This window comes from Rhipicephalus microplus, chromosome 4 (genome assembly GCF_043290135.1).
Source record: "Rhipicephalus microplus isolate Deutch F79 chromosome 4, USDA_Rmic, whole genome shotgun sequence".
NCBI classification, from domain to species: domain Eukaryota; kingdom Metazoa; phylum Arthropoda; class Arachnida; order Ixodida; family Ixodidae; genus Rhipicephalus; species Rhipicephalus microplus.
Genome location: NC_134703.1, coordinates 118209942 through 118270889, shown reverse-complemented (window position 1 = coordinate 118270889; position 60948 = coordinate 118209942). Strand labels below are relative to the sequence as shown.

Sequence of the window (60948 nt, the reverse complement as noted above, 5' to 3'; positions counted from 1 at the left end):
TTGAAAAAAATCAATTTTCACGTAGTTACACTTGATAGGTGGTGCCATCTAGTGGTACGCAGTTGAATAAAAAATGTCGGCAATCTCGAAGCCATTGATGGCAAATTGATCAATGGTCATTGTTGCTGCTGTGACTCCCGCTTTTTTCGTTCTGCTGCTATTAGCGCAGTAAAGCCGGGCAACGTTGTGCACAGCAACAGTGACGTGAGTTGGTCCGGTCAGTGCGCTGCTTGAGGCGGGTAATTTGAATTGTGTTAACCCGATACGGATCACTAAAACTTGATTTCATTTCAAAATAGGTCCTCACTTGGCACTGAGGTAACCCTACGAGGTTTCCGGACCGCTATTTCAACAATCAAAGTTGGCTTAATAGTTACCTTTAGTGTCCCTTTAAGTAGTCAGTGAACATTGAACCCTGTGAGCCTCTCGCACGTCTGGCTCGGAGTATAGAATCCACAAGTTATCAAATATTTTCAACGCGTCATTAAGCAAGACCTAGAATTCCTAAAAACTTCCCTATTGGAAAAAAATGAATGGTGGGTATGGTGGAAACCACCATCCGCCATTATAGCGGATTAATGTAGTGGGTGGATGGCGGGTGAGATAGCGGATGGCGGGTGCTGGGTGGGATGCTGGGTGGGATGGCGGGTGCTGGGTGGGATGACGGGTGGGATGGCGGATGCTGGGTGGCTTGACGGGTTGCCGGGTGGGATAGTGGGATGCCGGGTGGGATAGCGGGTTGCTGGGTGGGATAGCGGGTTGCTGGGTGGGATAGCGGGTTGCTGGGTGGGATAGCGGGTTGCTGGGTGGGATAGCGGGTTGCTGGGTGGGATAGTGGGTTGCCGGGTAGGATGAGATGCTGGGTGGAATGGCGGGTCAGAGGTGTGGATGGCGGGCGAGGTGGTGAATGGCGGGTGAGGTAGCTAGGCGAGCCGCAGGCAATGAATGCACATATGTAATGTATGTGTTGGATGGAAATGATTGAGTTCATGATGTCTCACATCAGTTTTTATAAATACATTGTTGTGCATCTCCAATCTCTATGAGTGTTTATGAAAAAAAGAAAATTTACCACAAAAACACTTTTAATTGAATTATTTGGCTCGAATTCGTTTCGACAAACAAGTACCATGGTTAACAATAAGAAGCTTACAGGCTTGCTGTACATTTATTAAGATGGCTCATTCTTTGGTAAAGGTTCGTACTCTCTTTCCTTGCCTGCCGGCTTCCGTGAAAAATCCACGCAGGTAGCGTCGCACAGCTTTGACGCGGACGTCCTCCGGCTTTCCAGGCTGCTTGTTTGCTGCCACAAACTGCTTCAGGCACCCTGAAAAATGCCAGAACAGTTACATGTACACAAAATAAAAAAAGAGATTTCAGAGGAACTATAAATATTCAATTAAAAAAGAAGAAGCTGTGATGTCCCTTGTGCTACTTGCTTTGCTCAAATAAATGTATACAGTGAATCCACCTTATAAATACATGACTCAAATTATTCAAAACACAATGAACTCTACCTAAATTAATTTAGTCAAAGCAATTTTAAAAAATGTCGTAATTTTACAGCAGGATAGCTTAATCTAAATTTCATTCAGTGAAATGTATTCAAAGTTCCAATTCATTCTTTGTTCGTAGGAAAAAAATGCGTCATTCAGTGGTGTGTCATGAAAGGTATTTCGCCTAACAGTGCGAGGTGTTAAGGCAGTTCAAACTTGAACAAAATAGCTTTTTTGTGCCAGCCAACCAAGACAAAATGAACAGTGCTATTCTCTCGGAAACTGCACCCTTCTTCACCACAATGTGCTAACGAATTGTGACGAAATCTATGATTATGCAGAACACGTGCAATCCATGCATTTGATCACTCTCCATGATGATGCAAAGCAAAACAGGAATTGTATCAAAGTGGCCACCATCAGCTCAGAAAAGTTAGATGTGACCTAGGTATGTTGCAGCAATTCGCTGAACTGCTTCAACATAGGTCACATTTATTTCACAATTCAAACACACTCACTGAGCACAAAAGTTTGCTTCAGCCCAATCCACCATTTTCATAATACCAAGACGCATGTGTCCTACTCCTACTTTCATTTATCCAGCCCCTACCAAAATGGCAGGGTTATCCCAGCCCCTACCAAAATGGCAGATGGCTGCCCAGGAAAAAGTAAAAGCTTTATTCCAATGATTCAAGCTGTCACGCGAAACTGCTAATGTAACAAAAGGTACCACTTTTATGTGTGGATAATCAATGTGGCAATCTGTTGATAAATTTTAATCACCTTGCATTTTCAGCAACGCATTTGGATTGTCATGAGATGTGTTCATAAGGTAGACAGGCTGAAGCTTGCGCAGCGGCGAGAGGACAAAGCTCTAGTCGCTCAGAGGGGCCACGCTTGCTTAATATTTCCCTTGCACGCACAAAAAAACGTGTTCCTCGGGGCTTTTATCCCTCATTTTGCACCCTATGGGCAACACTCCTTCGTCATCCTGGGAAGCACGCACACACTACTGCTGCACTGTGAGCAGCCGCGAAAGTTTAAAAATATCGCAGAGCTAAAAACTTCCCGTGAAGTTCTACAGTGTCATATGCAAGCAGTGCGAGGAGCAAATGCGTCAAGAGTGGATTATGGCAGTTCGTCGATACTTACGCGGTCTTGTCACTCCGAAAAATTTTTTTTGTCGTGCACGGTATTACCAACTATTCACGGGGAGAAATGTGACGGCCGGACTGATATAAAAACAGAGCATTTGTAAACTGAAGCTACAACAGCAAATAGACAACCACTGTACATTTCAAGATTAGCCAGCGGCTTTCCAAGACAACCATTTGTAATGCAAAAGCGGCACAGCTTGCTAGCTTAATACCCCACTGTTAAAATACCCTACCGTGAGCCTTGCAAGTGTTTTATTCAGCTGACGGCTGTAGACTTCACATCGCCGCTCAGTGTCAACAGATTAATGCTGCGTGTTCGCATTGAGAATTTATACGTACAGGTCTTGTAAGCAACACCCATCGAGCAAGTTTAGGTATTGCAATGTTAGGATCGAAGTCATAAGTTCACTTCCCACTTAGGCCAGCTGCATTTCCATGGGAGCGAAGCATGGTAACACTGTGCTTAGATTTAGGTGTAAAAATGACGGGCAGGGCGGGTTGGTTTTGTATATTCTAAGTGTACGTTGGGGTGACCCTAAATGTAAACAGAAGTGGCACCTGCTGTGTGTGCAGCCTCTAATCATTGTCGTCGTCCCCCCTTACACTTCAAATAGATTTAGGTGCACGTTAAAAAAGCCTCAGGTGGCTGGAATTAATCTAGTCTCACACGCCCGCGTGCTTCTTAATGATGTCATGGTTTTGGCATGTAAAATGTTATATCCTTGCATGCGCCTATGCCGGGGGCGATATACACCTGCCGCTATGAAAACGAGTTTAAAAAGAACCAAGGCGGTTATAAAATTTTTGATGGTATCGCTAAATTACACGCTGTTATCAGGGGCAAATCTCAGCGTGACCAAAAACATGCTCAATCTTAGAGGGTATTGTATACCATGGACCAAGCAAGGTGTCAAAACAATTGAAGCAACATCCAAATTGGTGAACACATTGCGTGATCAAGCATGCATATTATTCGAAATCAAACATGATTGATTGATTGATTGTTTTGTGGGGTTTAACATCCCAAAACCACTGTATGATTATGAGAGACGCCGTAATGGAGGGCTCCAGAAATTTCGACCACCTGGGGTTCTTTAACGTACCCAAATCTGAGTACACGGGCCTACAACATTTCCCCCTCCATCGGAAATGCAGCTGCCACAGCTGGGATTTGATCCCGCGACCTGCGGGTCAGCAGCCGAGTACCTTAGCCACTAGACCACCGTGGCGGGGCTTCGAAATCAAACATGCGCTGTAAGAAACACGCACGGTAGAAGTGGGCATAAAGTCTTTTTTTTTTTTTGTGCCCATCATTATGGCACAAAAAGCCCGAAATGGCATTGAACTTATGATACGACGTAGTTAACACCCGATAAAAATATCGACAAAACGTAACTTTTGTGAAAATGAACACTGCGCATTGCAATGGTGCCAGCAACCCAACAGGGCAGACTTAAGTTTCTGTTCTTCACACTGACTTCCTAAGAAATGGAACTCAGCGCGACATAATTCGCATTCAAGCAATCAAAGTCCGAATGCTAAATACAAGCGCACGCAAAAGCGTGGTGGTGGTATGCCGACAGCTCCGAGAAGACGTGACTGCCACAGCAAATGTGCATTTTACCAGTTAACATACATAGAGGATTCGTGCTGTCACCTTACTTTTATTGTCATATAAATGCGGCTGTTCACCATCGGCATGCACATAGCACTCCCTCAAAGACATTGTGGCGACCAAGCTTGTTGCGGCAAGTGACCGTGTCACACCGGCTTATCAGTGACGAGACAGAGGCTGCGCAGGTTTGTGCGCAGTGGTTGCCACAACATCGTGTTTAACTTACTTGGTCCCGCAAAGGTAGTCAATGAATCACTCTCGGTTCTGGTGATACTCACACTGTGAAAATGTTTTTTTAACCTTCAGAGCAAGTCACAGATGAAGCTGCACGTGCCAGGCGCCCGGAAAACAGCATGTGCAGTGCACGCGAATGTGCTGAGAAAATGTAGGCACAAGGTGGGAGCGGGGTACTAAGCGACTAGTTTTTGCTAGAAAGGCAGTGAAACGCACGCAGCACAGCATCCCTTGGACGAGGTTGGGAGGCCTATGAGCAGGCATTGAACCTGCAATACCACTCACGTTAAACAGCGAAACAACGTGCATTGCAACGCAATAATGCTTACCATAATGTGCAAGTTGCTTACCTTCCATCATCTCCACTTTTTCAGGGGTGGCCTGAACCTTCATTATGCTTGTGGATAGGCTCCGGCATGCCTGACCTGTCAAGCTGCGTTTGGCAGCTTCGGCTGTAGGCCAGAAGTGCCGGGCCAGCTCCAGGCAGAACTTGCCGTCACTAGTGTTCCGCATGATGTGCTCCCATTTTTCTAAAGCCATGAATGTGTTTTGGCCAATTTTGACCTACATAAAAATAACCAAATATCAGTTATTTCTAGAAGATATACCATCTATAAGCCAATAAGTTAATCAGGAAAAAACATTATAGCATAAACCTGCCTTCCTAGGGCTACAGAACCAGTAGAATGCAAATAGCCAATATGCGTACACAAAAGCAAGCTTCAGTAGGAAGTGTTCATTGCTTGTACGCTATATGTAGCAATGTAGGCATTATTTAAGCAGTTTTCTGACATTTACCGTCACCTGTGCACATTGGCGTGCAACAATGAAACCACGACAATTTGTGAAACATGACTATATCTTTCAGTAAACAAGCACAAAGAAAAGGGGAGGAGTGAGAAATAACTTTTAATACCACCCTTATTTGAAGTGGTTGTACTAATTCTAATCTGAATAATACGTGTGCAATGTCACCTGGCCATCAAAAACACGGTAGAGGTCAGTGGGTGCCATCGCCCTTGCCTGGCTTGCGAGTGGCTTCGCTGCTGCTGGCTGCTGCTGCTCGTCTGCAAAATTGGTTAAAAATAAAACAATGCACATTGTGGCCCATTCTATTTTTCGAATAAAAACACACTTCAGCACATACTTCTACATCTAAACTTAATTGAAGAAATCTTTTTCAAACCCTTCCAAATGGTGTAATTTAAGGAAAAAAACTAACAATTGTTATGACCTGCTAAATGCTATTGGCAGCTTTCTATTATATTTTACTGGTATAGTCATTCCTCTGCATGTTGTTATGATACCTTTTGACTTAGTGTTCACACAAATAGGATAACCCCGCCAAGTTCAAAGAATCTGTATCTGGGAGATTTCCAAAACAGAAAGTGGGGGGGGGGGCGTTAATTTGCCTCACCCTTTCCCTGCCCCCACTTTAAAAAAACATCCAAGAAAGAGGGGAGGGGGGTACCGAACTGCTTCGCAAGTGCAAACACAAGTTTTGTGGTCTTACAATGGCTTATAGGAAATGCAGGCAGGGTTTCCAACTACAGACAGCTCTTGGTTATACAAATCTAACGGATAAGCGAACCTATTTGTTTCACCCGAAATTAGGTACAAAATAACTAGCAATATCGGTTTTTAAACTGAAACACACGCACGAAATATTTGGTAATAAACAGTGGTAATAGACGCAGTTCTAGACTTGTATTGCTGGCCTCGCACTTATTTCTGAAGCATCCAGCATGCTGCTCTCAGTCATATAGCTCGACAGTTTCGGTACCAATGATCATATTACCCGTTGCGACGCGGTAATGTGTTTGAACAACCAAGACATTATCAATATTATTGTACGTTTACATTAACGACTCCTAGATTGGTTTAGATGGGTCAGATTGGGAAGGAGGTTTCCAAGTTGGCCAGATCAGGCTCAGAAATTTTGATTTCAGGGAAATCTTCCCACCATCCGTAGAATGGGAAGAAATGGTACAAATTTGGTACACTTGCCAAATATAGAATAAAGCGCTGTCCCTTTTGCTATCATTTACATACAGTAACACCTCATTAGCTAAAAACTGAGAACACTGAGCTGTTGCTGAAATCATTTACATCAGTGACAAAAAGGTGAATAATCTGCCCACGTATGTGCCAGAAATCATACTTTGCAGTACCAAGCAATGTCATTCCTCCCATACAAAAGAAATAATTTAGGCACAAAACGCTCACCGCAATGTGAAAGGCTATCGTGGCTGTGCACGAAGTGATTGTCATCATGGCCTGCACAAAAAGTGAAAGCATTGTATGAATACATCACAAGAAAAGAAACCAAACTACTGTAATATCTCTGGCTCTGAATTTCCTAATATTAGCAGTACTAATGAAGCCTAGATTTTATTGCAATTGCACAGCTTGGCTCAATAAAAAGATGCATGCTATCTTGTAAATAAATTGCAAAGGCAAAAATGTTCCAAAATTTTTATGAATCATGATATAAAACATTTACTCTGACTTAAAGAAGGGTGACCTTTGAAAGCGAATTTCATTGTTTGGCTGTACAGAAGTGGCTGTACAGAAGTGAAAAAATTTGTATGATATACCAAGGGTGTATGCACATTTTGTAAGATCGGCAGTAATAAAGCTCCATATTAGTTTCCAATTTTGTTTAGAGCGTTCAATTTTTCTACAATGTACTTTTTTATTAACATCTGACAACTGCAGAGCATTGTAATATTTCACAAAGGTAGTTAACCTTTTACGATTGTGGAACTAAAATTGTAAATGTACAACAAAAACCAGATTTGTTACACTGCTTTACTTTCGTCTATGTATAAAAATTTCCATCTATGAATCATTTTTCATTACTAAAAAGACAAAAGCACTTGAGCTGCTGATTCTAGCTACGTACAGTTATGGAAATGCCGCTTGTTAACACATTTTTTGAGAAATTTGGTTTGTTTTTGTTTGATAGCTCACAAAAAAATGTAGATAATGCAGAAGTTACATAAGGGTACATGTGGATTTCCTGTCAATGTGCCAAAGAAAACAAAAACAAAGTATGTTGAAAACTGTGAGGGCCCGAGTGCGATATATTTTTTTAAAGATCAAGAAATTCTTTATCGCGTCACAGCCAAATCCTAAAACCGAATTTTTTTTTTTTTTCACCAAAAGCAAGTCTCACCCTACCTTCACAGAACAATCATCAACAAAATAATTTACATGTATTGCTACCTATACATTCTCAGTATGCATACACTGGCAACAAATGAGTGTAGATTGACAAGTCACGTTCTTGTAGAAGCCAGTCGGGTGCCACAGTTACTGCAACTAACCGGTGCGAACAAAACACGATTTCAGGAATAGCTATCGTCTCTGCGTAACCTCTTGTACAGATGCATTCAACAAGCACTGCATAGGAACGCGTTGCGTGCATGGCTTAGCAACATCCCCTTTGTGCTCAAGCCTCAATGGCCTTTTCCTGTCAGTTTCACTAATCTACGTCGTGTTGCGATCTCCACATCATATGGAATTGCAACCTACTTCAGGTTTGCCAACAAGATTTACTTTCAAAATTGAAAGGTGCCCTATAAGAAGTCCTGTTTCTGCTGCCATGGCAAACTCAGTGATGGAGCACATGAAAACATGCAGGCTGAGCTCACTAGCCTTGCAGGTGAAAATTTATCGTTGACACTTTTGTAACATTAGAAAAAAACGAGTCTGGATGCTTTCTTTGTCCACACAACAGTGCACACCACATCAGAAGGAAAGGCAATATTGTGCCTTTATTTTTTTTTTTTTGGACGTGCTTGTATGCAGGACCAATAATGACAGTGTGTAAACAAATATCTGCCTTTGTTAATAATGATTGCATTCTGTTATAGTAAGCAATTTTCACTATCATACATAGCAAATGTCAAACTACTTATTGGTGACTGATAAAAAAAGTTTCATAACCTATCCATTTCCGAATGAAACATGGCTTCGATAAAACCTTAGCACCTCAGTGCAAAGGAGTTTTGCGAAGATTTCGCTTTTGCAAGCCACGATATAGTGTCAATGTTTTCAACCAACCACCTCGCTATTGCACATCCTTCAAGTAGATATGTGCCATGTCTGAAACTTGTAATTGTAACATGCTCACAATATCTAAGAATCTTCTTGAAAAACAAGCTGAAGACTAGATAAAAATTAATGTTAAATCAGTATTGCAGTAACATGACCGCTAATACTGGCTCTATGATCCTATTTTGAAGATGTAAAAACAGGGGCCAAACACTCACCAATAGATGCATTGCAATTACTGACCCCAGAGCTCGGCAACAAGCAGGTAGCTTCAACATCCATGTCTGCATAGAAAAATCCAATAGATGAAAGAACAATGTACTCTAGGTGTCAAAATGAAAGAAAAACTTGACCCTCTCACATTATGGTAATGGCTGTAGCTCAACCAGTGCCGGTTATGCAAGCAGCTAACATTTTTATTTACCTAAATCACGAACATCTTCGACCATTTCTACAGGAAGCCCAGAGCCTGCACAAACAGAAAATTTAAAGACCAATGTATTATTGAATGGGCGTGTGCAGTGACAAAAAAGCATTACCTGCATCCAATGAGGAAGGCAACATGAACTCTGCAATGACTTGGCCTTCCTGTCTCTCAGCCGTGGCTGCAGCATCCTCTAAAAAAGAATAAAGGAAAAAAAAGTATATATAATATCTTCTTGCCGAAATACACCCTAACTGATTTCTATATTTTATTGTACAGAAACCTTGTAAAACAGTGTCAACAAATTCATCAGGCTTGTCATTCACAGCTTCTGAGAAATTTCATTTTGGGGTCTCTTGATTACAATAGCATAATCACGAGGTGCACTACAATAGAGCACTCTGGATTGATTTGGCCACCCAGTACTCTATTATGCAGCTAAATCAAGGTGTGCAGGTGTTTATCTATTTTGCCTTCATGAAAATGTAGCCACCATACCTAGAAATTGAACCTGCATGGCCACAGTAGTCTGCCACTATAATGACGAATTACCATTACAATACGATCGTAGCACAGGACGTGAATGCTTCATTACATACTGTTGAGCGATTCAATCTTCAATGCCATTGGATACCATAACACGTGAACAATGTTATGAGCCACTACCAGCTTTTCTGTGTGGAACTATAGTTCAACAGAACACCAGCATCACAGCAGAGCCTTGCAGATGTCCAGTTGCAGTTGCCAATGTTGAATACATATAACAGCACCATATTAGACGTAAAGTATGTGAACCAAATGTATCTTAATCACAATAAACCATTGCTGCTGATTTGTCTCCCATCTAGGCTAACTTGATCGATTACTTCTTTCCCTAACAAGAGAGTAATTACCGAATGCCAATTCGCATTTAAAGAAGCAGACTAGAGAGTTGATGTAGCTCTTATGCTGCTATGTAATCAAGTCATGGGTGGAAGCATCCAATGAGGCTTTAACATAAAATTGTAGTGCTCGGCACAAACCAGTGACAAGCAACAGCCAAACCTATCACTTGTTATTGTTGTTTGAATATCTCGTGCAGGTGGTCACAGTTCAGCTTGCCTTGAAGTTACTCTTGATACTCTGATTGAAAGAGATGTTTTTAGTGCTAAAACACTGCTGAGTGGCATTTTTTATAGAAACCTTCTTTTTTAACAATGTTACTAGAATCTTTTCGACAACTTCAATCAAAGCTTTGCCATGTTATTCTTACAGAACATAGCACAGCACCATGTTGGCTTTCTTGGTATGAACAAAATGTACTGTCATTGGATGATTACAGCTGGTAAATTATGAGGAGGCTCACAACTTAATAAAAGTGCATTAGCCAAACAAAACAAATAATGGTCATCTATAGTGAATTACAACTCAAACATACAGATGTCTCGGCTAACAAAGAATTTTTGAAGTACCGCAATAGATCAGCTTTTCAACAGTGACACTTTCTTTTAAAGAAAATGGTGTTGCAGCGCTCTTTCTTTTTTATGCTTAATGTAAAAAAGCAGAAGCTGGTACAGTGACTCGGTAGTTACGGTGCTGGGCTGCTGACCCGAAAGATGCGGATTTGGTCTCTGATGCAGTGGCCGCATAACCATAGAGGCGAAATCCTACAGGCCTGTGAACTATGTGATGTCGGGGCACACTATACAGCCTCATATAATAAATATATCTAGAGAGCTCCACTGCATCTTTCAAAACTCAGGTCACTTTGCAATGTTAAACACCATAAACCAACAAAGCATGTAGAAATGGTGGATGAATTTCTAAAGCATGCTCCATCGACTACCTGAGTGCGAAACATTACCTTGAACACTGAAATAGCTCTAAAGATTACATTAAATACTTCATCATACAGTGAGCATGCTCTTGCACACATTGTCAGCTTACAAACTGATGTACTTTTTTTTAGACTGTTTTATTTGTGACTGGTAGGGGTAGCACTACTGCATTGTTATGGAACATACTTTCACTATTAAAGTAATCAAAAACACGTCAAAACATTCTCTGCTGCATTATAAGGCAATCAGCATTATAGCCCAACAGGGATAGTGATCTAGCCTAAATTACCTATTTATGGCTTAAAGCAATAAATGGTATACTGCTATCTCTTTAAAATATAGAAAAAAATTTAAAAAAATCCTCACCAATTTTGTTGAGCATAACGTTAGTTAGCCTTGTGTTGAGGGATGAAGCCTCCGAAAGTTGTTTTCTCAACTTTTTGATTTCTTTATCTTTTTTCTCAATAATTTTTTTTAGTTCCTCCACTACTGCATGGGGTGGCTCATTTGGTTGTCCATTTTCCTGCAACAGAAAGCAGGCTTAGAGAACTCAGTGGGCAAGAGGGTGCCCCTTCATATTATAACCATATTAGGCACTAAAAGTGAGCCCAAACATCACAGCGCCACAATAGGAAACTTGGGGATTGTATTATGTTCTTCAGACAATAAACAGTATTTCATAGAATATTGCTTTAGTAATTGCAACAGATACTTTATGATGGAGGCCGAAATGTTGTAGGCCCGTGTGCTCAGATTTGGGTGCACGCTAAAGAACCCCAGGTGGTCGAAATTTCCGGAGCCCTCCACTACGGCGTCTCTCATAATCATATGGTGGTTTTGGGACGTTAAACCCCACACATCATCACCAACAGATACTTTGGGAATTTGAGGATTAAAAAAAAAAACACACTCACTAGATTATATAGCGTGACGCACTCATACCAAATATCAAAGTAATGTGGCTGATTCCTTGAATGCATGTTGTCTAAGATCCACGAACACATACTGAACAGCCTCTACAGATCAGCCATTAAGCAAACAGCACATCGGTCTGTCAGACTGTAAAATCTACTTTAATTCTACTTGTTTTGTGCAATAGTGAAGACACCCGGCAGTGGGCCCCAGGGCCATACAGCAATTTGTGACGTGTCACATCGTTGTAAAAAAAAAAGATGTATCTGATAGAGGCTAAATGATGAGATTGTTGTACTTGATTCATAGTGCGGGTTCGGTTCTTGTTATGGATTATGCAGCAGACTTCTCGAAGCTTTGCTTGTTGGAGCAAGCTGATACGGTAAAGCTTCCTTTATCACTGACTGCCTTAGCGAAGCGACATCGGAAATTATCCCTTAAAAGTGAATGTCTTGAATTTTCACTAGTCCTTTCACTTGCCTAATGTACTGTTTTGTTGTTTTCCATTGCTTGTGCCTCCTTGAAAATATGGTGCTTGGTCAACCCCCATGTGCATGTATACGAGACTGCCAAATTCCCAGGGAAAAGATTATACACCTTCCCCTTGTTTTTTTTTTTTGTTTTTACTAAGCAAGTGCACAGCATGACATCAACACAGTGTGGATTTAGCAATGATCTCTTGTGAGCCAGGGCAAGCACAACTAATGATGAGGAAGTTACTGTCAAAGCATAGCCCCATCTTTTCAACACCACAGACGTAGTCAAAATATTTGCACAACGCAAGACTACGAGTAGTTACGATGTAACTACAGAAGAAGAAACAAGGACAAAAAGAGTGCCGTTACATTTCTAGTACGTTGGGCTCTTTCTCATGTTTCCCTGCAGCGCTCTTTCTGTCCTTGTCTCTTCTTCTGTAGTTACCTCCTAACTACTCTAGTCTTGCGCTGTGCAAATATGTGCAAATATGTTGATTCCCAATCACCAACTAGCCCAAGCATCTGTCTTACCATAGATGTAGCACACTTTGCAAAGCTCCTCTCTCTAACTTCCGGTGCTTTTATATGAAAGTGGTCTTCAGGACAGCTTATTTTCCCAAAGCAGCAGCACAACATGACTTCTGCAATAATTGCTAAAGTTAGGGTGAACAAGTAGCCATGTTGGTTTCACATGATCTGAGGCAAAAGGCGCAAATACAGCAATGGACAAGAGACAAACACATACACACAGGGCACCTGGACACAGGTTAGAAGAAACATTTAGCAGAGAGCCCAACGTACTGAAAACATACTATGCCGGGGTGAAAAAGTTGTTTTGGTAGGGCATGCTCCTAGCTGGCCACCCTGAGTGTATGCGTGTTTCTTTTCTGCCATCGTCCTCACGCTTTCTACCTCGGAATCACCAAAGTTAATATTTTCAAAGCCTATTATGCCAAGGGCACAAGATTTCATGCATGCCACAGCACACTGTGGCCGATCATCTGGTTAAGCATATTAAGTATGCCATGTCTCCTCTCGAGGTATGCCAAATATCTAGTGCTCATTCTTTTAAATACCTTGACTACGCCAAAGTTCCTACAGTGCTCATTAAAATGATGACGGTGACAAAAAAAAGTACATGTGGGAGCTTGTGTGAAGCCACTGAATGCTTAGCTGAGAGAAAACAGAGCAACAAATGTTTTAGTGGAATGAATGACAAGACAAGGTGTGACGAAAGTAAACTACATACAATGTTCATGACCCTGTATGCTGCCTGATAAAGCCACTTAGTTAGGATAGATAAAGGGGCTCAACAAACATTTAAGTAGCCTGATACGCAAACATTTACGTACTACTACCACTTGTGCCTCATCAGACCTGTGATCCAGCTATGAGTATCAATTTTAAGCAGCATACGCTTTCATCATCACAAAAAAGTTTTAATTTATTATGCATGACATCATACAAACGGAACCTTTTTTTAGAGTCACTTTAGACATATATTTGGTGCATCTAAGGTGCCAACAGTGGCGCATCCAGAGGGGGGGGGTAGGCACAATTATTTACTTCAAAACCTGTAAGCAACTCCCCCCTCGCTTTAGTGCTTGTCATCTGCCTTCTATCACCATTCAGAAGAAATTAGTGGGACTACTGTGAGCCCAAGTTAACGGTGTTTAGCCTGACGTTTTCATGCCGCTAAAAAAAAAAAAGTCAGGACCTCTCTCTTGTGTTACTTTAAGAGACAGCCCCCCCCCCCCCTAAATGAGTCGCTGGATCCGCCCCTGGGTGCAAATCAAATTACATTATACTTGGAAAACAGAGCAGCATAGTTTCCACAGCAAGCACACTCAGAAAAAAAAGCAACAAGAAAAACAGGCATGAGGAGCTAGATTCCTAAAAATATAAATAATGAAACCAGTCATTAAAGAGAATACTGCAATACAGAATCATTTTTACAATTGTTACCCACTCACTATACAACTCAATTTTTCATTCGGTTGATAACACTAGTGTCATCTATGTAAAAAGTGAATATTTAATGCATGTTTCTTGGACATAAATGTAAAACTGCACCGAGTAACTTGTAGCAGAATACCAAAACATATTGATCAAAGCAAGTACACACCTGACACTCATCATCTTCTTCAGATCGAGCAATTATGCTCTGTTGTAGGATGTTGGCAGCCTCCTGTCTTTGCCTTTTGAGCTGCCTGTTAGTGTGCGATTCCTGCAACTTGACGGCAGAATACTGAGGTAATTTTAGGCACAAAGTACTTAACAATAGCTTCTCAACAGCTGTGCCTGTCACCGTACCCTAGGTTTCCAATGAATTCCACCAACTCCCACCAAAGTTTATAAAAAAAGCTATAGAACCATACCAAAAAGTGAATTGCAGTGTAGTGCAGTGCTCACATAATGCACTTTCCAGATTCAGTGATGTGAAATGTGATGCATCTTTACACATCTTCACAATTTTTACAAAAAATGCATGCAGTAAACAGAACAGCCAAGAATATTCTGCAGTACATTTTATAGCAGGAGAAATTACATTTCGTAGCAGCTCCCCTCACTTTAGTAGCATGTATACATATATAAAAAAACACAGACGAAACCAGTTGATTTGCTTTCATTACAGCTGTCACTGCTGCCATTTGTGCATATTTCAAGAGTAGCTACTTGGGCTGGTGGTTATTGCATTTTAGAATAAGTATACTTTCTTAGTGCGCAGAATATTTCAGAAAAGAATGATATAGAAAAGTGTGCTTTTTTCCTATCTAACTCCTTTCTGAAAGGTTCTGCACAATAGGAAAGCATATTTCTTTTAAAATGCATATTTCAAACCTTCAAAAACTGGGAAGAGAGCACTTGGTAAGAGGGGAGGCTTGCTATAGATTTTACTATAAGCATTGTGATGGCATTCAGGTTACTTGCTTATTTTATCCCATACAAAAATTCACCTGTACCGTTACACTAAATGTTATGCCACATATGTGCTACTATAAATACTCAATATTTACAGTAGATAATGGAACTAACCTCTCTCTTTCTCGGAGGCACTTCATGTCGATCCACGTCAATTGTTCTTGGAAACGGCTCCCGCAGTGTTTTTAACTTCAGGCGCATGGTGTCGAGGTCACCTAGGTGAAAAGCCCCGTATAATCGCCAGTGGCGACCCGAAATTTATGTTCATACATTGTGCATTCGGTGAACAAATTTAGCTCATTGATAAGCTTCACTGCATGGTAGTAAGTGATGTGGTTACAAAAAAAAATGACCTTGTTTACAAAGAAAAACAATTGAAAGTCACACTAATAATTATTTCCATTAACAATGGAGAAAGCGTAGCTACTCGCTGCTCTCGGCACATCCATAGTGACCTCGCTCTACCTACCATTAGATGACAATACTCCTACGCCTGCTAGACCTCTGAAACTTGCAGAGTATCACACATGCCAGTGAAACATGCCGAATGAAAGATGCCGAATGAAACATGCCAAGTATTATACAACTCGTAGTTGCGGTGCGCGGCATTGACGGGAAACGCGAGAGCCGCACAGCTAAGCTCCATGTCATCTGTTGCCATGTTCTCAGTGATAGTGGCGCATGCCGAAATTTTATGCCAGAGTACCGCAGTGTGACATAGTTGCAAGTCACATATGGGCAAGCTTATCAATGCAGCATTTGTGCGGGTCAACATGAAAGATAATTAATTGTTAAGGAATTTGATTTCTTCTTTAAAAAGGTATCCACGCACCCACAGCCACTATTACTTATATACCATGCCTCATTCTTTCGACGGACTTTTTCATTCTTGAGCCCATACAAAATTGAGCATTAATCTAATTTTGGCATGCACTTTCACCCTTCCTAATGTAAAGACAGATTAGAAAGGTTAGGCTACGATTAGCAATCTCTAATGTTTCAATAATCTCTGCTTAACACAACTGCCCACCTGTCCTATGTAGAAGCAGTCGCAGCTAAAAGGAACTTTGTCGCAGCTAAAGGAACCTTTACAAAACTTGATGAATTTTTTTATGTATTTTACCGAACAAGTATCAGTCCCCTTCTCGTTATTACTCACTTACTCAGTCTCTTTACAGTGGCACAAATCTCAGCTAGCATACTCACAGCCATAGAAATAACATTAACGCCATATCTATATCTCACATTTCTTAGTGAAATAAAATGCCTTGACAGTTATCTTTCACGCTGAACCCCACGCGTGCCGAGCACGCACAGATAAGTTTCTGTGACGCTTTTATTTTCGATTGCTGTGCGCCTCTGCAGTTGTTAGGCGGCGTTTGAGGTGGCTTTTTTTGTGTCCGTGTTTGCATGCCCTGACACTTAGAATAAATATCTATACCGTCTGCTAGAAGGGCACAGAAATTATGCATGTAGAAAGGTTAAATGATGTCAACTCGCGCTGGCGCTGTAATACTGACAACTGAAGATAAACTCGACCACGTCATCTATGAGATAGACCACCTCTACAAGTAAACCAGCCAGACGTCTGCACGTGCATTACTAAGAGGCTGCACTTCCGCGGGTTTGTTTTTCCAACAATGAACAGCAAAAAAAATCAACGACGCATTTTATATAACATTTTCAACAATACTGATATACATAATGCCTGTGTATCTGTGTAACGCCTGCACGTGCGTCTCCCCCTGCCGAGCCACAATATCACAGAGACAAGCAACTTAGCCGAGACAGGCGCCGACAAGCCCTTAAACTAAGGCGTTATTTGTATTGGTAAATAAGTGAAATAATTGTAACCAGTTCAAAGGCACCATACAATTAGATTTGAAAATATTCAAACGACACACTCACCTGCCAAGGCGTGAACAAAAGCAGGGTAGTAGCCCTGAATGTTCCCATCTTCGCTCCTCCAATATGCCTGCACTTTCTTATTTTTCTCGAAATCTTCTTCGCCTTTCGGCTTAAATGCTTTTACAAGCGTGATAGGCAATATAGCCTTGTATTTGTCTTCGTATTTGACAAATGCCAACATGTTTGGGCTGACGATCACTGATTAACCACGGAACCACTACAGGCTACAGCTTCGTCTCGGAATGGCTGCGAATAGCTTCTTCCGGTCAACACAGAGAATGGAACCGAACCAAATGTATCCGATCAATGACTTGGGCCGACGCATGTTCAAGAAAATTAAGTTAAATACAAGAAACATGCCAGAAACAAACATGGTCAGAAGTATTTGCAGAAAAGATGTTGTGGCGAAGTCAGCGTGATTGGGCTCCAGAGAAGTTAGTTAAATACTAGAAACATGCCACAAACGAACATCGTTATAAGTATTTGCAGAAAAGATGTCACCGTGGTAATTTATTGAATTATTATTGTAATAAATGGGGCAAGCTGATATTGTCGTAGTGTAGCAAGTACTGATTTGGGAGTACATGCAGTAGTTGCTGATGAAAAAAAAAAAGCAAAGATTCTTGCTGTATCATACGCCAGCATGAGGTTGGACGTCCAAGATGTCCAACCTCATGTAAAACGCATGGTGAAACGTACGTACACCGACAAACTAAACTTAAAAAAAAAAAGAAACCGTTGTGCATTTGGCGTGCATGTTTGCCCGATGAGCTACCTTTTCAGGAGTTGTTACGCAAACTGAAGCGTTAAATAGTTCCGAAATGTTCGTGTGGCATTGCGTGGGGGAACAACAGAAAGGGCACGAGACACACAGCAAGTCATTTATATACTGTACCCACATAGTACCTGACAAATTAAACGATGCCTCGTGGTGGTTTGTCGTGTGCATGATCATTTTTTAATCTTGATCCATGAACTATTGCCCAGAAATAGCAATGCGAAGCAGACGTGCAACGTCTGCGCACTACAGGAACGCAATTGCAGTATAATCGTGAACCCATGAGAGCAAATAATTGTATAGGCGCAGTGGCATAATCATAATGTTCATACTCACCATAAAACCATTAAAAGGGTGTCCGCGTCTTACATCGGTTACTTCGCCTCATGCATTACGAACATGTAAGCATTCATAGTCTTGCAAGCGCTTTGAATTCATTCTTGTGAATGTAGTTCAAACTTTTTTATCTAACATGTGCTCTCATTGTATTTGTCGCTGCGTTTGGAAATGCTGTGGACGCATCTCATGTACACTTTCGAACTATATATTTCGTTTACGTTCAGTGCAGTAACATTGAGGCACACTGCAGCTCTTCTCCCGATTAATGCTGTGTATTTCAATTTTTAAATGGGCACTATATCGCCTACAGCTAGGTTTTGAGGCCATTCGAGAAGTTGTCGCTTAGAAATATATCAAGTCACGCATCAAACGCGTGTAAAGGGATTTTTCAAGATTGGTTAGAGGAGTCTGACACATAGAGCTGCAAATACATATTCGAGGGCGGCTCAACACATCCGTCTCTCCTTCTGGTTCCACCCGGCCGCGCTGCAGATTGAAGCAGAAAAATCACTGTGATATATTAACTGCGAAACATTTACGTTTAATTTGATAATATCCATTCAAAACACAGGAAAGTTGCGTTGACGGCTACATCCATACATAATGCCAGTGACATACACAATGCTGGTTCATCGCAGCGAGCCCTTCTAGGACAGGCTTTGAGTACCCCCCCCCCCCCCCCCTTCTTTTTTTTTAGATGATTATGTAACCACTTATGTTCATAGAGTATCCCAAGCAGTGTTGGAATGAAACGAAAGCAAAACAAAGAAAACAATAATCTGACCTGAATGAAAAGTAACCGGTACGTTCTTTATTTATTTCACTCCGTAGTGAAAACAAAATATTGTTTTTTTTTGTTTTTTTTTCATGTTTACGGGAAAGCTTGAAAATCCGGAACAATTAACGTCAGTAGACCAGCGTGTATCTCAGGCAGGTATTGCTAATTCATTATTGAAAAAAATTTAATGCTCTAACTTCAAGAATCACTGATTTGCGTTATTTTGTTATGAATCAATAATACGATTACTTTCGCGCTTCTCTAAACACCATGGGCGAAAAAACTTTTCGTTACGGTATACGCTCTGAACCAAGTTTGTGTTCACCACAAATTTTCTCAATAGTGTTCATTCAACAATCTATCCGGGTGGTCAGTTCATTTATATTTCTCCATGCTGTCGTAGCACCATAATGCACATATTAGTTGTGAAACTCCCCCATATATTAAATCTCAAACACGAGATTAAACCCCAACACTAGAAATCAACAGAAAAAAAAAATACTATTAAACGCATAATTTGTATAATGTAAAGTGGTTTTCAGAGTTTTAGGTAAGGCGGAGGTAAACCGCTACTAAAAAAATTGGACCGACTGCGTGTCCGGATTTTTGAACGCAGTTTTGCAACTGGTATAAAGAGCTACATGCGTTTCGTGTGCTTGGAAGTCAGAATAGGTTTAGTTCTCAACAAACGCGGAGACTCTTGAAGCCGTACCACCTATTTTTGTTGAGTGCAGCCGCGGAAAGCTATGTCGCAAACTCGCCCCATAAAGCGGCGCAAGGTGTACCTGGATCGCGACCAGTTCTTTGAGGTGCCGGCGTCAAGCTTTTACAAGCGAGTGAGGGACCACGCCGTAGCAACATCAAATGGTGCTAGCACAAGTCGCTGCGATGAAGACGACGACTCGGTAGACGCAATGGCGCCTAGTATTGTGCACAGTGACCATGATGGTGGCGGAGATGTGCCCGATTCCAGCGTACACAGTGATGACGATTGTGGCAGTGACAGCAGTGCGTACTCTACTAATGACGAAGGGCACGTGTACTGCAGTTTCGTGGATGACGACGGGGAGGACAGACCGGAGGATGAGCAAGATTTTTTGCCTCAAATTTCCGGCTTCAGCCAGGAAACCTTGCCTGGCTCCCAAGTAACCAAAGCCGGTGCAATTGCAGCGGTCATGGCATATGCCATTTCCCACGGACTGACTTGGACAGCACTCGGCGACCTGACTAAGCTCATTAACTTTCTCTTTGGTGCCACTGTTTTACCGCGGAGTGATTACATGTTCCGGAAACTGTGGATGAGAGAGACAGAAGAAGTTTTGCAATACTTCTACGTCTGCGAAACATGCAGCAATGAGATGACAACAGAAGGCAAGGTGGCAAAGTGCGCTCTTTGCCAGCGCACTGAAAGCCTTCAGTCATTAAAAGAGCGAGGCTCTTTTTTCATAATCCTCGATCTGCACATGCAGCTCAGCTCTCTGCTCGAAAAAACAAAATCAGAGTTGGAACCAAATTTGGCAAAAGCGCGACAACCTCAGACAACAATAACTGACATCACAAATGCTCAGTGTTATCATAACCTACAAAAAGCAAGACACATGGGGAATGATGATTTGACCTTGACCATTAACACTGATGGTAGCCCAGTGTTTAAATCCTCCAAGACATCTGTGTGGCCCCTACAATTCATTGTTAATGAGCTTCCACCACACCTGCGGCTGAATCATCCAGTCCTTGCAGGACTGTGGTTTGGGAAGACTCATCCAAATATGCAACTTTTTCTCGACAAGTTTGTCCGTGGAGTGAACAGTGCCAAGCCAGTCCAGTGGGTTCATAACAACAAAGTTCACTTGTCACGTCCTTTTGTGTTGTGCTGCTCTGTGGACGCGCCTGCGAGGGCAGCTGTTCAAAACATGGTGCCCTTCAACGGATACTTTGGATGCCCATGGTGCCTTATTAGGGGTGAACATGTCGAAGGTGAGCACTGTATCGATTACTTCGTCTTATGTAGAACTAACTGAGCAAAAAAAGTTTGGTGGAGGTGAAAAAATGGTAGAAGCCTGTGTACTGTGCGATGTTAGTACACTATACAGAACACCAGATAGTCGAAAATTTCTGAAGCTTTCCACTAGGACGTCCCTCATAATGTAGTGGTTTTGGAACCTTGAATGCCAGGTATTAATTTTACTGAGGGAAAAAATAAACTCTTTGTTGGGGGATGAAACCAACAGATAATGAAGCAAAAAAAGGTATATGGGATTATCCTGTTTTGGGGAACTCAGTTATAGTAACTACCATATAAATGCGAACAGGTCGAAAACGCAACTTGCAGCTAATAGGGACCAAACCTACAACCTTCAGCTACTGCGCCTGATGCTGTCACATCACTGTGTCACTTACAGTGGTGGTTGTCATCCCATCCACTCTATTGGGCATTTCCTTGGATGTAATCGTGGGAGGGTAGCCAGCACTGCTCGTAGCCTTGACAGCAGGTGACTTTTTCTTGTCAGCGGCCATCACGTGTTATCTGATCTTTTTCCAAATTCGCTGTTAGCCTGTCATACTGCCTGGAGGCATCAAGTCTGCCCGAACTATAACCCTAGCTGTGAATGAAAGAAGGAAGTGGAATTCAACTAGGGTTTCTTAACAGACAATAAAGCTGATGAAAGAGAATTGGCCCGTGATAAATTCCACTTTTGTTCATTCAGAGCCAACGTCTTGGGTGAGTAGGCTACATGCCTTCTGGCAGTACGCAATGTATTGTTGGTCAGCTGCCAGTTTGTAATAAAATCATGCATTACATGGCACCAGCGGACAAAGAAGAGCACATGTCATGGCTACATGCAGGGCTGGCTATTACTTGCATAGTTACATGAAAGAAAATACCCAATAGAGTGAACAGGAAGATGACCACCACTGTATCACATTTGGTACAGCATACGGTGCAGTATCCGTAGGTTGTAGGTTCAGTACCTACCAGCAGCTAGTTGTCATTCATACAAATGAATTTCACATTCATATCATAATCACCACATAACAATTAACGACAAATAATGAACCTAAACTTTCAGTGGTCTCACTACCTATTTATTTCATAACAAAGACATTGAGCCCTTGATCAATTCCTTTTTTTTTTGTTTTGGGAAGCTTGTGTCGACTTATGTAATGTTCGTCTTCATGTTTATTATTTTATAGGGAGCATGAGATACGTGACAAACGAGCCTCCTGAAATGAGGACAACTGAGATCCTCAAGAGAGATATGAAGCTGGCGCTTCATTACAAAGACATAATCAACGGTGTGAAGGGACCATCTGCATTGCTCAATTTGAAAGGTAATGAAAGGCTCAGTGTGAATTGTTTCTAGGCTTAGCTACCGAACTGTCACATTTTGAAAAACAAAACAAAAACTTGTTGAAAAAAAATATGTTGGAAATAAATATATCTCTGTTTGCACCCAAAAATGACCAGGATAGCTCCTTTTAAAGAGTACTGACATGAATTAAAAAAAAAAAATTCAGCTTTTTGCTCTAGATGAAAGCTCAAGTGTCGAGAACCCAGAAAAGAGTGTTACGGTGCCTAGGGAATGCATTGCATTTTGCGACCTTCGGCGTCACCGTAGCTCTGGCCGACTGGGCTCGTCCTACGTCACCTTCTGCCGCCGACGGCCTTCGACGACAGTGAAGCTCTGACTTACTGGACCTGCTCTACGCCATCTACAGACGTCGACAACATCTCTCGCAAGTGTACCCCGTCCTCGGACTCCAGTGACCGTGCTTCCATCTTTCCTTTCTCTTCTATCCCCTCTGTTTGTTGTTGCTTCTTCTTCCTCTTTTCTATACCTTTACTTCTACCCTTTTTATCCCTCCTCACCCCCATCCCTTGTGAGCCCTGTGGCAGTGTTGCTCACTGAAAGGACGAAAGCTTTAAAAATCAAACTTAAATAACTCTACGTGTTTTCCGGCTGCAGTGCGTGGCGAGCATTCACAATACATGCCAAGGAAGCCAAAAGCGTCTGTGTTACTGCACTTCAAAATTGTGTCACTACTCCTTTATGCGAGCACTAAAAGCCATATAATTACAGTGGAGAAATCGTGTCCCCTCTCACTGTTGCAGCCTGGGATGGTGGTGTTCCACTACGACAATTATTACCATTTTGTTCACATTTGCTAACACTTGCTTTGGTCCCTACATCATGGAGCACAGAGTATGGTGAATTTAGAATAAATAGAACTGATAGATATGCTCTTAGAGTCTGTCGATTGCATATTTTTGAATATACAAACCAAGAGAAAAGAAACTCCAGGAGTTTACATAATGTTTTCTGCATATTTGATTGATCATTTATTATACTGAGTAGTATGTTTTCGATTCTGTATCATGGCTTTAACATGTCAGCCTTCTTGCATGTAATCTGCTTTTATCACTAAACTTTCATATTTATAGGTCATTAGGCACTCAGATTTCTTTGTATAAGTAGCACAATGTTGAAAACTTGCTTAAAGTCAACATGAAGTTTGCTAATATATATGAAAGTTAATGAGTAGTCTTAGAATGTCTCTACCTTGTTAATTGGTTGCTTGACCTTCATACCATGGTGTATCAAATTTTAAGAGTAAAATTGGCATTCCTCATATGATGAGGAAACAAAATATTTGAGTCAAATGCAAGCATGAAAAGTACTACAGTACTAAAGACAAGATGGCCAAACTGAAAGAGTTGCGAAAAATTGCATTTAAAAAAAAGAGCTCGTTAACGATAAAATTGAAAATTTTTGAAGCGACAAAGTTGTGATAAAGCCAGAAACTGTCTGGGGGCAGTGCCTTCCCAGAAGTTCTGATGGTTGTGTAGATTTCATCAAAATGACTAGTTAAAGTGGGTGTTTTTCAATGTTTAAGCAAGTGCCCCCCCCCCCCCCCCCCTCCTCCTGAAAAAATGCCTGGCTGCAGGCCTGCGGCAAATACATGCCATTCTTATTGGCTCTTGTTGCAGAGGAACTTGGGAACCATGGTTGTTTTGAGAACATAGATTTTTATGGCAAGCAATAGCATTTTGTTGAACAGGGGACTCTCGACAACGTGCACTTTCCAAAGTGCGACATGGCATCTTCTAAAGGCGATTTTAACAAGCATACACTCTCAACTCAACTGTCAAGTAGCTGAATGTTATTTCTCCAGTTCGTGGTTTTTTAAATTCTTCAATATTATACTGGATTGGAACTGTCTGCCCAGCAGGGACAATTTTTTTATAGTGCAGAAGACATCAAAAGCTGAAGTTTTTTTGCTTTCTCGGGTTATGGTTATCATTAGATATTCCACCAACTCAACGACTACTCGACTTTTAATATTTTTTTATTTTTAATATACTGTCCATGTTTTTTTGTTGTTGTTGATTCTGTTGTTAATTGGATTAAGTCGCACCATTTCTTTTTTCTAGGCTTGGACCTCGTGAATGGTCAGAGTGTGGAGTACATGCATTGTGTTCTTCAAGGTGTTGCCAAACAGCTGACAGAGACCATCCTGTCTTCTTCAAACTCCCATGAGCGCTTCTATGTTGGTAATGTAGCACAATGAAGCAATATTTTTATCTAGCACTTTGAAGTAATATGCACTTTGTTTCTGTTTGCTCACTCATTCAGGGGCGGTTTGGAAATATGACTACATTGCTTGCAGTGCAACATCACTGCCAAAATTTCAGACCTTTTTATAGTAGTCATGAAAAATGTGCAGTATGCAGTGATTACTTGTGGACAAAACAGAACACTGCTACAAAGGCATGCAACTCTGAAGTTCCAATTTGTTGGGCACCGCTGCATCTTACCCATACCTATTCAGAAATACCTTTGTCTCGGTGCCCAAATGAACCATGAAGAGGATCCAAGGAACTCTGCATATTATTATTATTATTATTATTATTATTATTATTATTATTATATCATTGCAAAATTGGTATATTCTACACTAAGCAAGCTCTTGAAATTAGAATAAAGACACTAGCATTGAATAAACAAAAAGAAAAATGAGGTATTGTACTCACTAAAACATATGTACTGAAGAATCGGTGCATATATATATGGGAGTAAGGTCAAGAAATCAAATACACATAACCCATAATGAAGTGATAATTAAAGTGACTGACGATAATTGTGTATTGGATCTTCTTATCTAGTAGTTTTAGAGGTAACATGTGCAATTCTTACCCCTTTAGCTGCTAATCAGAGCCTTTCATGGTTGTGCTAAAGGATGGGGATATCACTAAAGGGAGGCTTGCTACTATTCACACATGATGTGATGAAGTTGCTTCCTGCTCTAGATTGCAACGAATAAACATACTGTGTAAGTGGATCGTTAGTACAGCACCCTCTCTGGCCTATGCATACCCAGCCCTGTATACTGTTCAATAGTATATCAATAAGAATATTCCTGCCCCTTAATTTGAGTATCCATAACACTAAGGGTAGTGCACAAATTAAGCATGGGTAAATTTTTTATATGTACCTAATTTATTAAAGTTCTTGCCTTTGAAAGTACTCTGCGCTCTTTGAGAAAACCGCAGCGCATTAGATATAACACACACACAACAAAGTTGTCTAATCCATGAATCATGCATGGATTAGACAACTGCATATTTATTTAGACCCCCTACTAGCCAGTGGCTATGGGTCTAACCAGCGTTGTGTATTTTCATGTAATAAGAGAACTTGAAATAAAATAAAATGAAATGAATGAATCCATGGAGAAAAAGAAGCCATGAGTGGTTTCCAACAAACCAAGATATTGTCAGTAATTTTATTGCCAATTCCCAGTCCACATTGTTCTTTCTGCCCTGTATACTTTTTTTTTTACATGAAACCATGAAGTGGTACATTGCTGTCTTGCCAGTACAATCACATGTATTTCAGCACAGTGTTATAATCTTGGGACATGACTTTTTTACGGGCTTGTGGCAGAGGGGCGACATTTTGAGAGCTCTGCAGCAGTCTCTCAGCATGCTTTCCTTTACAGTTGAACCTAGGATAAGGTGCCGCTAGGTGGTCCAAATGGGGTGGAAGCACCCAGAATCGTGACTTGTTTTTTTATTGTAACACACAATGTGGTGATGTAGTTAAAACTTAATTCACAGAGAAAGTTCACATCAAGCCATCTGCTACAATCTACTACAATATTATTACATGAAATCATGTTCACAATTAACCTTGATGTCAAGCTGGTATGCGCTGTCTACTTCAACGTAAACACAATGTCTAGTCACATTTGGCAAATGCAGCTGCAGACAGGTAAATAGTAAATTAGTTCCCTGCTACGACATGGTGTTCAGTCATTGTTTTTTTTTTGGTTGGTTATTTACACCACTATATTTTTGTTTACAGGTGCACCTTCAATTTTGGCCAAGCTAGAGTCACGTCTGCTTGCCATAAAGCCCCCACACTGCGTGACCAGGCTGCCACGACCACTGAAAGATCGTGGCCACTGGAAGGCATCTGAGTGGAGGCAATGGATATTATTCTATGCACTCCCTTGCCTTCACGGTATCCTGCAGCCTGAATATTGGAGGCACTTGTCACAGTTCTCAGAAGCAATCCACATCCTTCTTCGTGAGAAATTAGACCCTTGTGACATCGATAAAGCAGGTAATTTTGATTTGACTCTAACATTTGTAAATATCGCATTTACTTGATTATAGCTGGGGTGTTATCCTGTATGCAGTCTGTGATAGAATGCAATGGAAGGTCACAAGAGGGGGGGGGGGGGGGGCAAATTGCCAACATGCGAAGGGCGAACTGAGCACCCTGAAAGAACACAATGACATCTTGGTCATCTGCTAAGAGAATGCAGACATGTACTGAATGCATGAATATATTAGAATTGTCTTGAGTGAACATCAATACTGGAGGGCATCGTTTTTCAAGGTTGGAAGCTGAATAGTACGCTGACTTGAAAAATTTATTTTTGTTACTGGTTGATAAATTGCTATGTGCTTTCACAATCTCATGACACATTCGCTGGGAGCACCGCCGCATGAATCACTAGCACAGCACTGGAGTAAGCTAGACTAAAAGCTAGCTAATTTGATTCTGTGGCCCAAGTGCTCATATTTAAATCTAATCTAAATCATTCATAGATCATTCTGTGTCTTCATTCATTCTGTGCCACTTCTTTGCCAAAATAATTGATAGCACTACTTCTTTCAATGTTGTGGCGTCAGATCGTTGTAGCCTCGAACAAACCCCTGTGGTGTGATGTTTGCTCCCTCGCGTCCTCTCATAGCATTTTATTCTGTTCCATCACAAATTTTGTGCAAGATAGCTCTCTTGATATCTTATAGTGTACTCTTGAACTTTGACAAAGTTGAGTTATAAAAAGCCTTGAGTAGGCAAAAATGTAGTGGTTTAAATTTGCGAACTACAGGCTTTTTGAGCCTATCTACTTATCTATCTAGCCACCTATGTCTGGGTTCTGTTGTGATCGCCTCTTTAACTTGTTGTAGACCAAAGTTGGTATGGGTGGGTAAGAGAGTCTGAGCACTGTCTGGTCATTGCATGAATATCATTAATATGTTGCCGCATATATCATCAAACTCTTTCCTCTAGTCGCGTGTAGCTCATACCCTGTTTTATTTTGCTGTTTAGAGGTTGAAGTCCACGCTGCCTCGGCTAGTCCTTATCAATAAGCTTTCCAGCGAAAAAAAAAATAGTAATGCTGAATGGTACTAAAAAATGAAGTCAGCAAAAAAAAAAAAAAAACATAATACCACACTGAAACCAGTTGAAAAATCATGCCAATGTATAGTTTGCTTGCAGTAGTTCACACTCTCATAAAATGTTCACATGCCCACCTTCCTGTTTCTACTCTCAGTATATGCACTAGCATGTCATTTTATGTATGTCAACCTCTGGCTGTGTATCACAGGTGCTTATCCAGCCCGGTCTCTACTAAGAAGTCTGTCAGGAATATGTTTGCCTTTTTTCTTTAATGTGAGGGGCCGGCTATCCAAACTTGCTAGTTTTTTCTTTACTTTTTTCTTTCATTCGCATACTTTATGCACTTCAAAAGAATATGGCAAAAAGTTTCTTCTGCATGAACACAATGGCATTCTGGTGAGTTAGATTGATGTATTTTGTGCAGGAAGCTGTGTATCCTACTTCCAGTCAAATTCTGTGGATTAATGTCTCTAAATGTCGTGGGAGATCTGTCCCTATTGAAAGCTTTCTGTGCGGTTCAACTTCATAAACTACTGATTCCTTTGATTTAAGGCTCACAAATCACTCGTTTATAGAACAATGATTAGATCCTTGCATTATAAAATGTCGAATGTCCATTCCAGACATAGGAATTGCTCAATCTCGTTTTTCGTTCAATGCTTTTTTGGCAAGGCTGTCTGCCTCTTCATTTCCCTTTATTCCTACCTGTATACCGTGGGCCGCGGTATGCAGGTATAGCCCACAGGTGTTGACAGTTTTATATTTACCCAGGATTGGTAAAAAAAGATAGTAGTAACTTAAATGTGAGAGTGTCAGAATAAACTGGTATCGGCTACGTTGAACCGTTGAATGTAAAGATTAAAAAAATCAGGATCTCAACAGGAATCGAACCAAAGCATTCTGCAAGGCACTCCAGTATGCTACCACGGAGCTACACCAGTTGTTGATACTACTTTAGGAAAAAACACTATGCAGGCACAAGTTCGGTGCAACTTCAATTGTGAGTGCAGTGCTGGTTATATAGTTTTCTAACAAAGCAATAAACATCACATATGTAAACCTATGAGACAGACATCATGTCCGGTTAACGTCACTTGTGGTTTCCGTGTTTGTTTCTCTTTTATAGCAATCTAATAAGCATTACATTTGTATTGCTATGATTCAGCTAGCTATATTTAAGTATTGCTCTATTCCGGGGGAGCATGCCAACGAATCCAACGAAAGTTACGTGTGATATTCAGATTGTGACACCATAAAGCACACTTTGTTTTGATGATACCAATTCCTCGGCTGTCACGTGAGTGCTGACGTTATGACGGACCCTAAGTTACTCAGTGTATTCACCAGTAGACAGCAATGTAGGTAGTTGACATTCTTAATAAATGCATGATGTGCACCCAGCTAGTGCCCTTAACGTCCATCCACCTAGTAACACTTGGCTGAAAGCAAAAAAAAATGCAGCATAGACATTTATTTGCTTGCTAGCTGCTTCGCGTGAAACTGATTTCAATGAAAGGTGGATCTGCTAAATTTTTTGTCAGTGCCATTCTTTGTAGTTTACAGTTCAGCTTGTTGGTGTGAAGCTTTATAACTCAGATTGATTGCAAACATGTGGACTAAGGCCTATGAAACGTTTATCACAGAAGAACAATGGAGTATGCTTGTGCTTTTCCTCATGTTTGCCTCATTTCAAAATGTTTCTTTCTTTTTCAGAGACACTCCTGGGTAATTTTGTTTCCCGCTGTGAGGCACTGTACGGTACTGCATTCATGACATTCAACGTGCACGCTTTGCAGCACTTAGGAAACTGCGTTCGATCACTTGGTCCACTTTGGGCACATTCGGCCTTTGTCTTTGAGGGAGGAAATGGAGACATAGTGCGCCTAGTGTCTGCTGCCCATGGACTGCCACAGCAGATTACCGAGCGTGTCATAATGATTCAAAAGCTGCATCAACTTATGAAAAGCACTGTCCTCTCTTCCTCCGAGAAAGAACATTGCGAAACTCTTATTGGGTATCAACCACTGAAGAGTGCACTAAATGTGTGTAATGTGACATTGCTGGGAAAAGGAAAAGAGCAAACTCTTAATTCTCATGAGAGAGAGACACTTATGCACTCTTATGGTATCTGCATAACACAGGTCATAGAGTATGAGCGTTTCATCATGAGGAGACAAGTTTTCCACAGTACCACTTATAAGAGAGCATCAAAGTCGGACACCACATTTGTCAAGACAGAAAGTGGTTTTTATAAGCGTATTGAACGCATACTGTTTGTAAAAGAAGTAGACATGTGTGTTCTCTTCTGCCGGCCACTAATAATTGCTGATACAGCTGCAGTGCCTCCTCATGTGAAGGAATGCTTCCTGTCACCAGACAGAGATTTGGAGCTGTTGTTACCAGGAGAAGTGAGTGACTGTTGTCTGTACATAAATTTTTCGCACGAAGAGAAGACCTTTATTTGCGACCTGCCTAACAAAATTGAAAGAGACTGAAAGACTTCACATGTTTTGCACAGATGTTTAGCCTTTTGAGGAGTGAACGTTATGTCCCACAAAATTTTCTTTTCTTTGACAGTTTCAACAATAATAATTGTTCCAAATTAAGGTTCCAAAACCACAATTTCATTTTTAGAGACACTGCATAGTGAAAGGATCTGGAAATTTTGACCATCCTGTGTTCTTTATGGTGCACCTAAATCAAACTACAGGAGCCTCAAGCCCCTTTGCCTACATTGAATGCAGATGCTGTGGCCGCAATGTGACCCCACGACCTGCGAATCAGTAGTCAAGCACCGTAACCACTAGACCAACGTGGCGGGTATTTTTAGTGTTGCTATTAGTGCTAAGGTCAATCCGGTCTGTGATCGAGGAATTTAAATAGTCTCTAAATTCCAAAGCTTGGCTGCGTAGTCAGGCATGTGCAAAACAATGTAGTACAGCAAATCAGCAAAGAAAGCAAATCATCACTAGTTTGTTGAAGATAACCGCTTGGATGGCTACTGCCTCAAGAAACGTCTGAAGTGATAAATGTGTGAAGGCTGTTTTTTTATTTGAACACCTCTGGATGATGCAATCACATCATCTCAGTTCTTTGGAAAAGTGATGTACCTGTCTACGAAGTTGGTGTGTTTCGATTTTTAAGTGTGTTTGTTGAACACAGCACTACTGCTAGTGTATGTTTGTGTAAAAGTTCTTGGATATTGTCAAGATTTCTCAGCAGTCCTCTGATGTTCCATTGTAGTATTTGTATCATTTTTAAGTTGTGTGGTGCTCTGTGTACAAGTGTTGCCTTAGGTGACGGGGCCTTTTGGGTGCCCTGTAATGCAGGGTTTTTCTTTTTTGGTGTGCTTCAAAGAGCTGTGCCTGTCCTTCGGCGTCTGAGGCGCCGGACGAGTGTGGCTTGTATTCAATACATCTCTGTGAAAGTGCCATCACAGGCACTTTCACAGAGGTTTCGGACCTAGCCATGATTGCAGTGTTCCGTGGTCCGGCGGACTTCGAAGTCTGCTGGACCTGTTTGGCAGAGGGCAGAGTAGCACAGGTTACTCCAGCCTTAGGCGCAGATGGCGCGAATGTGCTCACACTGATGCGCTAGCCGCAGATGCAGTAAGATGTGGCGCAGCGCCCTGACACGTCACATTGCTGCTGTGTTAGAAACACTGCAGCACCAGAAAAGTTGTATTTACATGGTTGGTACAATATGGTTAAGCTCGGGCGCTGTAAGAGTAATGTTACCACTATTTGAGAATGCAAGTGCTTCTCTTGTTGTGCTCTATGTATTGTACAAAGGCAAGCCTAAATTGATTTAAATATTGCTCATGTTTCTGCAAGTGCTACCACAAAAAGAAAATGTATCCCACTGTATGACCCATGTCACAAGGTGTAATGCGTACCAATAAATTGCGTGTGTCTCATGTAACCTTACATGAGAAAGAGAAGGGGTTGGTTACCCTTTTATGGTTCGTCGAAGGATTTTTTTCCATGGATGGATCCAGAATTTTGGCCTGGGCATCAGGCTTCCATATTAAAAGCAGGAAGGAGTGGGAATCTTCATTCAATAGCTGTTTAATGGCTTTCTATTCTTGCTGGAAGTTTAAAAGACATGCAATAATTTTTTCTGAGGATAGTGCTTACGTAGGTTTACTTTTTTTTCATTTGAACGGCAATCTTGCTATCTTGAATATCGCTGTTAAAAGAATGCTTAATAATCAATGCTTGTGCCTCCTTTTTTGTGATGTTGAGGTAACTTTTTCTTGCATAATGCTAGCACATATTTTAATAAATGTTGTATATACTGTAATTTTATTTGTTATACATCTTTCATTGTATGTTGTATATACAGCAATTTCATTGTTATAGAATTATATAATTATATTTTCACTTGTGCTTTCAAGGTGTGTCTAAAATGCAACATTTTGTGTAACATTGTAACGTGTGATATCGTATTTTGTTCACCACGAGAAACATTATCTCACTGCCTACTGCTGCTTAAGACATTGTTGTAAATTCATTAGGGACATTGAAGGTACATAAAAAAAATATTCAAAGTGCCATGATGCCACAAAAAAATGCTAATGAAGTTGGTCATAAAGTTGGACTATGGGGGCTAAAATTGACAAGACTTCGCTTAACAGGTGAATATTACAAAAGGGAACACATCTTCCTCTTAAATCGTGCCTAGAACTGCAAGAGTTTGTGAGCTGTGACAGAGTTTGAGTGAAATACAGAATTATTAAAGCTATTCAACTGCTCCATTATCCAAGTTTCCTACTTCAAATAAAGTACTTGTCACCTAAAAAGTGTCTTTTTTAACTGTTCTGAATTCACAAAGTTTTCTCCTAAAACCGAGATTTGTTTGCTGCGAGAGTTCGCGCAGTTGTTTCACATTTGGTATGGGAATTCGAAATGATTGACATGTGGGTCATTCCGAAACCACCATATGATTCTGAGAGACGTAGTTGTAGAGGGCTCCGGAAATTTTGACCACCTGGGGTTTTTTAATGTGCACCCAAATCTGAGCACATGGGCCTAGAGAATTTCGCCTCCATCAAAAATGCAGCTGCCGCAGCCAGGATTTGGTCCCGTGACCTGCGCGTCAGCAGCCAAGTCCCTTAGCCAATAGACCACTGAGGAAATTTTGAAATGAATGCTCGATTTTTTGAATACACCATTATGTAGCTGTGTGGAGAGTGCTGAATAAAACTGCCTGGAAAGCTTCACTTTGTGACAAACTGCTTCTTGGTGTAATAATCAATTTGCCAAGTCAGACAACGAATTTGTTGTTGGCTTTCTCTGCACCTACTTGAAAGCATACTTACCACAGCAGACACAAAAAAAAAGCAAGAACATTCTGTCAAATGTATCTCAACTTTGTTATTCTAGATTTAAATATAGGCTTGACACAATGTGTTTAATTTGTTACTTATTGTTAACTTGTTTGCACATCCAGCGACAAGTGGCAGCTTCAAGAAGCATTTTTTAAATGTTCACAAAATTTTGAAAATGAGTACAACAGAAGACTGCAATTGTAATGCAAACACAACATTGCCAAGTAGAATAGGCTTCACATGAGTAACGAGATAGGTTGTGAATGATTGTCGAGACGTCAAGTTAAACATACATGTTGAAATTCTGGCAGTATTATGTTTACCGAAAGCAACATCATTCATTTGAGCATTTTACTTCTCATTGAGTGCATGTGCAGGGATAAAAACCGCAGGGTATAAATTGGGTTGAAACAGCTGTCACGACTTAAGTATCAACCATACTATTTAATATTCTATAGGAATTGTCACCGTAAATTTGCTTGGAAAATCTTGAGTAATATGTACGATAAGTACGATAAATGACATATATGTTTATGTGTGATATGTGTATATACTCTGTGGGCCTTGGCACTTAATGTAAATTAAATATCTCCTCATTACTGTCACATCAAACTATGTATATAAGGGCAAATTTTTAGCTTGAACGACCACCATATGCTACACATTCCAGCTGGGTATGCTATATGCCAGTCATTATAAGCCGTATCATCTGCTTAGTGCTTTCCAGTATTATCGCAATGGGGGGCAGAGCTTCCCAGCTTGGTACACCATGTAGCCCACTATAATAAGCACCACCCACCATCTGCTTAGGCCTTCCCAGCATCATTGCAATGGTGGGCAGAGCTTCTCAGCTTGGTACACCATGTAACCCACTATAATGAGCACCACCCACCATCAGCTTAGTGCTACCCAGCATTATCGCAATGGTGGGCAGAGCCTCCCATTATTGCCCACTATCTAGCCACTACTTCCCACCATCGTTTCCACCATACCCATCTTCTGTACACCATGCCACCCAGTATGTTCCGGCATACCCACCATAATTTCCACTACGTCCCACCATATCCACCATAATTTCCACTATACCCACTATTATTTCCACTACACCCACCAAGTTTTCCAGTATCCACCATGGCAGTTTTTCCGATAGGGTTATCTGAAGGCACATCTCTCTGCGCAACAGCACATTGATGCAATAAATCAGTGATTGCTACATACATAAAGCATGACAGTACTTGTGGTTGCCGATATTTCTACTTTATGTATTCAAAGTGTGAACGTCGAAGTCAAAGTGTGAATGGGCTGGCATGTTGCTTGCTAATTTTCACATTTACGTCTTCAATAATTTAAGTAACGCCGCCTATGAAATCCACATCGGATGGAGCACTGAGTAAGGGGAAGGGGAGACGAGCACTTGCACCTTTCGAAAGATTTTCGGTGTGGTGTAAAGAGTGTAAAGAGGTTTATTGGGCGTACCAAACGGGCAGGTGGGAGATTGGAGATAGCGACAGGACGAGGAAGATGGAGGAGCTCGAGCGCCGATCTCGTGGTGCCTTACTCTGCGATGATGCTTGCTGTTCCCTTCCGTTGTCATCATTCCTTCATTTTAATTGCCCCCGTCGAGAAAGATCAAGCCATCCTGGCGATCTAACAAGTGGGAACGAGCGGGTCGAAGTACGGCTTCAAGCGGTCGACGTGAACAATATCGTGTCCACGCCGACGATGGTCACCGGGTGGCGTAAGTGGTTCAATGGCGTAATTGACGGGCGATGTGCGCTCTACCACGCGGTATGGGCCATGGTAATTTGAAAGTAGCTTGGTAGACAAACCAGGTGCACAGGGTGGTACATACAGCCATACAAGGGTTCCAGGGGCGAACTTGGCGGCAGGAGGGTGGTCGTCATCGCGGGCCTTTTTCTGGCGTTGCTGGTCAGCCGTAGTAAACTGCTTCGCTAGTTGGCGGCATTCTTCGGCGTGACGGGCGGCTTCAGACACGGTCGTGCACTCAGATACATCTGGTGCGTATGGCAGCAAAGTGTCAATTGTGTGCGATGGTTGACGTCCGTATAGAAGGTAGAATGGAGAAAAGCCGGGGGTGACTTGGGTAGCGGTGTTGTACGCGTAGGTCGCAAACGGAAGAACCAGGTCCCAGTTCGTTTGGTCAGATGCTACATGCATCGCGAGCATGTCACCCAGGGTCCGATTAAACCGCTCAGTCAGGCCATTCGTCTGAGGGTGGTAAGCAGTACTCGTCCTATGTACAATATGGCACTGACGGAGAAGTGCTTGGATTACGTCGGATAGAAATACACGGCCCCGGTCACTGAGGAGCTCGCGAGGAGGGCCGTGACGCAACACAAACCGATGGAGGATGAAAGATGCGACGTCCTGAGCGGTCGCCGTAGGAAGAGCAGCGGTTTCGGCGTACCGTATCAGGTGATCTACAGCAACGATAGCCCACCGGTTACCTGCTGTCGTCAATTGCAGTGGTCCATAAAGGTCGATTCCGACGCGATCGAATGGGCGGTCAGGGCACGCAAGCGGCTGTAGTGGAGCTGCTCCTGCATTCGGTGGCTGTTTTCGTCGCTGACACTCGTGGCAGCCGCGAATAAACTGTCGAACAAAAGTAAACATCCCACGCCAGTAGTACCGCTTCATTAAACGCTCGTAGGTCTTGAAGACACCGGCGTGAGCGCATTGCGGGTCGGAGTGAAATGATGCACAGATTGTAGAGCGCAGCTTTCGGGGAATAACGAGCAGCCACTTCCTGCCGTCTGGTGAGTAATTGCGCCGGTACAAGAGGCCACCTCGAATGGTGAAGTGTGAAGCCTGGCGTCGCATTGCTCGAGTGATGGGAAGTGTCGGTACCCCAGATGAGACGTCCAGAAGCGAAGTTATCCATGGATCGTCGCGCTGTGCAGAGGTCATCGTGTCGATGTCAAGAGCGGACAGCGCGTGTTCCATAGAAGATATAGAGGCAGCCTCAGTCGACAGTGGTGATCACAAAAGCGCATCAGCATCGGCATGTTGGCGGCCGGAACGGTACACGACACGGATGTCATACTCTTGAAGTCGCAGAGCCCAACGAGCAAGGCGACCTGATGGATCCTTCAGCGACGACAACCAACATAAGGCATGATGGTCTGTAACTACTGCAAAGGTGCGGCCATATAAGTATGGGCGAAATTTTACAATTGCCCAAAGTATGGCTAAGCACTCTTTTTCGGTAACACTGTAGTTTACCTCAGCCTTGTTGAGCGTTCTGCTGGCGTAAGCGACGACATACTCAGGGGACCCAGGCTTGCGTTGAGCGAGAACTGCACCGATACCGACACCGCTGGCGTCTGTATGGATTTCAGTTGCAGCCGTGGGATCATAGTGGCGCAATATAGGCGGTGATGTCAGGAGACGGCGAAGAGTGGTAAATGCGTGATCACATTCGGAAGACCATGATGAGATGTCGTTGGCACTGCTTAAAAGTTGGGTCAAAGGGGCAATTATGGAGGCAAAGTTGCGCACAAACCGACGAAAGTAGGAGCACAATCCTACAAAGCTGCGTAACTGTTTTACAGTCGTTGGTTTGGGGAATTCAGCAACAGCGCGTAGTTTAGCCGGGTCGGGAAGAACACCATCCTTTGATACGACGTGACCGAGAATGGTGAGCGTCCGAGCAGCGAAGTGGCATTTCTTGAGATTCCGTTGGAGCTGCGCATTCTTCAGACACGTGTGGACATGTTTCAGGCGTACAAGGTGTGTTGCAAAATCGGGTGCAAAGACGACGATATCGTCTAGGTAGCAGAGGCATATGTTCCATTTCAAACCCCGCAGAACCGAGTCCATCATGCGCTCGAATGTGGCCGGCGCATTGCAGAGGCCGAAGGGCATGACATTGAACTCATATAGCCCGTCCGGTGTCACGAATGCTGTTTTTGGACGATCACCATCTGCTAAGGGCACCTGCCACTACCCCGAACGCAAATCTAACGACGAAAAAAAACTCGGCACCTTGTAAGCAATCAAGGGCGTCATCAATCCTGGGCAAAGGGTATACGTCTTTGCGAGTGATCTTATTTAAGCGCCTGTAATCAACGCAGAAGCGAATTGTACCATCCCTCTTCTTGACAAGAACGACAGGTGATGCCCATGGACTTTGGGAAGGTCGAATAACGTCGCGCTTGAGCATATCGTCAACGTGTTCGGTGATAACCTGACGTTCCGTGGCGGAAACACGGTATGGTCGCTGTCGTACTGGCGCGTTGGAACCTGTGTCGATGCGGTGGAAAAAACTGGGAGTTCGGCCAAGGGTAGGTTGAGCAACGTCAAAGGATTCACGAAACTGGTAGAGCAGCTGAAGGAGCTCAGAGCGTTCAGATGGCGATAGTCCGTCGGCAATCGATGAATCGAAAAGCTTGCAAGGTGGTATATTGGAAGGGTTGAGGGCACTGATGGCGTCGTAGTCACCGGAACAATCTGGCGGCATGGTAAAAATTTGTTCTTTATCAATGGCATGCACATGTCCAAGAGATTCACCTTGAAACAGTTCAACGGGATACGGAAGGGGATTGATGAGGCAAAGAGCACTGTTTCCTTCAGAAATAGAGAAAGTTGCATAAGGCAGAAGAAGTGATCTTCGACTAAGGAAGAGGCTTGATGGCTCAAAGAATGCAGCTTCGTTCCTAATGCCGTCACAGAACACGGGGAGCAACACAGCTGCTGTCGGAGGAATTTCAGTGCCTTCTTTGACGACGAGTTTGTGTACGGCGGGCTGAATGCGGCTGGTTGGTTGGTCGTAAAACGGGAAAAGTTCAAGCTCCGATCTTGCACAATCAATAACGGCATGGTTACGCGATAAAAAAATCCCATCCAAGTATGATGTCGTGTGAGCATGACGACAGGACAATAAACTCAACAGTGTAGTGGTCCTTCGCGATCATCAGTCGGACAGTACAGGCGGCTACAGGCTGAACCGGGTCCCCATTTGCTGTTTGCAAGGACATCATATTAAGAGGCGTCGTCACTTTTCGGAGCTTGCGGCAAAGTTTAGCGTCTATCACGGAAATGTCAGCACCAGTATCTACTAGAGCATATGCTCGAGTACCTTCTACAAAAACTTCGACAATATTCGACGGCAATGTCCGAGGACTTGAGCATTTCGACAGCGCAGTTCTTGCCTCCTGAACTGCGGCGGTTAGTTTCCCTCGTGTTCAGGAGCTGGCCGACGACGCATGGGTGACAGGGAGCGACGACGGGGTGAAGGTGAGCGACCAGACATAGTACGCGGACATTCCCGTGAAGACAAGCTTGACTGAGGGTCAGAATTTTCCAGACGGGACGGAGAAAGGTCCATGAAGCTGTTCTGTGTCCGGGAGTCTGTGTATCCCGGCACGCGACGACGGCAGTAACGGGCGATATGGCCAGGGCCGCCGCACGCAAAACAGATGGGCCGGTTATCGCGCGTTCTCCAAGTATTGGCGACGAGGGCACCAGTCCATGCGGCAGACGGGTGAGTCGAGGCTGTGGCGGCAATGGGAGGAGCCCAGGCGGTGGACGGCTGAGTCGGGGCTGAGGTATACGGAAGTCCCTGGAACGACGGGGGGTGGTGTCGCTGCTGCCGCTTTAGTGCCTCAGCGTAAGTAAGAGGCGCGGTGACGGGGGGCTGCTGCAAGGGCACCGGCATAGCCTCGGAAATCTGCTCCTGGACCACATGTCGGAGCATGGGAGCCAATGGTGGTGGGTGTCGCAGTGGCTGTTGGTGCGAGAGCTCCTGGCGTTGAGCAAAAGGCAGCAGAGAAAGCTGCCGAGCCACTTCCTCTCGCACGAAGTCTTTCATTTGTGCGAGAAGGCTTGTCTGGTCAGTTATAGCGTCCAGTGCGGTCACTGGTTGGATTGTCTGGAATGAGCGTCGCGTCTGAGCTCGTTGCCTCCGCAATTCATCATAGCTTTGGCACAAAGTCACTACTTCTGCCACAGTGCTTGGAGACTTCGCGAGAAGCATCTGGAAAACGTCATCGTCGACATCCTTCATAATGTGCTGTATCTTCGCACTCTCGCTCATGGAAGCATCGACGCGCCGGCAAAGATCAATCACATCTTCTATATATGATGTGAAAGTTTCACCTCGCTCCTGTGCCCGTGTGCGCAGACGTTGTTCGGCGCGTAGCTTCCGTAAGGCAGGACGACCAAAAACGGCACGTATTGCCTCCTTGAAGGCGGACCAATTCGCGAACTCGGTTTCGTGGTTCGTATACCACAGCTTGGCCACGTCGGTGAGATAAAAATTGACAGTGCCTAACTTAGCAGCGTCATCCCACCTGTTGGGTCCACTGACTTTCTCGTATGACGACAGCCAGTCCTCGACGTCCTGGTCTTCGGTGCCGGCAAAGATCAGGGGGTCTCGCTGATGAACCGGGCCGGGGCAAGTAGCGGCCGCGAGAGGTGCTGTCTGTTGGACAGCGTCAACTTGCATGGTCGACGGCAGGGTGCGAGATCGGAGTTCCAGGTTGTAGGCGATGTGGTTACCCAGCACGATCCACCAAATGTAAAGAGGTTTATTGGGCGTACCAAACGGGCAGGTGGGAGATTGGAGATAGCGACAGGACGAGGAAAATGGAGGAGCTCGAGCGCCGATCTCGTGGTACCTTACTCTGCGATGATGCTTGCTGTTCCCTTCCGTTGTCATCATTCCTTCATTATAAGAGTAACGAATGATCAGTACTGAGAAACGAAACTATGTTCTATAGCTAAACCTCTGGTGCGATGCCAAAATAAAGTCACGTGAAAGACCATGGAAACATAGCTCCAAACTTGCAAGTAAATTACGCCATAGAGATCTTTTTTTTCTCGGCGCACTTTTATAATGAAAGTATTTCAGAGCAAATCCAGACCAAAACTTAAATCGTAATTTGTGTCAGGTTATTTCCTAAACACTCCTGCAGTTAAAGGTGAGTGAGTGGATATTTTTTATTCTCGAGACACTGTTTGCTTAGTTGTTCAAGACCGAGAAGGCGTAGATTGAAACAAAAAAGACGCGATGGCTTTCCTCCCCTCTCCCCTTTCTCTCACTTTATTGGTGGTAGCGCATTTTGTGTTGTCTTTATGAGTGTCTTTTTTACTGTTTTCTGTTTATTGACAAGCGATATCGGGAATTACACTGAGCTCACACGTTTCTGCCGTCATTCTAACTCCTGTCAAACTCTATTTTTTTAATGCCTTCTTCTTTGTTACGGGATACACCATCGGCTGCTGGTTCAGGTGTACAGAAAGTCCGTGCAGTACACTTATCTCAAGTATAAAAATTTCAATGTACCCTCGATCATGAGGTGAAAGGGTTCAAAATTGGTAAGCCTTCGTAGCAAAGACGTTCTCAGACACACACAAGAAAGGCAGTCCAGTGATTTGAGGACGTTTGTTTTTATTCGGCAGGGGCATCTTTCCATCTGCGCAGCTTAGGCTATGCGTGCGTCGCGCTGGGAAGCTTTTTACACGAACCGAAAATCCTCTATCGAGGACAATTTTCGCAAATGAGACGCGCTATTATAAAGGCTTACTTCACTGGTTTGCTCGATGTTGAAGCAAGCTATCCGAATAAATAGGGTTCATCATTTTGCGGTGCGACAATTTCAACGACGGGAGATTTAAAATTCGAGGCAGATAACGCTAAGCACGACTATGGTACGCTTGGTTAGTTAGTTAACCAGGTTGACGAATCGAGAAAGAGTACCGGGAGAGATTATTCACAAGCAAAGAAACACACAAGGAAATTACTGACCGCTAGTCGTTGGTATGCTAGTCGTGGGGTTCTTCCGAATTGAATCATCTCTTCAAGCACTGTTTTCCCACTCGTAGATAGGGGCAACTGCAAAAATGGTTGTATCTGTGATCACAACTGTAGATTGATAAAAAGAGGCCAAGGAGGAATAATAGATTTTTCGCCCTTGCCCCCTTTAGTGAAAATGACGACGAACACGAAGGAGGTTTTTAAATCTTGAAACAGGTATATTAAATTTTCTGTCTGACATGCCTTCTGGGTTTTGTTTTACTCAGTTGTGCGGGCTCGAGTCACGGGCAGGCACAGCGTTCCCCATTAGACAAAGGAAATGCTAAACTGCAAATTTTTTTTTGCTTGACATAAAAACAATTGATCAAAAGTCACAGCTTCACTACATAGGAGAAGCAATGAATATATTAGCAACAAATTGTATTGCTATACTATGTGAGCTTGGCATCTAGCACTTTTGAATGTGATCTCGTGTAGCGCTACAATACGTTGTTGTAGAACAATACCAAAGCTCTTTGGAATGACGCTCTTTGGGCACAGCCTCTCCGCGTTGACGGCGCAGTAGGAGCTACCCATTGACGGCTTCGAATACAGCAGCAACCAGCCATCGTGACAGCACCCTTAGAATTAAAGGTCGAAGTTGCTGCTCGAGCTACACCATCGCTACACTCACGCCTTTTCACGCTTGTCAAATTCCAGTTTCGAGTTTCCTTTCTGCTTAGACAGCAGGTCTCTTGGACGGGGTGATGTCGCAATCGCCCTCGCAGCATTAAAGATGAGCTGGCTCGTTTGAACTTTGCTTCAGATGTGTTACTCTGCCAAGCTGGTGCACTTTCACCTACGGTAGAAAGTATGGTGCTCTGGAAATATTATCAGTTTGGACTTTATGCTGGGTGTGAATGTAACGGCAAAAACCTGTCGACAGTGTCGGTATAATTGCAATCGCAGTAAAAGTGAAAACATGTGATGTCATGCTTGCCACAATGGCCTGCCTTGGGTCTCCGGCTTTCTGAGAGTGAGAGTTTTAAGTAACGTGTTGTTCAGATACAATCTCAAGGGCATTCAATCGCCGATGTCGTCGAAAGCTGCGCGGCCGTAACGCTGCTCTTTAATGCTTTCGGACCCAGATTAGTTGTGTACAATGTAAGCAATTGTTGTTTCCATACTGAGATGCAGATGATTACTATACCTCAAAAATTTTCAGAAGTCTGTACTCACCCTTTTCAGTGAATACTAATTCAAGGACAAAATCAGTCTAATGCCTAATTTTCATTCAAATATTTATATTTAACAGATTACTTGATGGTTATTTACACAGAAAGCATAAAGCCTAACTATAAAAATTGAAATTTTCTTCCCACAGCTAAAATATATGCCTTGTCTCTGCTATGTAAACGAAGCTGCTATGTGAAATACCGAAACTGCTCGGCCACTTCTGTGTTTGTTCGCACGTCACCTGGCAATAATGTGTGCATCATGTTGGAATTCTCGGTTGCTAAGTGCTTAAGAGGTGGATTTGCCATAGCTACACCGCATGCTAGGGAACAGATTAAGGTACAAGGCACGCAATATACAAAACGACTATTTATTGTGACTTTGATCGTTCTCACCGAAGTCAGACTCAGTCGGTGCTTCTTGCTTCAAAATAATGATCGATGCTTACACGAGAAACTTGTTAGATTCAACTACTTTGGCTATGAATACTGTACCAGTTGGAAGTTGTATTTTATTCGCAAGACTTTTTTCCTTATTTCAAGATCAAGATGCGAGCTGACAGATAGAAACACAGGGAGTTATAAACCGAACGAACTGCACAATGTGCCTCAGGAGTCGGATGGAGGCACTTCCTTTTGTTTTCTCTGCTTATTCCACTTTTTTAGAATGAGTTCACTTGTACTTGTAGGTTCACTTTTGTTCAAGCCCATATTTCAAAAGACAAGTACAAAAAACTTTGAGGTAAAAGACAAACGATGGCACCACAAAATTACGATTCAGGTGGTGGTCGCTTATCTGTACCGCAGTCGGCAACAATTTCAGATGGTTTAAGCCTTTCACTGCTTCCTACAAAACAACTCATTAGGAATCAGCCTCTGTGATATGTTTGTCTTTTTCAGTCATTGCAGTAAAGTGTTAATGTGTTGAAAATTTAGTATGCATGCGTGGTGTTCCTATCCACAGAGTTATATTTTACACGGTAATAAGAAAGTGCTTTCACATTGTATTTTTTATCCAATTAGAAATAGGCTGATTGCCACTGAGTACAATTATTGTATTATTAGTTGATTTACATACACAGATACACAAGGACACAGAGAAAAGAGGGAGAGAGCAATCTGGCAACTGCCACCTGGAGGGGCACAACGCCTGCTCACCCTTTCGGAAGAAAGGAAGAAACAGAGGAAACAAAGATATGAGGCGAGAAAGAGGGGAAAAAAGAAGGAAGTAAAAGAAAATTGACGAAGACTTACACGAAAAGAAGTACGATAGTACGCACGATAGTACGATATTAGAGTACGATTACTTCGGAGTATAAAGCAGCGCTTCACAACCTACTGTGTTGTATTTGGACGCTAATAATGAACCTTCGCACGTTACCACCTAAACCAACTTTTGCTTTTATCGTTCACATGGCGCAGGTGCTCACGTTGTCTTTAACAACCGTGCCCGACTTTGCCAGTTGACATGCACAGATGAAGCGCTCCAGGTAAGCTATACGACGTTTTATTGACTGTAAGGATTCTGCTACAAAACAGAAATTAGTCGGCATTGAAATTAAAATATTCATAGAGAATTCATTAACAAAAATAGGGAGACCTATAAGCTTTGTCTTCAAGAGTTGAACGCAATAGCGAAATCCGGCATCTAGTGTACCCTTCAGCCACTAAGTGCTTATTTATTAATATGTTTTGTTACATACGCACGCACGCATACAGACACGCACACAGTAGATTCGACCAGTGCGCGCCATTATCGCTGAATGGGCTCGTTTACGTCGTGCCACGTCCACAAATCAGTTAAATGGGCCCTGAAACACTACTTCAAGTAGGAATAAAATGAATTCACTAGAAAAGCTTATTGCCTCACGAATTCAACGACGCAAAATTTTTAAGCATCCGTCCACTGCGAGTGGAGTTACAAAGGTTTGTCACATGCTGCAATCGCATTCTCTCTTCTCTCGTCCCGACGAAAGCGCTGGAAGCTAAGCAGGGAGGGGTAGCAGGGCACAGAAACTACTGTGCCTTGTCACCTTGAGCACTTTTTTTTTCTGAACGCGCGGTTTTTTCAGTGTTGTCACGCGCGCACGCGTTGACAAGTAGCGGCCTCCCGTGGCTATCTTGGCAACTTGATTTTTTGCTCACAGACGAACAGACGATTTTTCACTCACAACCAACGGAGCCGATGCCGCCGGCGGGTTTTCTGCGACACGAGCTCTCTAACGCTATCGCGTTAAAAGGTGGACGGCAGATCATCGCCCCTCCTCTGGGACTGTAAAACATTATTGCAAAGGCCGACACAAGAAGTGGTCAAGAACTAAAGCGACCGAGTAGTTCAAGTTCTTCCACAGATACTTTGCTTTGGCAACTTCAGAGTCTGCGAGGTGCGCATTTTGGAGTGCGTGTGGTCGAAGGGTGTTTGCGTCAGGGTGTAAGGGTTCGCCTACTACGGACGTTGAGTCATAGCAAATAGGGAGAATCGGATATGAGCTCATTATACCAGAACAAAATGACATTCCAGGCTCTGTCTTTTTTGCCCGTGTTCCTTGTGAAGCTTTTAACTACATGCATACACGGTATCCTGTGTTTTGATTACGTGACTGACTGGACCTTCAACACGTGCAATGTTGTCACTGCTTTGAAACGAAATAACACCAAATGCAGTGTGACTGGCAATTTGGTAAAATTATCCGAGAGCTCTAGACTCAAAACGCCATTAAATAAACTGCTGTCGATGATGGTCGCTGAGAAAAACGCCATGTTGCCTGCAATGACTAAACAATTATTATCACCTACACAGTTTGACAATCCCCTTAGTGTGTTTTTGATAGCAAATAGATCTAACGTCCATAACCGGTAAACTTAATTTATAAAAAGCTGATATACGTTGCGATGACACGAATCAGGCCGTTAAGTTCGGCTTTATTTCTCACTGGTTTCTTGGCATTCGCACAGTGAGCGGCTGCCTATATCAAAAAAAAAACTAGTGCGGAGAGCGATCATGAACTCTGAAGTATTGTGATCAACTACCGCAGGTAAGACTCCCTCCAGCGAATAGAAAGCAAGCCACTATGTTTTGCTTGATATTTACCTTGTTCATATTTGCAATTTTAAGCTGTAAAAATGGCATCGCATATAAGTTTGGGATTACAAAGGAATGAAGACGACTTCGTCGCCCTTTTTAATGCCTCTTGCCACATCCCCAATTCCTATAATTGTTGTATAATATGAGTTTTTAGCGTGTTATTGTGTAGCTTGCATTGAACAAACGTGATGTAGTTTAGTTATATCGCGAAAAAGCTTGCAACAGTGTTTACGATGCGGGTAAAATAAGAGTCATGAATAGATATGAAAGACAGGCATCTCGGTTTTACTGGTTGCCTATCTGGACGTAACTCTTGAACGTAACTAAGAAAGCAATGATTAGAACGAGAAAAATTTGCTCTAATGTGTGCTTTTTTTTCCTTGACCGAAGATCACAATGAAAAAACATTTTAGACGAGATATTACAACAGAACGTGTTAGAAGACATGTAACACCTAATGCAACACGACATACTGTGCCACTTTAAAGTTAGGCAATTTCTGTAGCAATTTTGAGCCAAAGCTTGTCTTCTGAAAGAGGACCAGACTCTACAGGATACAGCCCAGTTTTAAAAGTAGTAGACAACACATTTTCCGCGAGGCAGCAACATAGGACGCTGTACATTTACGCTCGCAGGAGAAACGGTGGAGGCGCACCCTCACCTTTCGCCTTGTTACATAGCAGATGTCGTCCCACTTTCAGTTCAGTTCAGTTTCAGTTTATTCATTCATTCAAAATGCTAAATTTGTAGAATGTAGTATGCTGACGAGGGTCCCAAAGTCAAGCGACTGCAGTGGGACCCTCGGTTAACAATGACAATAAAATAATAATTATAACAGCACGTAAAATACGCAACATAAGTGAAAAGTAAACAGTGAACTTACATAAAATAACATCAAGTAAACAAAAAGGCAGTCAGAATGCGACACAAGAACAATAGTAATAAGTTATACAAGTAAAACATAATCACGCCATAAAGCAATAATCTAAATTTGCAAAGGCTTACCAATTTCATGCCCGGATACATAACAATCGTTAAGTAATCATCGTTGTTAACCTAGTTATGCAAGATGAAGTTTTTAAGTTCACGTTTGAATGCATGAAAAGTTGATGATGATTTTAGTGTATAGGGCAGGTTATTCCACAATTTAATGACCGCGAAGGCGGACGTCATTTTGCCATAATTGGTGTTACATTTAGGTAAAAGGAAGTTGTGACTGTGGGCGAATCTAGTGCTATTGATGTTAGTGAGTAAACTAGCATCGATAAAATCAAACACAAGCTGTTTGTTAAGTTGTTTATATAACAATATGATTAAGTGAAAATTAAATAAGCCAGACACTGTAAGAATACAGTTAGCCTGAAGGAGCGGGGTAGCATTAGAATAAAATGAACTGTTGGTAATAATGCGAATGGCCTGAATCTGAATGTGCTGTACAGACGAAATATGAGTGTTATATGTATTTCCCCATGATGTGATGCCATAGGTGATGTGACTATGTATGAATGCAAAGTATAAAGACAATAAGGCTTCAAGTGAAAAAAAAAGGACGAGATTTGATGAGTGATCTTATACCAAATGCTGTTTTTTGTTTGACGTAAAGAATATGATTGGTGAACTTTAATTGAGGGTCTAATTTTACGCCCAGAAAACACACACAGTTAGACGCAGGAATGAAGTGATTGTCAATGAACACTTGTGGAATGAAAGGTAGCATTTTTTGTGATGTTTTAAAAACCATGAACTGAGTTTTGAGCGCGTTTAAAATTAAGTTGTTTAAGCGACACCATTCAACGACATTAGTCAGTTCTTTATTCAACATATTGATCAGAGTAGGTAATGATTTATGCGAGATGGAAATGGTCGTATCATCAGCGTAAAGAATAACTTTAGAATCTTGAAGGCAGTTAGGCAAATCATTAATATAGATACAAAACAGTAATGGTCCAAGAATAGAACCCTGTGGGACCCCTTGATTAATTATTTTAACATTAGAATTAACCCCCCCCCAATGCAGACTGATTGTTCACGATCAAGAAGGTAGTTTTTTATGAAGGCCAAGGATGGGCCAGTGATACCCAAGGACTCTAACTTGCTAAATAAAATATTATGACTAATGGTATCAAAGGCTTTCGTGAAATCAAGAAATACAGACCCTGTGAAATTACCGTTGTCGATGGACGTTTTCAAGAAATCGGTTAATGATAGCAATGCTAAATTCGTAGAACTACCAGCCTGGAAACCAAATTGACAAGGCTTTAGCAGCTTAAATTTATTAAGGTACTTGTTAATACGTTTCAGAAATAATTTTTCAATAAGTTTGCTGATGGAAGACAGAATAGAAATAGGGCGGTAGTTACGGACATCTGTCGTATCACCTTTTTTTGTGTTCTGGGATTAACTTGGCTTTTTTCAGTGAGCTCGGAAATATACCATGTTTAAAAAGGACATTAATTATATTGCTTAAGACTTCTGAGATTTCTGAAGCAGCAAGTTTTAAATGGAACGCCGATGCATTGTGTAGTCCAGCGCTACAGTTTTTTAGACTCAGGATTGTAGAATAGACCTCGTCAATGGTAACAGGAAATAGAAAGAATGAATGGATACAGCGGGTAAGGGTGTACGAGGATACTTTGGGCCTATCATTGTATATTTCATAAAAGTAATCACTAAAAGACTCAGCTATGTCAGAGGACTCAGTATAAATTTGCTGTTTATACCTAATTTTATCAATTACATTAATAACCTGAGGTCTGTTTAAAAAGTCATTGAATAGTTTCCATTTTTTCTTCGGGTCATTTCTTGCTTTACAGAATTCTTTTTCATAATAAAGTCGTTTTGATTGTTTCAGCAGTTTATTCAACATCTTACTATATTTTTTATACCTAAGTCTCAAATTCACATTAAATGGCTGTTTTTTTGTTTTCCTGTAGAGATTATCTTTTTTCCGCATACTAGTTAACAAGCCTCTAGTTAACCAGGGATTACGTTGAAACCTATGTATTTTCTTGCATAGTATGACTTTGGTCATACTTTTCAGAGTTTTTATGTTTGTTTCATGTGTAATGTCGAAAGTCAGTTAAATTGAAATGCCCGTTAAAAAGATTTACCTTTACAAGTATTTGCGTCAGTGCTGCCTGTTTTATGAGCATTTCAATGTACACGTTATGGTTAATAAAAGAAGTCACATTTTCTTTAAGCAACACTTGTGAATGTGATGTTGGAGAAAAGGGGGCTCTGGGTGTGCGTTAGTCTACTTTTCAGCTGATGTCGCTTTCATATCACTTCTTTTTTATTACGCAATTTAGCAAGTTTGCTTTGGTATATATCCTTCCGTGTTTTCTGCCCAAGTTCACTTCATGACCGAGAAACCTAAATGTCGTTATGCCAAGCTGAGTTTTTTGTGTGTGGGACAGTAGACGAAGGCCGATGAATTTTAAAGAGGTTCTGTTTTGGTACCGCGTACACCTTCGATGCCGAAGAAGCTGGAGGAAGTTAGATCACGAACAAATAATTCTTTCAGACCAAATCGGTGCCGTACGCAAGAGGAAGACTTGTGTTTGAAAAAAAATATTTCATGCAAAGTAGTGAATGCTTTTCTCAATATTTGAGAACAAAAATATTCTAACACAGCATTACAACAAAGTTTTTTTAAATTGTATTAAAAGTTGTAACTTTCACGGGGCCTTCCATAACGTCTACATTGAATACCAAGCGTTACATCACCCAAGAGCTGCTAGACTCTCTTTGACACAGTTGCCTAGGAAATAGTTTTCTTTTATTTTAGCGACAGCAGTCAAGCAGATCGAAAAGAGCCATGGAGCTTAACGGTGCGATAGCGCACTTGTCCTAGCTGGAGGCTATGTTAAGTTTGTCATGGTTGTTTTTTTTTTTAATTTTGACATTGCTGAAAAACTAGCCCGTGCCATCGAACCTTAGAGGACCATTTCAAGGAATTTTATCCTTTTCGGAGGTATCTTAGTTGTTTGGTTCGAGTTTACAAATGTATTGAATCGCACTGAACCCGATAGCAATTGTCGTCGGGAGCGGCGATCGTGTGAAAAGCGCAATAGGGATTGAGACCTTTGCCCTTGGGCAATAATCCTGTACGTTTTCAGCTTTTACCGGGTCTGTGTTTCCCACTTCTTTCCAAGAAGGCGCATTACGAGGGCCACCGCACCGAACTGCTGCCGTTAAATGGCGTCTCATAAGTTGTCTCGCGGGGGCCGTATATACACCAGCCTGACCGAACCGGTACGAAGACTGCGGCAACACAGAGAAAGTGGCAAAGGCCATCAACACTGCGTAACCGTTGCCACGATGGGATGCTGTAGATGGATGTTCCCAGTGTGTCCGAAACAGCGGCAGAGAGCGAGGTATTTCGCGAAGAGGAGAATTTGCTGCCATTACGCGATGGCGTGATGCCGCAGACTCAGAACAGATGGTGGGCATGCTCGATCACTCTGCCACCATTTATTGGACTGTGTAGGCGGGCCATTATCTTCGTAACTACTGAATGCCATCGCATTGTCTATCAGTTCATTCTCGAAACGCTCCCGCTTGCCTTGCTGCTGACACAAGCACCGATGAAACTGGAAAGGCTAAGAACGAGGAAAGCGGTTTACCGTCCTGTCGAAAACTACTCGATCTGTCGTTACATTGTCTATCAGAAACGCATATAACGTTGTAAGGAAAGAGTCAACCTTACTTGCGCTTCTTAATGTAACACCCCGTTCCATTAACTACATGTACTAAAGAAAAAAAGGAAAAAAAGCAAAACTTTTACACATGAACCTGACAGAAGAATAGTGGTAACCCAACGATGTGCACTTTGTTGAAGTAACAAGAGGTAGGCGATAAACGTTAGGGTAATAAATGAAAAGCTGTAGTGCACATTTGAGGGTTATGTGTTCCAAACTTTGTAAAATGTCACAGCGATGGGTCCGTAAATTGTCGGTTCTGGGTTACAATCACCAAAACGATATATGAGCGCATAATGCTTCCCACTTAAGTACTCCTTAAAATTTGTACTTTTGTCAGGTGCTGTGTGTCAGGCCAGTATACTGTGCCAATTGCCCAGTATACTGGCCTTACGAAGCCGCACATTTTAGTGCAGCCTAATGCAATGCGACAACGTGTCGCGCTGCGATACTGTATGTTTCCGTAAATTTTTTAATACGGCCTCATAAAGTGTGAGGCCCACGGTACGGCTTTATGCTCTCTCATGTTAGAGTACCTAATACTGTAAATTCTAGCCCACTTTTTTTAAACACATAGGCTACTGGTTTCTTTCTTTGCAAGTTAAATTTTTACCCTTGTGAAAAAATTTGGAGCTATACAAGATTGCGCTAGGTACATTCATTCTTGGTTGCCTTATTTTCTCCTAAATACCAAACTGTGTACTTATTCACAGCAAACGTTTTGCAACCTCGAATGCCCTGTATAGCGCTGCGAAAAGAGGCAAGAAAACAATTACATAATCCTCGTGCGCAGTTCGTTGCTTTATGTACCATGCGTCTTCTATAAAAACGGATGTGAGCCACTGACACAATGGAGAATAACATTCGCGAAATTACCATGATGACAGTTTACAGTGCTCTTCACAATCTCTTTGTGTCAAAAAAAAACACGCATGATTGTTTTCTATGATCTTGCCTGCAAATAACACAATAAAGTGTATTGATATACATATTATCGTATGCTTAGGTGTGAATGTTGGATTGTTTTCTTCGCTCTTCATTAATGTTATTTTAATATACCCTTTCCTTCTCAACTGAGCAGGTTGTTATGTTAACATACCGGCAGTTATAGGCTGGAGAAAGGCTAAAAATGCCACGAGGGTATACAAAAAAAAAGAGGTGGGATAGATTGTCCTGTCACCTCGTTTCTTCGTCGACGTGGTTGCGTCCTTTACCCTTTTTCAGGTTGAACAAACTAGCCCGAAAACACGTTCCACTATGATGTATCATTTTACATCTATTGCTTTTCCACTTTCTTATCTTTTCTTTCCCTGCGCTCTCGGATTTATTGTCTGCCTCCTTCAATCAATACCGAAGACTATATATGTGCATGCAGTTAAAGATAGTTGCCAAACACGGTGTCTTATGGCCGGAATTATTACTCTGGTTACAAGTTTACCTGCGTCGCTAAGTAACACTTCGGTGATTCTGTTGAAAAATAAGACGGAATGGTGAAACGAGAACGAGTGGCAGACTAGAGAAGAAAGGAAACTCGAATTTGATAGGAGCTCGTGAAGCAACTGCGCGGCGGAGCGTTCCCCATGATTGTCAATTAATGTGCTCATCACTTCGAAGTCACGGAGCCACTCATTTCACTAGGGAGTCTTAACCTTCATTGTCCAGTGTTTAAGCAGACGTACATTGTTTCCTTCCATTCATATGAATGCGAGAAGGTTGTTCCGAAAAAAAATATAGGACGATGTATTTCCATGTTTCTACACTGATTGCTGGGTTAAGATGGGTGACTTAGACTTACCAGTGCTTTAGCATAATATTGTGATTGTGAAGTTACGAGTGACCCTTCGGAAGGTTTTAAAGGTACAGAAGCACCACGCTTCTCGGTTATTTAGGTTGTGGGAGATAAATTGTTGCCAATAAATTATTGTGAAAGAACGGAGGAGGTGCCACTTGTTGAAAAAGTTGATTAAATAAAAAGAACGCCAATTTTGTTGTTTCTTTCTGGTAAAATGACCCCCTCTATCAGTATATAAAGGCGATTCAAGGCCCCAGGGCTATACATGCCGAGTCTTTCAGTGACGAGAGCCAACACAGAGCATGGTGAATCGTCACGATGTCCAAAGGGCGGCCATAAGGTACGGTTGAAATATAATCAAAGCGCAAACTATATCTAAACATGCTTTTTGCGTGACAAAATAACTGCACTCGACTTTCTTCAGAGTTCGACTAGCGTTAGCGACGACGTATTCTTGGTAGCTCAGTTCTTTAGGGGCGAAGCTTCTTAGGCCGTGGGTCGTTCACACCTCCGTATTCAGCATGTAGGCAACTCTAGATAATCACTTGCTGAATAAATGACGTTGTGTGTATATGTCCTTGCGAATAATATACCAAGGTGTTAGTGGTTTTTACAGCATCTACACGCCGTGGTTCTGGGGTGAGGCATTCGTGAAAGTGGAGTGAAGTGGGATGAAGCAGCAGTCCGTCCGTGTGTACAACCGTCCATGCGACCGTCCATTCGTCCGTCCATTCAACCGTCAACGCTTCCGTCCGTCCATTCAAGTGACTAACTCATCACGGGAGATAAGTTATTCTAATTCATCCCCTGACAGAGGGAGGACCGCTCCCGAAACTCTCGGGAAATAAATATACCCTGGTTGACGATGCCCCCGTTGTATTATAACTCATATCATCACGAAGACAAACTGGGCAAATAAAATATAACTCTGAGTAAGCGCTATATATATATACTTACGTTCGTTGGTGCTCAGCATAAAGCTGAGAACCAACAAACTGTACCTTCAATCCTGATGAAGGCCAGACTTTAGGCCAAAACGTCAATATATATATATATATATATATATATATATATATATATATATATATATATATGGAGAAATGAGACACAGCTTCGCGGTTGTCTTATATATGTCTCCAATGGTTTCAATCAGATCAGTGAACTAAAACCATTGGAAATAATAATAAGACAACTGCTAAGCTGTATCTCATCTTTTCTCAAGTAAGTACGTTCGGTCCACTGGAAAACTTCTTGAGTATATTGTAACAAATGTAGCAGCCTCACTACAAGGATGTTCCATTTACACTATTTATAAAGGGGCGAACTTGTGCCCAAAGTGAACGACGCATGGCAATCAAGAAGATCCGAAGGTCTGTAGGCCTCGTGAGCCTCTGCCTAGAGCATCCTCGTTCTCTCCTTCACGCGCATTGCCTGTTCGGAGGAGTCCCGTGCGCATGCTGGGCCGGCTCGTGCATTGCGGCTGGCATCATCGCTCGGAGTTGTGCCGTTAGCGTTCCTCTTCGTTCCCCACGTGCGCGTTTTGCGGAGTAATGGTAATTTCCTATATATATATATATATATATATATATATATATATATATATATATATATACGTGTGTGCGTGTGTGTGTATGTGTGTATAGTCAATATTTTCTTATCAAAAATCTTTGTGCAGCTACCAAAGAAGACTCTACTGCAGAATAAGTGATTGATTGATTGATTTGTGGGGTTTAACGTCCCAAAACCACCATATGATTATGAGAGACGCCGTAGTGGAGGGCTCCGGAAATTTTGACCACCTGGGGTTCTTTAACGTGCACCCAAATCTGAGCACACGGGCCTCAACATTTCCGCCTCCATCGGAAATGCAGCCGCCGCAGCCGGGATTTGAACCCGCGACCTGCGGGTCAGCAGCCGAGTACCTTAGCCACTAGACCACCGCGGCGGGGCTACTGCAGAATAAGTGATTGATTGATTGATATGTGGTGTTTAACGTCCCAAAACCATTCTTTGATTATGAGAGACGTCGTAGTGGAAGGCTCCGGAAATTTCGACCACCTGGGGTTTTTTGACGTGCAACCAAATCTGAGCACACGGGCCTACAACACTTCCGCCTCCATCAGAAATGCAGCCCCCACATGCAAAATAATTGTCATATCCCACATACTGTGGGAGTAAATGATATGCGAAGCACGAATGAGGAAGCTTGATATATCACTCTAAAGTCAGCACAACGTTGCGAGGTGGACGTGAATTATGCCATACATGACTTCCACGCCATGATCATCATGTTTGAATGTGTCATTTATCTTCGTCGTCTATTCACGTTACGTGATAGGAAACTTAGTATTGTACGTGACGTGATGAGGGGAGTTAGCGAAACGGCCATGAACGCCCTATGAGTGTAGCATGTAGTCATGCTTCACATCACACGCATAACATCACTATCATGTTTGGACGTGTCATTTACCTTCGTAGTGTATTCACGTCATGCGACACCACATTTGGTATATGTGGAGCTAGCAAATTGGCTGCCTGCGTGCTATGAGTGTAGCATGTAGTCATGTTTTACATGACATGCATGTCATGATTACCATGTTTCGACGTGTCATTTACCTTCCCCATTCATTCAAGTCTAATAATGCCAAATTTAGTATATGTGAAGCTAGCGAAACGACCAGGAGTGCCCCATGCGACCAGGAGTGCCCCATGAGCGTGTCGTGTAGTCATGAATAGTTATAACATGAAAATCATCACATGCATGTCATGATTTCATCGTTAGGGTTTGTCACTTATGTTCATCATGCAGTCATGTCATACCATACCAGTTATGCAATGTGTCATTTAAACTAAACCACCGCAAGCGCAGCAAGACCATGAAATGTAAATCGATGACATTCATTATGTACATATCACGATTTTCATGTTCTGACTAGACAATTATGTTCGTCATACTGTCATGTTATGCCATACTAATTTTGTTATCTATACCAATATTGAGACGGCAAGGAGACGTGAAAGTCATAAGCGGCTAGATAGATAGATAGATACACTCAAACTTGCCGAAGTTCGCTAAGAAATGCTTCGCATTTAAAAAACAATATCCTTTATTTCTAAGTTGATGCAATATTCCTGCCTTAAACCTCACGGAACGCCTTCTGCACCTAGCGTGCTCCGGAGCTAACTCCAGAACCGCAAGAATTTGCAGATTCCTCACTTGCCTTGATGTCATGATCGGCCCAGTTTTGACTAAGCGACAATTTCAAGTGACGACAGCATCATGTAACATACTGTGATGTCGTTGTGGCGGTGGTTCTAATAACGGTGGTCACAACCACGCTAGAGGTGTAATGTGGTTGTGTTGGTGAAGAAGGCTGCAACAAAATTGGAGAACAAGGATGCGTTTTAAATGCGAAGCATTTCTTAGTGAACTTCGGCGACTTTGAGCGTATCTATCTATCTATCTATCTATCTATCTATCTATCTATCTATCTATCTATCTATCTATCTATCTATCTATCTATCTATCTATCTATCTATCTATCTGTCTATCTGTCTGTCTGTCTGTCTGTCTGTCTGTCTGTCTGTCTGTCTGTCTGTCTATCTATCTATCTATCTATCTATCTATCTATCTATCTATCTATCTATCAATCTATCTAGCCGCCAACGACTTCTAGCTCCCCTAGCCGTTTCGATAATGGTATCGATACCAAACGTGATAAGACATAAAATTACTGTATGAAGAACATATTTGAGTTGTCACAACATCAAAATTATTAAATCTATGTCAAAAAAATTATGATTTATCGTCCAGCAGCTCTTGTGGTGGTTTCGTTCACATGACATGTTGCAAAACTGGTATGTATTGGCATGACTGCATGGCGAAGACAAGCGACAGACCCCAACATGAAAATCATGACAAGCTTGTCATGTAACATGACTACACGCCACACTTATGATACGCTGCCGGCCATTCGCTAGCTTCACCTATATCAAGTTTGGTATTACGGGACGTGAATGGATGATGAAGGTATGATACTGGTGCAAACATGATTAACATGAGATGCATGTCATGTAACAACATGAGTGCATGTCATGCTTATGAGGCGCTCGCGGCCGTTTCTCTACCTTCACATGTACCAAACTCGGTATTACGTGACGCGAACGGACGACATAGGTAAATTACACATCCACACAAGATAATCATGACATGCGTGTGATGCAACATCACTACATGCCACACTGATGATGCGCTCGCGGCCGTTTCGCTAGCTTCACATGTACCAAATTTGGTATTACGTGAAACCAATGGATGACGAGTGTATGTGACTGGTGAGAACGTGATGATCATGAGATTGGTGTAATGTAAAAACATCACTACATGCCACAGTCGAGGCACCAATACATTTCGACGTGATGCGGTGCGCGTGCTCACCGGCGTTCATTTCGTCACGTCACGCCGGCGTTACCACGCCAGGTGCTGGTCCTGCCATATACTCGCAGGCGCGCCGCGCTGCGTTGCTTTGACGCATGCGCGTTTGAGTGCGTCCTTCGTCCGTCCGTCACGAAAAGAGGGAGACACAGTATTGCCTGGGTAACGCATCGGCATGAAATGTAGCGTGACGCATTTCGGCCTGGATGCCGTCGGGCCGCGCCGACGGCCGCTGGTCGCGTGTGGCGTCCGACTAGAGTGCTCGCGTTTTGCTAATGTAGCGGCGCTGTCACCACCGTGCGCCCACGTTAACGCTACGTTGGAGTGTATTGGGCCCTTCATGATGCGCTTGCTGCCGTTCTGCTAGATCCGCATATACCAAATTTGGTGTTACGTGACGTCATTGAATGACGAAATATATGACTGGTGCAAACATGATAATTTTGACCCGCGTGTCATGTAAGAACATGACAACGTACTACGCTCACAGCGTGCTCACGGCCGCCTCGCTAACTCCACATATACTGTTTGATATCACGTGACGTGAATAGATGACGAAGATAAACGACACATCCAAACATGATAAGCATGACAAGGAAGTCATGTACGGCATCATCTACCTTCAACACGTAAAGTTGTGCTGATTTTAAAGTAACATATCAACATTTCTCATTCGTGCTACACATATCATTGATTCCTACTGTACGAGGGATCTGCCTTTTTTTTTTGGTAAGCCAGTGCCAGAGATTGAAAATTCAACGTGTACAACCGATTTACGCTGGCTGTCGTGTAATATGATGACGTCGTCACCGCGGTGACTTCATGAGCATATCAGAAACTGCGGTTACCTTGGACGTCATTGTGACTTCACGCGGTAAAAGTATAGCATGATAATTTCTCTCAGCACTCAAGTTGAAGAGGCCGCCTAAGTCGGTTGTTAACATTCACCTTTGACGAGTCCTCTAAGGCTGTCCCCTTAAAATATTTCGGAGCAGTATTTGTTTCTAGTTTCTCATTCTGTTGTAGCATTTATGCTTTCTCACTGTTAGAGACACACAAATTTTAACGTGCACATTTGATGTAGCATCATATTAAGCGCATAAGTCAATAAAAACCAGATATTTCACACACACTATGTTGACATACTCATGGAAACATTCCAAGAAAAAAAATGATTGGTTTTTGGGGTTTAACGTCCCAAAACCACGATATGATTGTGAGAGATGCCGTATTGGATGGCTCCGGAAATTTCGACCACCTGTGGTTCTTTAACGTGCACCCAAATCTGAGCACACGGGCCTACAACATTTCCACCTCCATCGGAAATGCAGCCGCCACAGCCGGGATTTGATCCCGCGACCTGCGGGTCAGCAGCCGAGTACCTTAGCCACTAGACCACCGTGGCGGGGCATTCCAAGAAAAAAAACTGGACCACCGTGACGTGGCATTCTAAAAAAAAATCACAAGCTGCTTTTCGAAATGTCAACGTCTTGAAAAATTTGGAAATCTTCGGGCTTGTGGCATGATCAAGTGTAAGTCAGAAGTGGCTAAACGAGTGAAGCCTTTTATTTTGCTATTTCTATGTTGCGCGAAATAAAAGGAAAGTTTTCATTCATTAAGCGATCGAAAATACAGTCATCTTGTGAGGTTTGTAAAGTCGTTCACCCATACACAAAATTATGTAGGTTTTCGTGAATATTTTCGACCTATGGCAACAAACAATGGCGTCGTTTTTGTACATTGATATGAAGTGAGCAATTAAAAATAAGTAGTTTTGCCCCAAAAAAATATATACATTCACAATAGTTTCTGATAGAAAATTCACAACGTCTCTTTGCATCGGCGAAAGACAAGTCGACGGCGACAAACTATCGTTTTTTTTCCGAGATGACTTATTAGTCCTGTATAAACTGTCATGGTAGGTGAAGGTGTAGGCAAAAGACTTTCGAGAATATATTAGGTAGTTTGCAAGCATGATATTTTAGTAACACGCGCAATACGAAAGCCATGTGACAAATCAAATATGGCTTCAAAAAAAAACGACAGGCCTGTGCGTAAGGCGCAGCACAGTCACAGCTACAGCTAGTAGAGTGGCGTCTCAGAGATTTTTTTGAACACTCATTGTGTAACAACTGCAAGCACACTTACTTGATACCCACTACGCCATAATTATTAAAATTATTTTGGTAGTAGTATACTGCATTCGCTATGCTATTTTTCGTCATTCTTCTGAGAGGTGTGGTACCCGCTAAACACTTGCACAAAATGTCGTGCCAATCGTTGTATCAGTGGCTGACGGCGATGGGGGATTATGCCTGAAGTGGGTATACGCCACAGTTAATAGGTGAACAAGAAGAAGCTTCCGTAATGGGTTGGAGCATCGGATGACCCACTCGTTACGCTACTGGATATGTGTGCGGCTGGTTGTTCTTTAGCTGTTTTAAAACGCTTTATAGGTCATGTTAACGCGATTGCTTTCCAGACATCAAGCCTGGCTAAGGCAAGTTTGCCAAGGAGTCGTGAGCCCCGGCGTGGCTCAGTTGTAGAATACTGGGCTGGCACCCAGTGAACCAGGGTTCGAGTCCCATGGTGTCATTGTCGCTAGGTTTTTTCTTCTAATTTCATGCGTTGTTGTTACGGACCCCGGTGGCGGTGGCGGACAACTACGGCGGCAAGTGACACGAGTTGTGATCTCAACGTCTTTCACTGTAAAAAAAAAGAAATGTTGGGTACCTGTTTATGTTATCGGTATGTCCTGGCTTGTTACGTATATGACTCCATTTTTAAACCCACATATCAACTCGTTTTCGACTCCTGGACCCTCTGACGACGGCGTATTGATCTCCAAATGGAGGTCACGAGTTTCGTTAACGGAATTCATATAGGTGACGCATCAGTAATAAAAAGAGAGGGCAAAGGAGTGCGCATCGACTGTAATAGAATGAAAAGTGGGGGGATTTGGTTTGAAGCCATTCTCGGTAACATTTCGGCACGCACACAGCTGACGGAAAAACGAAAAGCAAGGAGACAAACAAGTTTGTATAGAGTTTGAAGGTCATTGTGATTCAGTGGATACAAATAGAATGCTAACGACGCTAAAAAAATCCGCGTTTACATAAATATAAAATAACAGCGTTAGAGTAGAAAAATCAGGCCCGCATTGTAATTTATTGAAAACAGTGCAATAACTTTAAAAAATGACATGTTTTTGACATTGACAAAGAAAACAAAACAATTTGCTGTTTTACTATGATGCAGAGACTACAAATTCAGAACACTCTATTCATTACAATTAATGCACCTGACCAACGTAACGCCCCTTGAGGGCTCCTTAAGAATGTGAACAAATTCGAGAAATAACAAAATCTGAACGGATTCCTTCCTCTATTCAACAAACTCTTTCACAGCGAACTGGTCCTCTTTGTTATGATCATAATTGGGTTTCAGATGCATTCGCCCACCCATAGCCTCATACGTGTCATACTGCTTTACGTTACGACAAGAAGACAGGCAAACAACTTTTTTTCTGACCTGGAGACGACACTGTCTCTCTCCATAGGAGGCGTGATTGGTGGGCCACACCCACGACGGGACGGGGACATGCATCTCTTCGGCCATGTCACACATAGGCTATATGGATAGCCCTGAGCTGGTCTTCTTTCTCGTTGCCATGTGAGAAGATATTGCCAGTCCTTTTACGTAGGGAGAGACGAGGGGCTCTCGCGCTCTTCAATAGGTTGCCACAGCACGTGTTGTAAAGCGCAACTTGGGTTACTAAATCGAATGCAGTCAGGCTCTATGTCATCCAAGTATAAAGTAGGGGGAGTAAAATAAGACAGGGGGCAAAATGCGATATTTTGGATTTGCTGTCCGCGTCGCTAATACAAGTACTTCGCTTTGTTTCTCTTTTCCAGCATTACGCGCTACTACTTGTCTACCTTTTATGTGTAACGATTGATCATTGCTCACAGCGTTCATGCAGGAAAAATTATTTGCTGGTGTCAGTGTTTAGGTGACGCGTAAAAGAGGGGCGAAATTATGCTCGGCCAAATATTTTTGCCCGTGAATGACGCTGCTCTGGCATCAGTGCAACTACCTAAATATTTATTTTGTTGGTTTATACTTTTAGTCACATGCCACAAAAATTGGGTTCATTTGGCGCTTCGAAACAAGGCGACCTTTTTTTGAATTCAGGCATTTGACTGGGGCAAAACACATCAAAGAGGCATCGAGTTGGTCCTGAAAGTGTTTTATTAGGTGAATCTATTACCTATACTAATTATATATTTTATTTCTTTGTTTGGCAAGGTTCGGACGTACAAGAAAATAATGTATAGAGCCTCTCTGGAGAAAAACGACCTGAGAAAGCACACACAGGTGTTCAGGACAGGAATCGCTCTATTCGCGCTGGGTGAATGCTCTTCCACGTTTCCAGAGGTGCGCTCTATTGAGGCATCTAAAATCTTGAATAATCTTCCAAGCTGTTCACAATTGCGTTCAAAATCGAGTTTGAGTTACATTTCTCCTGGAGCAAATTTTAAAAAAAATCACTTAAAAATTCACATGTAGCATAGTGTAACAGCTCTGTTAATGAAGTTTAAAGTCACAAAACGCCCATGCAATTCTGCAGCGAAACGCAAAAATATACAAAAAGCGCCAGTGCATATCTAGATTCCAATTAATGAATAATTGTGTGAAGGACAGTCGTCGAAAAAAAATATACCATTACCACGAAGAAACGTTGGTGGTGTTTCGTTGCAAAGAGTTTTAGAGCAGCACGACCCAGGGCTTTGTATGAATTAAATTTGTGGTGTGCAAGTACTGGACTTGTGAAGGCTTCGCGGGAGCCCACAGAGCAACATTAAAGTAATTCTAGTGCAAAAACTGTAGAAAAAAATTTTTGTCACTGTCTTTTTTTTGGTGCAAGCAGCATCTCGTTTCGCCCCACAGTTCGGGTCATCTAGTGGATTGTGTATTTCTTTTTAAAATCAACATTTCATTCGTC

The 60948-nt window shown here is 42.3% G+C and overlaps 2 protein-coding genes across 5 annotated transcripts; one reads left to right on the top strand and one right to left on the bottom strand.

The window, feature by feature from the left end:
* Nucleotides 1–1067: 1067 nt before the first annotated feature.
* LOC142814586 (uncharacterized) lies at nucleotides 1068–17266 on the bottom strand. Of its 4 annotated transcripts, XM_075893595.1 has the most exons (12): nucleotides 17021–17226; nucleotides 15227–15327; nucleotides 14316–14423; nucleotides 12722–12831; nucleotides 11169–11325; nucleotides 9101–9178; nucleotides 8986–9030; nucleotides 8780–8845; nucleotides 6729–6779; nucleotides 5478–5569; nucleotides 4853–5066; nucleotides 1068–1327 (listed from the first exon to the last, which is right to left on the bottom strand). In XM_075893595.1, the coding sequence occupies exons 4-12, from the start codon at nucleotides 12824–12826 to the stop codon at nucleotides 1182–1184; spliced, it is 954 nt and encodes a 317-aa protein (XP_075749710.1). In that variant the 5' UTR covers nucleotides 12827–12831; nucleotides 14316–14423; nucleotides 15227–15327; nucleotides 17021–17226; the 3' UTR covers nucleotides 1068–1181. The 4 variants fall into 4 exon arrangements, with proteins under 4 accessions (XP_075749710.1, XP_075749707.1, XP_075749709.1 ...); XM_075893592.1 differs by lacking the exon at nucleotides 12722–12831 and having other exon boundaries at nucleotides 14316–14438; nucleotides 17021–17266; XM_075893594.1 differs by lacking the exon at nucleotides 12722–12831 and having other exon boundaries at nucleotides 14316–14417; nucleotides 17021–17266.
* Nucleotides 17267–19521: 2255 nt separating this feature from the next.
* On the top strand, nucleotides 19522–33000 carry LOC142814585 (uncharacterized). The gene is made up of 5 exons (XM_075893591.1): nucleotides 19522–20892; nucleotides 22111–22248; nucleotides 24350–24469; nucleotides 26283–26543; nucleotides 29328–33000. Exons 1-5 carry the CDS (start codon nucleotides 19662–19664, stop codon nucleotides 30107–30109), a joined length of 2532 nt encoding a protein of 843 aa, XP_075749706.1. The 5' UTR covers nucleotides 19522–19661; the 3' UTR covers nucleotides 30110–33000.
* The last annotated feature ends 27948 nt before the right edge of the window (nucleotides 33001–60948 follow it).

Coding starts and splice junctions, on each gene's coding strand:
- LOC142814586 (XM_075893592.1), bottom strand. CDS start 17,201: ATGTTGGCATTTGTCAAATACGAAGACAAATACAAGGCTATATTGCCT. Junction 9,031..9,100: donor GCCTTCCTCATTGGATGCAG/GTAATGCTTTTT, acceptor CTGTTTGTGCAG/GCTCTGGGCTTCCTGTAGAA. Junction 5,067..5,477: donor ACCGTGTTTTTGATGGCCAG/GTGACATTGCAC, acceptor ATTTTTATGTAG/GTCAAAATTGGCCAAAACAC.
- LOC142814585 (XM_075893591.1), top strand. CDS start 19,662: ATGTCGCAAACTCGCCCCATAAAGCGGCGCAAGGTGTACCTGGATCGC. Junction 22,249..24,349: donor TGCATTGCTCAATTTGAAAG/GTAATGAAAGGC, acceptor TCTTTTTTCTAG/GCTTGGACCTCGTGAATGGT. Junction 24,470..26,282: donor CCATGAGCGCTTCTATGTTG/GTAATGTAGCAC, acceptor TTTTGTTTACAG/GTGCACCTTCAATTTTGGCC.